The following is a 72,089-nucleotide window of genomic DNA, read 5'->3' as shown; positions in this document are numbered from 1 at the left end:
TTGAAGTCTATGGGAGCCTTTAACATTGAAGTCTATGGGAACCATCTTCTTTGGTTCTTTCGGTAAAGTCACGTAGAATGAGAATAAAATAATAAATAGAAAAAATAAAATAACACAATAATATTCTCACGACGTTTCGGCCACAACACAAGCGGCCTTCATCAGGTGAAGGGGACGAGACTGGAGGACAGCGCTGAAGTGACTTTACCGAAAGAACCAAAGAAGATGAATCCTTGCAGTCACGAAAGCTTTAAATCGAAATCTATGGGAGCCTTTAACATTGAAGTCTATGGGAGCCTTTAACATTGAAGTCTATGGGAGCCTTTAACATTGAAGTCTATGGGAGCCTTTGACATTGAAGTCTATGGGAGCCTGTAACATTTAAGTCTATGGGAGCCTGTAGCATTGAAGTCTATGGGAGCCTTTAACATTGAAGACTGGGAGCCTTTAACATTGAAGTCTATGGGAGCCTTTAACATTGAAGTCTATGGGAGCCTTTAACATTGAAGTCTGTGGGAGCCTTTAACATTGAAGTCTATGGGAGCCTTTAACATTGAAGCCTATGGGAGCCTTTAACATTGAAGTCTATGGCAGCCTTTAACATTGAAGTCTATGGGAGCCTTTAACATTGAAGTCTATGGGAGCCTTTAACATTAAAGTCTATGGGAGCCTTTAACATTGAAGTCTATGGGAGCCTTTAACATTGAAGTCTATGGGAGCCTTTAATATTGAAGTCTATGGGAGCCTTTAACATTGAAGTCTATGGGAGCCTTTAACATTGAAGTCTATGGGAGTGTTCTATGTTGAACTTCTTTCGCTCCGCACGTGACCAGCCATGCAAACCCGCTGGCGGCATTCACAAAACAGACTCAGCTCCCGTGCCTCTGATTAGCACGGTTGGCCACGTAGGGTGCGAAAGAAGTTAAGGGCACGTACACATACAGAGAGACCCACGGACACCCAGGTCCACGGAGGCACAGATTAGCACGGTTGGCCACGTAGGGTGCGAAAGAAGTTCAGGGCACGTACAGCCCTCACGACAGGGAGCGTCGAGGCGCGATGACGGCGTGCCGAACGAACGAGGAGCCTCTTCGTCGTCAGGGCCGTCGTTTGCGACATGGCCGGGTAGCTTCTGAAAAACAGCTGCATGGCTCGGTGGGCATCAGGCGGTGAAATAAACAAAAAGAGTCTCCAGCGAGCGGAGAGCGAGAGGAGAGGCGGAGAGGGACGGACGCTCTGGCGCGGCGTTCGGTCTCACCACAGGATGGTGGCGGGCGGCCACGCCAACACCGAGCACTCCATGTACACCGCCTCTCCCTCTCTCGCCCTGTATATCCTGTCTGGCTCCGACAGCATCTGTGGGGCGCTGGCTGTGTGAGGCGGTCGTCGGGGGGCTGCCGCGTCCCCCCCTACGAGTCGTGGAGGGGGGGGGTCGTAGAAGGCGATTCGCACAAAGTGGGTTTTTAAAAAATATAAAAAAAATCGATTTTCAGAACCCTCTCTCTCTCTCTCCCTCTCGCCTGCGAGGTTCTGCGGCTCGGAGTGGTTGTTTCTCGCGTTGGCCTCTCGTCACCGTGGCGGTCGCGTGGATTTCTCCCTCCGGGTCCTTCCTGGCGTCTCTCCCCCCGCGCCGCGCTCAGAATCGACTACTCACAGAGAGACCCACAGACTACTCACACAGAGACCCACACACTGCTCACAGAGAGACCTACACACTACTCACAGAGAGACCCATACACTACTAACAGAGAGACCCACACACTACTCACACAGAGACCCACAGACTACTCACAGAGAGACCCACACACTACTCACACAGAGACCCACAGACTACTCACAGAGAGACCCATACACTACTAACAGAGAGACCCACACACTACTCACACAGAGACCCACACACTACTCACACAGAGACCCACACACTACTCACACAGAGACCCACACACTACTCACACAGAGACCCATACACTACTCACACAGAGACCCACAGACTACTCACACAGAGAGACCCACACACTACTCACACAGAGACCCACACACTACTCACACAGAGACCCACACACTACTCACACAGATACCCACACACTACTCACACAGATACCCACAAGTGTTTCGAGTACTCGGCCCCGCTTGAACGTCGAAGCTCAGTGGGCATTGCCTAGTGAAGTCAAAAGAGTCGAGTTTAGTCGATGGCCTTTAGTGGGAGTAGCGTTGAGAGGGGGCATCGTCTCAAGTGGGGTAGCGGCGCTGTTTGCTACTCACGGTCAAGGGGCAGGGCGAAGGGGTTGTGACGGTCGCCCAGCACAACGACCAGCAAGGCCACTAAACGGGTGGTGGTGTGGAAAGTCTCCATTGGGGGGGGGGGGGGGTGGCAGATGGTCGGCCTGGCGGCTTCCTTCACTTGGCTAGGAGGGGTGAAGGGGAGGGAGTAGGAGGAGCAGTGGGAATGATATTTATTTAGACTGCAAGAGGAGGAATCCAAAGCGCTACGAAGCTCTTTTTTTCACAGATGTCCAGTTGTGGCGCTGAGTCAGAACATGACAACAAACACAAAACAAAAACACGGCGTGAGTGCAGAGTTACAGGAAGAGTAAAACAAATCACTTAAAAAATATATATACTAATAAAACTAACCAATGTTTAATCTTGCCACGCGAAGCACACCACCGTGCTACATAGCTCTTTTTAAGAAGAGACATTGGCCCATAAACGGTGGGCTGATATCAAGTGGACATTCAGGGCAAAATACTCTAAACGCGTGGCGTTTCTGAATGTGCAGGGGAAAAAACCGGAGGACTCTGGGAGAGAAATCCACGCGGCTGCGGGGCGCGAGAAACGTCAACTCCAAAGATAGAGCAGGGAGTGTCAGAGTCGGTATCAAACCCCACTACCTCCTGTACACCAGGTGACAACCATGCTGGGTTAAAGACCTCCTCCTTCACAACGGGACAATTGGATGCATGCCTAAGGCTCCCTCACTGATGGACACGTTCCTCCTGCGTTGAGCAAAATGTTTAGGTTCTCATCGTTTCGCAGAGGCTGCATTTTTTGCCACCGCAGAAAACGAACGTTGGGGGAAACGCCTCCTTGCATTGGACTCTTTGTTTTTTTTTGCTAAAGTCACGTAGGTAAAAAAATCTATAAAATAAATAAGTGGAAAAAAACTCAATTAAAATCACGACGTTTCGGAGGCAGCAGCACAAGCTTCCGTCTTGAGGTGGAAACCGTCACGGCAAAATTGCTGCATCAGGTGAAGAGAACTCTAAGACACCCGAGATTGTATACAGGTTAAGGGGGGGGGGGAGATAAGAAGGGCCGTGGGGGGGGGCTAAGTTAAGCCGCCTTCTGTTATGCTGCAGGGGGTTGGGGACGGAGAGATGGCCGTGTGCAGGTTGAAGAGCGTTACACACGTGAACCAGAGGCAGGAGGCAGTAGTTAAGCTGACAAATTGGTTGCCTTGCAGAGCATACTGCTGTAAACTATAAGGCTGCTAAAGTTTAACTTGGGTTTAACTTTATTTTTTTTTACCCCCGCGACTTTACCGAAAAAAATCCAAAGAGTATGAATCCATGCACATCGCGAAAGCTTCAAATCTAGCGCCTCACATCGTGTTAGTTTGGCACCGATGTTCGTGCTGATGTTTTAAATTAGATCAATAAAACAACATTGATTACAGCCCCAGCTCAGGTTTTTTTTCCCATCAATGAAACATCCCCTGAAGTGAGAGCACCTTCCAGGATATAAACCAACACTGCCGCACGTCTGTCCAAGAGCTGTGTAAAAAAACAATTGAGTTGAAAAAAATGTCAAGCCGACAGGGAAAGGGGCTCCTGGCAACTGTGACCGCCAGCCAGGTCGATGTATTGGTAATGAGAATGTGCAATTTTTTTGTCCTTGGAAACACAGACTATGAATAAAATGAGATATTCTTAGCTCTTTCGGTAAAGTCACGTGGAAGGTAAACAATAAAATAATACAATATATATAAAACAATAAAATTTCTCACAACGTTTCGACCATAACACAAACGGTCGTCATCAGGTCGAAACGTCGTGAGAATTTTTATTGTTTTATATATATTTTATTGCTTTATTGCAGGGGTCGGGAACCTATGGCTCGTGAGCCAGATGTGGCTCTTTTGATGATTGCATATGGCTCGCAGATAAAACAAAATATTCTCACTTTGTTTTAATCCATCCATCGATTTTTCACTGTGCATGTCCTGTTCAGGGCTGCAGGAGCAATTGTCCATTATTTTAATTGGATGATACTAGCCTACGTTTGCCGTTGCTGGGTAAAACAGGTAAACGCCCCCTTTTGAATCAGTCTGAGACTGCGTCTGCTCGGTCATTAGCTCAAAGCTAACCCTTCGACGAAGAAGATGGCGAAAAGAAAAAAAGACGACGAGTATCGTACATTTCAGGACGAATGGACCGAAGAATTCGCCTTTGTGGAGAGAGCGGGTTCTGCAGTGTGTCTAATTTGCAATGACAAAATTACATCGTTGAAACGGTCGAATGTAAAGCGGCACTTCGACACGCGCCACGCTACCTTTGCATCAACATACCCTGTGGGAGACAGCAGAAAGAAAGCGTGCCAAGAGCTTCTGAGCAGGGTGCAAGCTAGCCAGCAGCAACTCCGCGTATGGACCCGGCAAGGTGACTATAATTCGGCTAGCTTTGCTGGTTCTTTAGCAATAGTGAGGAACGGAAAACCATTCACAGATGGCGAGTATGCTAAAACGTTCATGCTGGATGTAGCCAATGAACTTTTTGATGATCTTCCGAACAAAGACAAGATAATCAAACGGATACAAGACATGCCTCTGTCGGCAAGAACTGTTCATGATCGTACCATCGTGATGGCAAACAAAGTGGAGGAAACGCAAGTGAAGGACATAAATGCAGCGCCGTTCTTTTCTCTGGCTTTGGATGAGTCAACAGACGTGAGCCATTTGTCGCAGTTCAGCGTGATTGCAAGATATGCTGTTGGTGACACACTGCGCGAAGAAAGTCTTGCTGTTCTGCCATTAAAAGGGTCACAAGAGGTGAGGATTTATTCAAGTCTTTCATGGAGTTTGCTCAAGAAAAAAGTCTACCTATGGATAAACTTCTCTCAGTGTGTACTGATGGTGCTCCGTGTATGGTGGGGAAAAACAAAGGATTTGTGGCGCTTCTCCGTGAACATGAAAATAGACCCATCCTAAGTTTCCATTGCATTATACACCAGGAGGCACTTTGTGCTCAGATGTGTGACAGGCAGTTTGGCGAAGTGATGTCGCTGGTCATTCGTGTGATCAACTTTATTGTTGCCCGAGCCTTAAATGATCGCCAGTTTAAAACACTGCTGGATGAAGTTGTAAATAACTATCCTGGTCTGCTTTTGCACAGCAATGTGCGTTGGTTGTCAAGAGGGAAGGTGCTTAGCCGTTTTGCGGCTTGCCTGAACGAAATCCGGACTTTCCTTGAAATGAAAGGCGTCGGGCATCCTGAGCTAGCCGACACCGAGTGGCTCCTCAAGTTTTACTATCTCGTAGATCTGACTGAACATCTGAACCAGCTCAACGTGAAAATGCAAGGCATTGGAAATACAGTGTTATCCCTTCAACAAGCTGTATTTGCTTTTGAAAACAAGCTGGAGCTTTTCATCACGGATCTTGAAACAGGTCGTTTACTACATTTTGAAAAACTGAGCCAATTTAAAGATGCATGCACAGCAAGTGAGCCCATTCAAAACCTTGATCTCCACCAGCTAGCTGGCTGCACATCCAGTCTCCTACAGTCCTTCAAAGCACGCTTTGGAGAATTTCGTGAGCACACTCGTCTTTTTAAGTTCATCACCCATCCAAACGAGTGTTCACTGAACACAGCCGACCTGAATTACATCCCTGGTGTCTCCGTCAGAGATTTTGAAGCAGAAGTGGCTGACCTGAAGGCCTCAGACATGTGGGTGAATAAGTTCAAGTCACTGAATGAAGATTTGGAAAGAATCACACGACAGAAAGCGGAGTTGGCGAGCAAGCACATGTGGACAGAAATGAAAAAACTCCAACCCGAAGACCAGCTGATTCTCAAAACTTGGAACGTGCTTCCTGTCACATACCACACACTGCAGCGTGTGAGTATTGCTGTATTGACCATGTTTGGATCTACGTATGCATGTGAGCAGTCATTCTCACATCTTAAAAACATCAAGTCCAACCTACGATCACGTTTAACGGATGAAAGCCTCAACGCTTGCATGAAGCTTAACCTCACCAAGTACCAACCCGACTACAAAGACATCAGCAAATCCATGCAGCACCAGAAGTCGCATTAATGGTGAGTGTTATAACAACATTATTTAAAAGAATAAATTCAGAGGCTTATTATACTGACATTTAGTTGAATTCACTTTTAAAATATATTATATGGCTCTTACTGAAATAAATTTCCAAATTTTTTGCTTTCATGGCTCTCTTAGTCAAAAAGGTTCCCGACCCCTGCTTTATTGTTTCCCTTCAACTCTGACTTTACCGAAAGAGCTAAGAATATGAATTACTGCAGTCACGAAAGCTTCACATCAAGATTCAAAACGAGATACTCGCAGAGTTTACGCTTCTGAATGTGCACTTGTTCAAGCGATTCACTCGGTCTAAGAGGCAGACGCACGGTAAATTATTGGGCGGCACTTTGTAAGCTCCTAAGGTAGACAAAGCGAGCTTGAACACGACACGCTCGAGTGAAGTCTTTGAGCGACGCATAGTTCATAGTTCATTTATTTGGTATAGCCCTGTGAGCCATTCGGCTCTTGAATCGGGTGCAACCGCAACAAACAAAAAACATGAACAAGAAAACATCTTAAAGTGATTATGTGACTGTGCAAACAGAAAATATAGGAAAAAAATATCAAAATATTCCTGAAATAGCACCGTACACCAATGCTGTGTGCAAAAATCCCAGTGGGATGCAAGTCAAATAACAACAACAACCACAAGACAACTAAGATTAAAGCCATCAGTCTAACTCCGTACTACAATAAACAAAAACATGGCCAAAACAAAAAAAAACTTTTCGAAATCACCAAAATAAAACCCATAAATTCAATGTAACAGTGATCATAGGGACTGTGACCGAATTTTAACAATAAACTACATAAATAAATTATAACACCAAAATCTAGAGCCATAATTTAGGCCACTGAATAGCAGTGGCAGCTAGGGTTGTACAACTCCTCTAGAGCACATTGACACGCGTGCATTGCAAATAATTCAAGTTTAAAACACGCAGCAAAGATTCGTTACAAAAGCCTAGCGGCAGCCTTCACGCATCCTTTGGAAGCTTGCCAACCCACAACATAACCTAGAGACCATCTTCCAGGTCTCTATGGAGACCATCGCATGACAGCGGCATCTGTAGCCGGCCAAAGTGCCGCCTCGGCCGGCTGGGCAATCTAGCCGAGACCGGTGACACTCCCGGAATAGGCCTCAACACGGCACTCACCAGCGCAACGCTGCGTAGGTGTCTGGGCGGGGGGGTCTTGAGCTATATCCTCCTTCGTGGTGAGGTTACAAACAAAACAATGTCCTCGTGTGGTCGTGGTGGAGGAGGAGATTCGACGTTCCGTGCCTCGAATCACGGGCAGGCGACTCGGCGGGGCTGTTATCACGTGAGGCCTTAGCAGGGCGCTTTTATAAACCGTAGTGCGGATAGGCGAACACGCAGTGCGAGCGAGGCTCAGATTCTGTAGAATTGATAAACACTGCCCATAGACTCAGCACTGCCCATAGACTCAACACTGCCCATAGACTCAGCACTGCCCATAGACTCAACACTGTCCATAGACTCAACACTGCCCATAGACTCAACACTGCACCATAGACTCAACACTGCACCATAATAGACTCAGCACTGCCCGTAGACTCAACACTGCCCGTAGACTCAACATTGCCCATATACTCAACACTGCACCATAGACTCACCACTGTGATCTCTACATTAGGTCAAACTTAACATCTCTTAATGTTCGACGGCTTGTGCACCAGATCTTATTTATTCATGATGTACTTACAAAAAATTCCGCAGACTACCTACTGGATCTCCTCTCTGTTTCAAAGAACAAATTTGACCTCAGGTCTTCGCTCATTTACCAGCTTCACATTCCCTATTGCCGTACAAAAACTGGAGGAAGGGCCTTTGCTATTCATGACCCCAGGGTCTGGAATGCTATTGCCAATAAACTGCAACTTGAATCACTACCTATGAGATCTTCACTCAAAACTGCTCTAGAGGAGTTGTACACCCCTAGCTGCCACTGCTATTTAGTGGCCTGAAATATGGCTCTAGATTTTGGTGTTATAATTTATTTATGTAGTTTATTGTAAAAAATTCGGTCACACTCCCTATGATCACTGTTATATTGCATTTATGGCTTTTATTTTGGTGATTTCGAAAAGTTTTTTTGGTTTAGGCCATGTTAATGTTTATTGTAGTACGGAGTTAGACTGATGGCCTTAATCTTAGTTATCTACATAATGACACCTTGCCGATATTAACTATGTTAACCTATTTGTATTTTTTTATTTTTAAATTATATCTTAAAGCTATTTTATATTCGATATTTATTCAATTTTATATACTTCAGCCCCTTGGTGTTAGACTTTTAACCCTTATTATTATAGTAAGACTTGTTTAAAACTTATTTAAGATTTTAGATTCCTATATGTTGAATGTATGCACCATCCTGCCAAAGTAAATTCCGTGTCGGTGTGAACTTTCATAGCGAATAAAACCCTTTCTGATTCTGATTCTATTGTGGTTGTTGTTGTTGTTATTTGACTTGCATCCCACTGGGATTTTTGCACACAGAGTTGGTGTACGGTGCTATTTCAGGAATATTTGGATATTTTTTTCCTGTATTTTCTGTTTGCACAGTTACATAATCATTTTAAGATGTTTCTTGTTCATGTTTTTTGTTTGTTGCGGTTGCACCCGATTCAAGAGCCGAATGGCTCACAGGGCTATACCAAATAAATGAACAAATGAACTAAAATGAACTAATATCGAAAGGCACATGAACATAATTTATTCATACTCTAATTTATTTATTTACGGAGAAGCTCATTGTGGGAGCGTGTCCCGTTCCCCGGAAGTGACGTCATGTCACCTGCTGCCGCTTGACGTCACGAGGTAACAGGAAGCTATTGCTTCCTGCACTGAAATCCGAGGTGAGAAATTCTCATTGTGGTTGTGGTTGTTGTGGTGGTGGTTGTGGTGGTTGTTGTTGTTTACCAAGGTAGAGCCTCGCTCTCTCTCGGAGAGATGTCAATTGAGTAGCAGCGAGCATGGGAATCGATGTCCAGGTTGGAACTTTACAACGCGGGGCCTAGCCACGCGGGACCTTGCCTCCTGCCCTCGCCTGATTGCATTCACTTTAATTATCTCGCTTAAGTTTAATTTGTCTTCACCCGGCTCGCCACTTTGTAACTTTGTTTTATTGTAAATATTCACGCATTTTTTATTTTTTTCACCAGGCCAAGCCCGCTTGAGCTGCTATACCGCTCTTGTTATCAGGAGCGACCTGCCCACAACAACACAAGGTGAGGCTTTGTCAACGTGTGTGAATGTTTTGACTTTAAACTTTGGTGACTGCAGGAATTAATATTCTTGGTTCTTTCGGTAAAGTCACGTAGATAGAAAATAATAAAAATAAATGAAAGAATTAATGCTGAGCAGATGAAGGTGGTCAGGCATGGTTCTGGACACACCACCACCTGTTTACTCATGGCAGTGTGTGACAGTGTCAAGTTTGTGTTTGAAGTAAAGTCTATTAACTCTGTTGAACACGGAGGTTATATCAAAAAATAGTTTATTTTGTTTTCCTCTGGAACTCTTTATAAGAATGCAAACAGGAGGTGAACACAGCACACACATTCAGCTGAAGTCGGAACTGTTCATCCCCAGCATTCAAGGACACCTGAGCCTGGATTCACACCTGAGTTGCGATTGAACATTAATGTATGCATTTCTGCATAACACAAATAGTATTGTTTTCAACACCCTTTGCTATGTCAGCCGAATTTAGCTTTCATAAATATTTCTTTTGTAGTCAGCCGAAATTGTGTGCTTAGAGTTTTGGGTTAACATTCATCTTGAAGATATGAAGGCTTCCAGGCATATTAATGACATTTTCCCTCTCATTGCGTGCCATAACAGCCCGTGGAGAGAAACCCTTCAGGTGCACTCTGTACGTGAAGGCGTTTGCACAGTCACCACATCTTAAAGTACACCAGAGAACACACACGGGAGATACACCCTTCAAGTTGCAGTGTGTGCGTGAAGGCATTTGCACGTTCATCAAATCTGATTAATTTGGGAAACTTTTTCACTACATCATGAATATATTAATAAGTATAGACGTGTAAGTCTCGTGTGCATTCCTCTGTGCCTGACGTGTAGATGGTGTGGATATTATTTTTTTCTGTCTGCAGCTGACGCTTCCTCTGCAGATTTGGTCTGATGGAGCAAAGGCAGTCAGCGCAGCTCGGTACGACAAGTCAACAATGCGACCAGCGTGCATACAGCACGGACCGGACTGGAAATTTGACACGGCACCAGAAAAGTCACACAGGAGAGAAACCCTTCAAATGTACTGTGTGTAACAAGGCATTTTCATGGTCATCAGTTCTTCAGAACCACCATAGAACACACACAGGAGAGAAACCCTTCAGGTGCAGTGTTTGTGGGAAGGCATTTTTATGGCCATCTGCTCTTAAAAAACACCAGAGAACACACACGGAAGAGAACCCCTTCAAGTGCAGTGTTTGTGGGAAGGCATTTTCAGATTCATTTGCTCTTAAAACACACCAGAGAACACACACGGGAGAGAAACCCTTCAGTTGCAGTGTTTATGGGAAGGCATTTTTATGGTCATCTGCTCTTAAAAAACACCAATAACACACACGGAAGAGAACCCCTTCAAGTGCAGTGTTTGTGGGAAGGCATTTTCAGATTCATTTGCTCTTAAAACACACCAGAGAACACACACGGGAGAGAAACCCTTCAGGTGCACGATGTGCGGGATGGCGTTTACACAGTCATGTAATCTTGTAAAACACCAGAGAACACACACGGGAGAGAAACCCTTCAAGTGTATTCTGTGCGGGATGGCGTTTGCACAGTCACCACATCTTATAGTACACCATAGAACACACACGGGAGAGAAACCCTTCAAGTGCAGTGTTTGTGGGAAGACATTTTCAGATTCATCTGCTCTTAAACAACACCAGAGAACACACACGGGAGAGAAACCCTTCAGGTGCACGATCTGCGGGATGGCGTTTACACAGTCATATCATCTCGTATTACACCAGAGAACACACACGGGAGAGAAACCCTTCCAGTGCAGTGTTTGTGGGAAGGCATTTTCACGGTCATCTCTTAAAAAACACCAGAGAACACACACGTGAGAGAAACCCTTCAAGTGCAGTGTGTGTGGGAAGACATTTTCAGATTCATGTAATCTTGTAATACACCAGAGAACACACACGGGAGAGAAACCCTTCAAGTGCAGTGTGTGCGTGAAGGCGTTTGCACAGTCATCTGATCTTGTAAAACACCAGAGAACACACACAGGAGAGAAACCCTTCAAGTGTACTCTGTGCGGGAAGCCGTTTGCAGATTCATCAACTCTTCGAAGACACCAGAGAACACAAAAGCATCGGAAGATCCACAAGGAGCGGAGTCGGAGTCTGAAATCAGCTTGTGAAAGTCAAAGTGCTGCAATGAACCCATCCCTCATGAAACAAGAACCGGACGAAAATCCCAGCTTGGACACTTTTAAAGGTATCAAGGTGAAATATGAAGAGGTGATGGTGAAATGTGAAGAAGTGATGAGCGAAGAAGTGAAGGTAAAATCTGAAGATGAAGATTCAACTCCAAAATGGGACCTTCACATCGTGAAGCAGGAGGAGAATTCTGACTGTGAGTCAGAGTGAGGCAACTCCCATCAGTTTGTGGAAGTGGAGGTGTCGGTGGACTTCCGAGACAATACAAAGTCAAGCGGAGACCCGGTAGATGTGTAAGCCAGAGACGATGTCGCTACAATAGATGCACCTTTGTCACAGGCCTTTAATGACAAGAACGTGAAGTTGAACACTTTGTGGGCCCGTGGGTTGGGTAGATCTCTAACTAGGAGCAAGAGCCAATAAGCTCCCAAGCATTCACTATGTTATAATAATTGCTTTTACATGGTGCTTGCTTAATCGCCTCAGCAACTCAGAGTTTTGTATCTCATCTCACCCTCGAAGAGCATCCCCAAGTAGCAGCTGCCCCTGTGTGGTACAAGGTGGCGTCCCTTGTACCACACAGGGGCAGCTGCTACTGCCCCTGTGTGGTAAGAGCCTGGACAAGAGCCTGTCATCTTCTTTGGTTCTTTCGGTAAAGTCACGTAGAATGAGAATAAAATAATAAAATAAAACAATAAAATTCTCACGACGTTTCGGCCACAACACAAGTGGCCTTCTTCAGGTGAAAGGAACAAACCTGTCGGGATGACAGAGCTACAATCAACGCTGCTAAGATTCTACGTGACTTTACCGAAAGAACCAAAGAAGATGAATCCTTGCAGTCACGAAAGCTTTAAATCGAAAAAAGAGCCTGTCAGTAGGGGGCGATGATTGATGTGTCATCTCAGTTGTGTAGTTTGTAGGTAATGTTTAGAATTTGCTACATTTTCACTCAGATGCCAGCATGCAATGGCCTACTCAATAGTATGTTTTACATACACTGTGAAGCAGACTGTGCCACTTTTTTTAAAAGCTTCTTGTTAATACGATGTAACGTGATGCAGGATATTTCACTGCAGTAATCCAATTTTGTTAATATGCCTGTCAATAATTGAGAATGTATACTTGTCTGGTTTTGTGCATACTTGTAACATTTGATCTATATGGGTCAAACATTGAATAAGTGATGTTAGGACAAAGTGTGTGTGTGTGTGTGTTTGAAAGTAACCTGTACAGAGAACTCAGGTGGGACCCGTTGTTCTTGTGATACAGGTCAAACGGTATTTTTGTGTTTCACGAAGCATCTGGAGCAACTCATTGTCTTTGAAATAGGGAACACGGTCGGATCATTCATCAGTTACAAGGCATACCACCTTGAAGTTACACGTAGAAGAGATACATTCTCTACAACACGACTTGTAGTTTTGTCTTACATGTTGACGTAGATTTTGTCTAACTGGGACTAGAAGTGCACCTTGCTGATTGACGTCTGGATGTTCGTAACCATCGGTTGAAGCAAACCCCGCTGCTGTTGTTGAGACGCTGTGCACCAATAATGGTCCAACACATTGACGGCCTTCAGGCCAGGAAAGTCACAACATTTGCACACGAAGGACGCATTCACACAAGTACCCCAAGCTCCCTTTTGAAGTTTTAAAATGAAACATCTTTGACTTGTGTTGTGTTTTGAATTAGATGATTTTATTTCTTCATTAAAAGCTTGTATCAATTTACATCTGGAAGACTTAATTGAAAAGGACATTTCGTGTGAATTTTCTCTCGTCATTAAGTAGATGGCCTTGCCGGGGGTTCGGTTCAATGCGGACACAAACAGTGTACACACACAGTGTACACACACACAGTGTACACACACACAGTGTACACACAGTGTGTACACACACACAGTGTACACACACACAGTGTACACGCAGTGTACACACACACAGTGTACACACACATAGTGTACACACACAGTTTATACACTGTACACACAATGTACACACACTGTACACACACAGTGTACACACAGTGTACACACACACTGTATACACAGTGTACATACACACTGTACATACACACAGTGTACACACACACAGTGTACACACACAGTGTACATATACACAGTGTACACACACACAGTGACAGTGACACACACAGTGACACAGTGACACACACAGTGACACACACAGCGACACACAGTGACACACACAGTGTACACACACAGTGTACACACAATGTACACACACAGTGTACACACACACAATGTACACAATGTACACACAGTGTACACACAGTGTACACACACACACAGTCTACACACAGTGTACACACACACAGGGTATACACAGTGTACACACACACAATGTACACACACAATGTACACACACAGTGTACACACAGTGTATACACATAGTGTACACACACAGTGTACACACACAGTGTACACACACACACAGGGTATACACTGTACACACACACAGTGTACACACGGTGTACATACAGTGTATACACCTAGTGTACACACACAGGGTACACACAGTGTATATATATACACACACAGTGTACACACACACAGTGACACACACAGTGTACACACACAATGTATACACATAGTGTACATACACACAGTGTACACACACAGTGACACACACACAGTGACACACAGTGACACACAGTGTATACACATAGTGTACACACACAGAGTGTACACACACACACAGTGCACACACAACAATGTCCACGTTGTTGCTGAGCTCACACACTCAAGGGAGGGAGCAATGGAAAATGAATCTAAATCAACTTAAACTCCAACTCTGTGACGTCACCACTCTGCATTACCTCATCGGCGTGAAACGTCAGGGGGAGGTGTACATCGCTAGTGACGTCATGTCACCAAGGTGTTCACCCCTCCCCCGTCCACCGCGCTCTTGAGCGTGACGACACCTCCGCTCGGGTCGCTGCCAATATGGTTCCAGTGGCAATCCTTATTTGGGCAAAGCTACGCCCAGTGACTGGCGGCTCATTAACATAATGTGTTCGTTAAAGCCGTCGCGAGTTTATTGCGATGGGTTCAGTGCCCACGCCCCCATCCCTCGAAATATGGGCAGGCCTCATTAACATAATTTATTCAGTTACAGAGCCGCTTGTGGGAGCGAAGTGACGTCATACTACTTCCTGCTGTCGCGAGGCAACAGGAAGCTGCCGTGTGCGCGCTTGCACTGAAATCCGAGGTGAGAAATTCTCATCGTTGTGGTGGTGGTGGTCGTTGTGGTGGTGGTTGTTGTTGTTGTTTACCAAGGTAGAGCCTCTCTCTCGTAGGGATGTCAGTTGAGTAGCAGCGAGCATGGGAATCGATGTCCAGGTTGGAACTTTACAACGCAGGGCCTAGCCACGCGGGGCCTTGCCTCCTGCCCTCGCCTGATTGCGTTTAATTATCTCGCTTAAGTTTAATTTGTCTTCACCCGGCTCGCCACTTTGTAACTTTGTTTTATTGTAAATATTCACGCAGTTTTCATTTTCATTTTTTTCACCAGGCCAAGCCCGCTTGAGCTGCTATACCGCTCTTGTTATCAGAAGCGACCTGCCCACAACAACACAAGGTGAGGCTTTGTCAACGTGTGTGAATGTTTTGACTTAAAACTTTGGTGACTGCAGGAATTAATATTCTTGGTTCTTTCGGTAAAGTCACGTAGATAGAAAATAAAATAAAAATAACAGATAATAATTTATCTTTTTTTTAAATGAAGCAAAACACCCCACAACGTTTCTATGGCAACATTAATGTTGAAGATGCGAGGGCTTACAGGAATATTTATGACATTTGCCCTCTCATTGCGTGCCATGACAGTGCTGTTTGCACAGTCACACATAGTCACTGTAAGATGTTTTTCTTGGTCGTGTTTTTGTTTTGTTGCTTGTTGTGGTTGCACCCGATTCAAGAGCCGAATGGCTCACGGGACTATAACCAAAATAAATCAAACTGAAAATCAAAAAAACTGAAACCGCGTGATGAATTTTGGGAAAGTTTTTCACTGCATCTCCAAATATATATAAAAGGCAAAGTTGTGATTGTGTGTGTCTGTTCAAAATGTTTAGCGTACTTCCCGACATGCAACAAACTGGAAATTTGCCATGTGGGTACTTTCCAGACTGTACACCGTGCAAACATACAAATACACTTTTGTGTTTTGTTAAGGGGGGGGGGAGGGGAGCTCAATAATGCATTTATTTTTTACACGGCAAGTGAGCTGTGACGTCAAATCTGTCACGTGACCCTCGCATGTGGAAGCGTCACTCATTGTAGTGTAGCGGTTAGCGTTGTCTGTGTGTGTGTGTGTGTCTGTGTGTGTGTGTCTGTGTGTGTGTTTCTGTGTGTGTCTGTGTTTGCGTCTGTGTGTCTGTGTGTGTATCTGTGTGTGTCTGTGTGTGTGTGGAAGCGTAACGCATTGTAGTGTAGTGGTTAGCGCTACGCCGCGCTACGAACCCGGCGACCCGAGTTGGATTCCCGCTCACGGCCACCACCGGTGACGATTATTTCAACCGCTTCTGGGCCTCCCCTGGTCGACTCAGCCTCAAACGAGTAACTGTTGTGGTGTGAACATCGCCACTGGGGAGACAAAGGCGGCCGAACGTGGTGAATCCAAGTCCCGGGCGAAGCCGGGTAGTACAGCTAGTCGTGAATATATGAATGAATATAGACCTGTAAGTCACGTGTGACTGTTTATATGCATTCCTCCATGGCTCGATACTGACGTGTAGATGGTGTGGATATTCTTATTTTCTGTCTGCAGCTGACGCTGGTCTGATGGAGCAACGGCCCTCAGCACACCAGCGCGGTACGACAATTCAACAATGCGACCAGCGTGCATACAGCACGGATCGGACTGGAAATTTGACACAGCACCAGAGAACTCGCACAGGAGAGAAACCCTTCAAGTGCACTGTGTGTGACAAGGCATTTGCATGGCCATCAGTTCTTGAGACCCACCAGATAACACACACAGGAGAGAAACCCTTCATGTGCAGTGTGTGTGGGAAGGCATTTCCAGATTCATCTAATATTAAAAAACACCAGAGAACACACACGGGAGAGAAACCCTTCATGTGCAGTGTGTGTGGGAAGGCATTTCCAGATTCATCTAATATTAAAACGCACCAGAGAACACACACGGGAGAGAAACCCTTCAAGTGCAGTGTGTGTGGGACGGCATTTTCATGGTCGTCTGCTCTTAAAACACACCAGAGAACACACACGGGAGAGAAACCCTTAAAGTGCAGTGTGTGCGGGAAGACATTTGCACATTCATAAAATCTTCAAGTACACCAGAGAACACAGAAGCATCAGAAGATCCTCAAGGAGTCGGAGTCTGAAATCAGCTTGTGAAAGTCAAAGTGCCACAATGAGCCCATCCCTCATGAAACACGAACCAGAAGAAATTCCCAGCTTTGACACTGTAAAGGAACCGAGGTGAAATATGAAGAGGTGATGGTGAAATGTGAAGAAGTGATGGTGAATAGCGAAGAAGTGAAGGTAAAATGTGAAAATGAAGATTCAACTCCAAAATGGGACCTTCATATCGATGGAGGCAACGTGAAGCAGAAGGTGAATTCTGACTGAGGCAGAGCGAGGCAACTCCCAGCAGTTTGTGGAAGTGGAGGTGTGGGTGGACTTGCTCCTAGATAATACAAAGTCAAGTGGAGACCCGGTAGATGTGTAAGCCAGAGATGATGTCGCTACACAGGCATTTAATGACAAGAACGTGAAGTTGGACACTCAGTTCCTTGGTTCAACCTGCAGGGTAAGAGCGGCCAGTCTTTGTGGACCTGTGGGTTGGGTAGAACTTTAACCAGGAGCGAGAGACAATAAGCCCCCAAGCATTCACTATGTTATAATAATTGCATTTACACGGTGCTTGCTTAACCGCCTCAGCAACTCGGAGTTTTGTGTCGTACCTCGTCTGAAACACTCGAAGAGCATCCCTAAGTAGCAGCTGCCCCTGTGTGGCACCAGGTGGTGGCCCTGCACCAGCTTGCATGTGGACAAGAGCCTGTCAGTAGGGGGCGATGATTGATGCGTCATCTCAGTTGTGTAGTTTGTAGGCAATCTTGATTCGAAGCTTTCGTGACTGCAGGAATCCACACTCTTGAGTTCTTTCGGTAAAGTCACCACGTGGGTAGAAACATAACAGATCACGGTGTTTAGATCACAGCAGGAACAATCGTCATCAGGTGGGACAACCACAGCAAGAGAAACTGCTGAAGTAGTAGGCGCCTACTCCAGTAGTTTCTTCTTCTAGCTGCTGTGCTTGTCCCACCTGATGACGATTGCTTGTGTTGCCATCGAAACGCCGTGATCTATTTGTAGCGTAATGTTTTAAATTTGCTACATTTTGACCCAGACGCCAGCATGCAACGGCCTACTCGTTTTGAATGACGCAACAATAGTACGTTGTACATACACTGTTAAGCAGACGGTGCGTGTTTGTTAAATAACTTCTTGTTAATACGATGTAACGTGATGCAGTCAATTTCGCTGCAGTAATTCAATGTTAATATGCCCGTCAATGATTTAGAATGAATACTTGTCTGATTGTGTGCGTACGTGTAACATTTTGTATGAGGAACAAACATTGAATAAGTGATGTTAGGACAAAGTGTGTGTGTGCGTTTGGAAGTAACCTGTACAGAGAACTCGGGTGAGACCCGTTATTCTTGTGATGCAGGTCAAAGGGTACTTTTGTGTTTCACGAAGCGTCTCCCTCTGGAGCAACTCATCATCTTTGAAATAGGGAGCACGCTCGGATCATTCATCAGTTACAAGGCGTACCACTTAAAAGTTACACGTATAGGAGGAGGTACATTCTCTACAACACGAATTGTAGTTTTGTCTTACGTTTAACACGTAGGCCTTCGCGACCAATATTATTCATAATAAAGGTTTTTGGGTTAGATCGCGTTTATTTATAAATGTGTCGTAACCCTCCACCACCCGACACGGCCAATCAGCCAAAAAAGTGTCACGTTGACAAAAGACAAATAATTCACTACTTTAGCCCACCGGTGTGTTGAAGAGTGAATTATTTGTCTTTTGTCAACGTGACACTTTTTTTGCTGATTGGCCGTGTCGGGTGGTGGAGGGTTACGACACATTTATAAATAAACGCGATCTAACCCAAAAACCTTTATTATGAATTTGCCTTACGTGTTGACGTAGATTTTGTCTAACTGGGACTAGAAATGCTCCTTGCTGATTCACGTCTGGATGTTCGTAACCATCGGTTGAAGCAAACCCCACTGCTGTTGTTGAGACACTGTGCACCATTTAATGGCCCAACACATTGACGGCCTTCAGGCCAGGAAAGTCACAACATTTGCACACGAAGGACGCATTCACGCAAGTACCCCATGCTCCGTTTTGAAGTTTTAAAATGAAACATCTTTGACTTGTGTTGTGTTTTGAATTAGATGATTTTATTTACTCATTAAAAGCTTGTATCAATTTACATCTGGAAGACTTCATTGAAAAGGAGATTTCGTGTGAATTTTCTCTCAACGTTAAGTAGATGGCCTTGCCGGGGGTTCGGTTCAATGCGGACGCAAACAGTGTACACACACACACAGTGTACACACACACAGTGTACACACACAGTGTACACACACACAGTGTATACACACATAGTGTACATACACTGTACATACACAGTGTACACACACACAGTATACACACACAGTGTACACACACAGTGTACACACACACAGTGTACACACAGTGTACACACACAGTATACACACACAGTGTACACACACACAGTGTACACACACACAGTGTACACACAGTGTACACACACAATGTACACCCACACAATGTACACACAGTGTATACACACATTTTATACAGTGTACACACAATGTACACACAGTGTACACAGTGTACACACACACAGTGTACACACACAGTGTACACACACACAGTGACACACACACAGTGACACACAGTGACACAGAGCGACACACAGTGACACAGTGACACACAGTGTATACACAGTGTACACACACACAGTATACACACAGTGTATACAGACATAGTGTACACACACACAGTGTATACACACAGTGTACACACAGTGTACACACACAGTGTACACGCACAGTGTACACGCACAGTGTATACACAATAATGTCCACGTTGTTGTAGCTGGGCTCACACACCCAAGGGAGGGAGCAATGGAAAATGAATCTAAATCAACTTAAACTCCAACTCTATGACGTCACCACTCTGCAATACCTCATCGGCGTGAAACGCCAGGGTGAGGTGTACCTCGCTAGTGACATCATGTCACCAAGGCATTCACCCCTCCCCCGTCCACAGCGCTCTTGAGCGTGACGTGACCTCCGCTTGTGTCACTGCCGATATCGGTCCAGTGGCAATCCTTATTTGGGCAAAGCTACGCCCAGTGACTGGTGGCTCATTAACATAATGTATCCGTTAAAGCCGTCGCGAGTTTATTGCGACGGGTTCAGCGCCCAGCCCCTACCCCTCGACATATGGGCCGGTCTCATTAACATAATTTATTCAGTTAGTGAGCCGCTGGTGGGAGGGAAGTGACGTCATACTACTTCCTGCTGTCGCGAGGCAACCGGAAGCTGTCGTGTGCGCGCTTGCACTGAAATCCGAGGTGAGAAATTCTCATCGTTGTGGTGGTGGTCGTTGTGGTGGTGGTTGTTGTTGTTGTTGTTTACCAAGGTAGAGCCTCTCTCTCGCAGGGATGTCAGTTGAGAAGCAGCGAGCATGGGAATCGATGTCCAGGTTGGAACTTTACAACGCGGGGCCTAGCCACGCGGGGCCTTGCCTCCTGCCCTCGCCTGATTGCGTTCACTTTAATTATCTCACTTAAGTTTAATTTGTCTTCACCCGGCTCGCCACTTTGTAACTTTGTTTTATTGTAAATATTCACACAGTTTTCATTTTCTTTTGTTAGCAGGCCAAGCCCGCTTGAGCTGCTATACCGCTCTTGTTATCAGAAGCGACCTGCCCACAACAACACAAGGTGAGGCTTTGTCAACGTGTGTGAATGTTTTGACTTAAAACTTTGGTGACTGCAGGAATTAATATTCTTGGTTCTTTCGGTAAAGTCACGTAGATAGAAAATAAAAATAACAGGTAATAATTTTTCTTTTTTACAATGAAGCAAAAAACCCCACGACGTTTCCATGGCAACATTAATGTTGAAGATGCGAGGGCTTACAGGAATATTTATGACATTTGCCCTCTCATTGTGTGCCATGACAGTGCTGTTTGCACAGTCACACATAGTCACTGTAAGATGATTTTCTTGGTCGTGTTTTTGTTTTGTTGCTTGTTGTGGTTGCACCCGGTTCAAGAGCCGAATGGCTCACGGGACTATAACCAAAATAAATAAAACTGAAAATAAAAAAACTGAAACCGCGTGATGAATTTGGGAAAGTTTTTCACTGCATCTCCAAATATATATAAAAGGCAAAGTTGTGATTGTGTGTGTTGTCTGTTCAAAATGTTTAGCGTACTTCCCGACATGCAACAAACTGGAAATTTTCCATGTGGGTACTTTCCAGACTGTACACCATGCAAACATTATACAAATACACTTTTGTGTTTTTGTTGGGGGGGGGGAGGGGAGCTCAATAATGTATAGATTTTTTGGACGACAAGTGAGCTGTGACGTCAAATCTGTCACGTGACCCTCGCATGTGGAAGAGTAACGCATTGTAGTGTAGCGGTTAGCGTTGTCTGTGTGTCTGTGTGTGTATCTGTGTGTGTGTCTGTGTGTGTCTGTGTGTGTGTCTGTGTGTGTGTGTCTGTGTGTGTGTGTGGAAGCGTAACGCATTGTAGTGTAGCGGTTAGCGCTACGCTACGCTACGAACCCGGCGACCCGAGTTCGATTCCCGCTCACGGCCACCACCGGTGATGATTATTTGAACCGCTTCTGGGCCTCCCCTAGGTCGACTCAGCCTCAAACGAGTAACTGTTGTGGTGGTGTGAACATCGCCACTGGGGAGACAAAGGCGGCCGGACGTGGTGGATCCAAGTCCCGGGCGAAGCCGGGTAGTACAGCTAGTCATGAATACATGAATGAATATAGACGTGTAAGTCACGTGTGACTGTATATATTAATTCTTCCATGGCTCGATACTGACGTGTCGATGGTGTGGATATTCTTATTTTCTGTCTGCAGCTGACGCTGGTCTGATGGAGCAAAGGCCCTCAGCACAGCAGCTCGGTACGACAAGTCAACAATGCGACCAGCGTGCATACGACACGGATCGGACTGGAAATTTGACACAGCACCAGAGAACTCGCACAGGAGAGAAACCCTTCAAGTGCACTGTGTGTGACAAGGCATTTTCAGATTCATCGACTCTTAAAAAACACCAGAGAACACACACGGGAGAGAAACCCTTCAAGTGCACTGTGTGTGGGAAGGCATTTTCAGATTCATCGACTCTTAAAAAACACCAGAGAACACACACGGGAGAGAAACCCTTCAAGTGCAGTGTGTGTGGGAAGGCATTTCCATTTTCATCTAATCCTCAAAGACACCAGAGAACACACAAGGGAGAGAAACCCTTCAAGTGCAGTGTGTGTGGGGAGGCATTTTCACAATCATATAATCTTAAAAAACACCAGAGAACACACACAGGAGAGAAACCCTTCAAGTGCAATTTGTGCGGGATGGCGTTTGCACAGTCCCCACATCTTCAAGTACACCAGAGAACACACACGGGAGAGAAACCCTTCGAGTGCACTGTGTGTGGGAAGGCATTTTCATGGTCATCTGCTCTTAAAATACACCAGAGAACACACACTGGAGAGAAACCCTTCAAGTGCATTGTGTGTGGGAAGGCGTTTGCACGTTCATCAGTTGTTCAGACCCACCAGAGAACACACACGGGAGTGAAACCCTTCAGGTGCACCTTGTGCGGGAAGGCGTTTGCACGTTCATCAGTTGTTCAGACCCACCAGAGAACACACACAGGAGAGAAACCCTTCAAGTGCACTGTGTGTGGGAAGGCATTTTCACAGTCATCTGGTCTTAAAAAACACCAGAGAACACACACAGGAGAGAAACCCTTCAGGTGCACTGTGTGCGGGATGGCGTTTGCACAGTCACCACATCTTAAAGTACACCAGAGAACACACACAGGAGAGAAACCCTTCAGGTGCATTCTGTGCAGGATGGCGTTTGTACATGTGTCACATCTTAAAGTACACGAGAGAACACACACGGGAGAGAAACCCTTCAGGTGCACTCTGTGCGGGAAGGCGTTTGCAGATTCATCAAATCGTCAAAGACACCAGAGAACACACACGGGAGAGAAACCCTTCAAGTGCAGTGTGTGTGGAAAGGCATTTTCACTGTCATCTGTTCTTAAAGTACACCAGAGGACACACACAGGAGAGAAACCCTTCAGGTGCATTCTGTGCAGGATGGCGTTTGTACATGTGTCACATCTTAAAGTACACGAGAGAACACACACGGGAGAGAAACCCTTCAGGTGCAGTGTGTGTGGAAAGGCATTTTCACTGTCATCTGTTCTTAAAGTACACCAGAGGACACACACAGGAGAGACACCCTTCAGGTGCACTCTGCAGGAAGGCGTTTGCAGATTCATAAAATCTTCAAGTACACCAGAGAACACAGAAGCATCAGAAGATCCACAAGGAGTGGAGTCTGAAATCCGCTTGTGAAAGTCAAAGTGCCGCAATGAGCCCATCCCTCATGAAACACGAACCGGAGGAAAATCCCAGCTTTGACACTTAAAGGTATCGAGGTGAAATCTGAAGAGGTGATGGTGAAGAGCGAAGAAGTGAAGGTAAAATGTGAAGATGATTCAACTCCAAAATGGGACCTTCACATCGATGGAGGCAACGTGAAGCAGGAGGAGAATTCTGAGTGAGGCAGAGCGAGGCAACTCCCAGCAGTTTGTGGAGGTGTGGGTGGACTTCCTAGACAATACAAAGTCAAGTGGAGACCCGGTAGATATGGGTCTCTATCAGTAGTCGATGGGTCTCTATCAGTAGTCTATGGGTCTCTATCAGTAGTCTATGGGTCTCTATGAGTAGTCTATGGGTCTCTATCAGTAGTCTATGGGTCTCTATGCAGTGATTCTATGGGTCTCTATCAGTAGTATATGGGTCTCTATCAGTAGTCTATGGGTCTCTGTGCAGTGACTCTATGGGTCTCTATGAGTAGTCTATGGGTCTCTATGAGTACTCTAAGGGTCTCTATGAGTAGTCTATGGGTCTCTATGAGCAGTCTATGGGTCTCTATGAGTAGTCTGTGGGTCTCTATCAATGTTCCGTTTGGAATTGATAAAAGCTACCATACTGCCTCTACTTGACTACTGTGACATCGTGTATAAATCAGCCCCAAGTACTGTACTGAAGAAGCTTGATTCCATCTATCACTCGGCCTTAAGATTTGCATTGAACTGCCCATATAGGACTCACCACTGTGATCTCTACATTGGGTCAAACTTAACATCTCTTAATGTTCGACGGCTTGTGCACCAGATCTTATTTATTCACGATGTACTTACAAAAAATTCCGCAAACTACCTACTGGATCTCCTCTGTTTCAAAGAACAAATTTGACCTCAGGTCTTCGCTCATTTACCAGCTTCACATTCCCTATTGCCGTACAAAAACTGGAGGAAGAGCTTTTGCTATTGATGCCCCCAGGGTCTGGAATGCTATTGCCAATAAACTGCAACTTAAATCACTACCTATGAGATCTTCACTCAAAACTGCTCTAGAGGAGTTGTACAACCCTAGCTGCCACTGCTATTCAGTGGCCTAAATTATGGCCCTAGATTTTGGTGTTATAATTTATTTACGTAGTTTATTGTTAAAAATTCGGTCACAGTCCCTATGATCACTGTTACATTGCATTTATGGCTTTTATTTTGGTGATTTCGAAAAGTTTTTTTTGTTTTGGCCATGTTTTTGTTTATTGTAGTACGGAGTTAGACTGATGGCCTTAATCTTAGTTGTCTTGTGGTTGTTGTTGTTTGACTTGCATCCCACTGGGATTTTTGCACACAGCGTTGGTGTACGGTGCTATTGCTGCTTGAATATTTTGATATTTTTTTCCTGTATTTTCTGTTTGCACAGTCACAAAATCACTTTAAGATGTTTTCTTGTTCATGTTTTTTGTTTGTTGCGGTTGCACCCGATTCAAGAGCCGAATGGCTCACAGGGCTATACCAAATAAATGAACTATGAACTCTTGTCTCAGAACTGATTTTGCACTGTACGTCCACCCACGTGGCCCCGCCTCCTCGCGTGCGGATCGTGAATCGAGGTCAAAATCGACCGACGACTTGCAATCGAAGTCGATTTGAACGTGGAGGAATCGATTTCCCTCGATACCGAATAGATCCACGGATCGATCCTACGCCATCACCGAGAACCAAATCTGAATCGAGGGAGAAGCCAAACAGCTCCCAGCGAGGCGCGAAGTCGCCACCTCCTCTGCCTCCTCTACCTCCTCTACCTCCACCTCGTCCCCCTCCTCCACCTCCTCAGTTGCCTCGCGACATCAACGACCCCGCAGCAGCGGAATCAGCAACAACGGCGTCAACGCCCGCCACTGAGGCCTACACCGCCATGCAGCCTGCGGCCTCTGCCCATGCCGCGTCGCATTCTGCGGGTGGGATTCAGGCGAGGGTCGGCTGCTGCGGCGGCGAGGAGGAGGAGGAGGATGAAGCGATGCAGCTGCTGATCATCGTAACCTCCGATCTAATCTCCGGCTACGTGGCTCACCTGACAGAACAGGCGGAGCAGCGGCGGCAGCTCCACAAGCAGCAGCACCAGCAGCCCGTGCAGCAGGGACAGCAGCAGCACCAGCAGCAGGGACTGCAGCACCAGCAGCCTGTGCAGCAGGGACTGCAGCAGCAGCACCAGCAGCCTGTGCAGCAGGGACTGCAGCAGCACCACCAGCAGCAGCTTCAGCAGTTGCAGGAGCAGCTCCCGAAGGTGCAGCGACAACTCCAGCTGGCGCAGCAGCAACAGCAGCAGCGGGCGGAGAATCTTCGGCAGCAGCAGCTCCAGGATGTGCAGGAGGTGCAGGAGCAGCTTGAGCAGGTGCAGCAGCAACAGCAGCTCGTGCGGCGGCTCCAGCAGGAGCGGCAGCAGCTCCAGGGGGTGCAGGAGCAGCAGCTCCAGGAGGTGCAGGAGCAGTATCGGCTCCAGGACTTACAGCTAATGCATCGGTTCAAGCAGCTGCAGCTGACGCAGCACGAGCAGTTTGAGCAGCTGCGGCAGTTCAAGAACTGGCAGGAACTGTGGCGGCAGGTGCAGCAACTGCGGCGGCAGGCGCAGGAGGTGCAGTCGGAGCTCCAGGCTTCCCAGCGGCTCGTCCGGCAGCGTGTGGAGCAGCTGCAGGAGGTGCTCGACACCCAAGGGGACATCTTGCTCGCTCAGCTTGAAGCCTCCATCCCGGACTTGGCGAGCCGCACGGAGGAGCTGGCGAGGGAGGCGGAGCCGCTCCGGCTGGTCGTGACCATGGCCTGGAAGGTTCTCGCCGGCGGGCCCATGAACTGGGAAGGCGTCCTGTCCATGGTGGTGTTTTGCGCGCTGCTCGTGAAGAGCTTGAGGGCCTCCGGTCGTCTGGGCGACTTGGAGAAGTCGTGGCCCTTGACGGACGCGGTGGCCGCTGTGCTGTTGATCACACGCAAGCCGTGGCTCATGGAGCAGGGAGGCTGGGTGAGGGGTTACACACCGCCAACACCAACACCACTACCGTCGCCACCACTAACACCGCCAACACCACTACCGTCGCCAACACCAATACCACTACCGTTGCCACCACTAACACCGCCAACACCACTACCGTCGCCACCGCCACCACCAACACCACTACCGTCGCCACCAATAACACCACTACCGTCACCACCGCAAACACCACTACCGTCGCCACCACTAACACCACCAACACCACTACCGTCGCCACCACCAACACCACTACCGTCGCCACCACTAACACCACTTCCGTCGCCAACACCAACACCACTACCGTCGCCACCACCAACACCACTAACACCACTACCGTCACCACCGCCACCACCAACACCACTACCGTCGCCACCACTAACACCACTACCGTCGCCACCACCAACACCACTAACACCACTACCGTCACCACCGCCACCACCAACACCACTACCGTCGCCACCACTAACACCACTACCGTCACCACCGCCAACACCACTACCGTCGCCATTGCCACCACCAACACCACTACCGTCGCCACCACTAACACCACCAACACCACTACCGTCACCACCGCCACCACCAACACCACTACCGTCGCCACCACTAACACCACCAACACCACCACCGCCAACACCCCCACCGCCAACACCACCACCAATAACATGTTTGAGAAATAGGGAGCCATCCCTTGAATGCACCCGGGCATCAATCAGCCTCCCATTGTATCTGTACCAGATGAAAAGGCTTCACAAACTACGTGGTCAAAATAGATGTTAAATAATGTGGGAGCCAGTGGACATTCCTGTCGCACCCCAAGGTGTACAGGGAATGGCTGCGACTCCCGGCCACGTAGTTTTACCCAGGCCTGCTCACCATCATGACGGTCCTTCATGATCGTGAGCAGCAGGTCAGGGACTCCGAAAGCACGTAGAACAACCCTGAGCCCAGGCCTACTGATGGTATCATAGGCCTTGACCAGGTAAATAAAGCAGAGATGTGTAGGTCTTGTTGGAATTCCCTACACCTCTGCTGTAGCAGACGGACAGATCACATGGCATCTGTGCAGGACCGCTCTTTCCTGAAACCGCATTGGGGCTCCGCAAGCCTCTCCTCAGCATGCCTGGCAAGGCGATGTTAAATAATCCTAGCCAGGACCTTTACCAGCACACTAAGGAGTGAGATGCCCCTGTAGTTGTTACAGTCTGTGCGGTCCCCCTTTTTAAAGAGGGAGACCACCAGGGCATCCTTCCAATCCTGCGGAACCCGTCCAGTGGTCCAGACTTGTTATGATGTCATGTAGGGCAGTTTCAAGTTTTCAAGTTTCATTCATTAGGTGTAGCCCTGTGAGCCATGCGGCTCTTGAGTCGGGTGCAACCGCAACAAAGTATGAACAGAGAAACATCTTAAAGCGACGACGACGCGCAACAGAAACATCCTGGATAAACCAGCAAATCTTACAGAAAAAAACACCGTATTACAACGCTGTGTGCAAAAATCCCAGTGTGATGCAAGACAAACAATAACAACCAGAAGACAAGTTAGATTCAAGTTATCAGGCCAACTCCGCACTTCCGCAAGAAACATGGCTTAACCATCTGTTTTAGAAATCACCAAAATAAAGCTATAAAATACATAGTGGTCCGCACACCATACGATTGAACCCGAGTTCAACTCCCAGCCACGGCTAACATCACAGTGAGGAGCTATATCTGAACTAGTCCCTGGCTTCCACCATATAAACTAAATTAAAAATATATATTTCACCAGGTAAGGCCCAGAGCTATATAGCTCTTTTTTATAAACGATCTGGCTATCACAAATGATAGCTTAACGAAGTGGCTCATCATGGGGAAATTTATAGCAGCCAAATACTCTATAAACGCACGTTGATTCTAAATGTGGAGAGGGAAAAACCGGAGGCCCCGGAGAAAAATCCATGCGACCACGATGAGAGAGAAATTAAAACTCCAAATATACACGTGTAAGGGTCGGGATCTAACCCACGACCTCCTATATACCAAGCGAGGTAGTTAACATCTCGCCACCTCGAAGTATGGTCATACAACCATCGTGACCAACATGGCAGACGCATCCATCTGTCTAGCAGTGGATTGACAAATGTCCACGATTTAATTATTTGAAAACTGCTGAACTGTACTGTCTGCTACAGATCACACAGCATTCAGTTGCCTTGGAGGTGGGTGGGCGGCTGCACAGCATGGCATCTCAATGCCTGTGTTATCCACCAACTCTGCTTGCTTGTTAATGGATTATACATGCATCGGCGCCATTAAACGTCGTCAACAAAGGACAGCTGGGCAAAAAATTAAGTTAAAGATTTTTTTTTTAATCAAGGTGTTTCTTTCTTCATATGCACTGCTTATCACGGTTGCTGATGCAGCACGCCAGTAAAGATTTATGCGGCACTTTGTCAATCCGCCGCTGGATGAAGGATTCCCCAACAGTATTGGTCATGGGAATTGTTGGACCATGCTTTCCCACCAGCCCTTTCGTGAAAATACTGCTGAATAATGGTCTGATTACACCATGTTGGGTCATTTAGGTTGTTTGACCATACTTCACCATGCTGATCAGTGTGGGTTGTGAAGTAGTGTGGACCTAGGACCGGTTCAGATATTATTCGCCGCTGAGAGTCATCCAAATTGCGTGTAATTCCAGGTGTTCGCTTGTTTATCAAGGACAACCTCAATGAGTATCATGACTCTTTCAGGAGGCCCCTGCCATACTTCAGCCATAGGGGTCTTCTACGAGTGCTGTCTATTACAATCTGCGGGTCATTTTTTTTTATTTGGCAAATCGGGACCGTGACAGCAGCACACAATGGCGTGATCTTGCGACAGACGTTGTGAGGTCTTTAACATCCGACTGTCAAGTGGAAGGCGCGTATGTTTACGGTTAATGCAACGGCAGCCGTGAGCAGGGTGAGTGCCGGATTTGAACGGTGAATTTCTGCAACAAGCGGCGAACGTGGTAAAGCTGGCGTGCGCCACCAAAATGATTCAGCCGCGGGGATAAATGGCCACTGCTTTTGTTGATGGTTTGGGGGGGGGGGGGTAGCTATCCCCGTTGAGAAACTGAATGAGTAAATAATTGTCCTCTGTCATTTGAGCTACCTCCGTCGTCTACTCCGTGTCCAATGCTAATAGGCGTCTCTCTTACTCCGGATCATCAAAGCAATGCTGCAGTTGCCACCTAGCGGTTGAATCCCCGTACTGCCATTTCTAATAACATGACGTAAACCAACTACGTAGATGCATAAATAAATAAATAAAGGATCACCGTTCTAATTTATAAAAGACAATAACCTATCACAGCAGCAACATGAGCGCGGGACGGGCAACGAACGGTTTCAGCAACGCCAAAAGACGTGTACTGTGTGGACAAAACTTTTCAACAAACGCCACCCTCGCTCAGCATTTCGCTTGGGAGATCATCTCTGCCCGCTGCCTTTCCTGGTCTTAGGTTCTGGATCGCCTTAAGTACTTCCTCAACAGATGGTACCTCAGCCAGCCACTCACAGGGGGTGACTTCTTCGACACCTTTGAGGCACCGCAGCCTCAGCAGGGTCATCCCCACTTTGTGCCACGATGTTTTCCAGGCTGAGGGATTTCCCCTCCTCCAGGACCTCACAGAAATGCTCAGCAAATCTGCAAACCCGTTCCTGGGGGTCGGAGATTGGATCACCGTTCTTTCCCCTAATTGTAGTAATAAGTGTGGTGCTGCAGGTTACTTTATGGAATTAAAGAGCGATTTGTGATCATGGGCCATTGAGGCAGACTCCATCTCCTTAGCAACCCGCGACAACCGACCGTCCTTACAGCGCCTCACGGCTCTCCGAACCTCCGAGCGAAGGCTGCGGTAAGCCTCATTCTCTGACGTGGGATGCTGCAGACGATGAGAGTCAGCCTGTCGCTTTTTTCTCAGCCAGCCTGAACACCTACTTTGTGAGCCAGGGTCTATGGGGATAGGTCTGGACCGCGTACCCAAAGCAGCCAATTGCAGCTGCATGAGCCACAGTCCTCGCCCATTTCCCCTCGACATCAGGAGGAGCGGGGGATGAACCAGCCCGAAGGTTCTGGAAAGGGGCGTGGCCAGAGGTGGAGCTTGGAAAGGGGCGTGGCCAGAGGTGGAGCTTGGCCACGCCCGGCATATATAAGGGAGACCGAAACCAGAGGTTCGGGGCTGTTAGCAGGTCTTGGGTCCTGGCTGCGTCTCTGCTCGTCGTGATCCCTTCGTCTCCGACCACGTGGCTGTTCTGCAACACCCTCTCCGTTGCCGCCGCCGCTACGCTAGTCGGACAGCTGGCGCAGCGTATGCCGGAGATGGGCTGTGTGTTAGGATCGTCTATGTGCAGCTGTGTTACGAAGTGTGTCGCCCCGTGTGCTCTTAATAAATAAGAAGCCTTCTACTCGACGTGTCTCGGAAGTCGCTCAGTGCACACGCTTTGTCTTTGAGAACTGGTCGGCCTACACCAGATACAGCAGTAGAAGCAGTCTTCTCTATGGCCTGGACTCCTACCCAGTGTCTCACTCCCCAGTGTCTCACTACCCAGTGTCTCACTACCCAGTGTCTCACCACCCAGTGCCTCACTACCCAGTGTCTCACTACCCAGTGTCTCACTCCCCAGTGTCTCACCACCCAGTGTCTCACTAGCAGTGTCTCACTACCCAGTGTCTCACCACCCAGTGTCTCACTAGCAGTGTCTCACTCCCCAGTGTCTTACTACCCAGTGTCTCACTACCCAGTGTCTCACTACCCAGTGTCTCACTAGCAGTGTCTCACTACCCAGTGTCTCACTACCCAGTGTCTCACTAGCAGTGTCTCACTACCCAGTGTCTCACTACCCAGTACCTCACTAGCCAGTGTCTCACTTCCCAGTGTCTCACTACCCAGTGTCTCACTACCCAGTGTCTCACTACCCAGTGTCTCACTGCCCAGTGTCTAATTAGCAGTGTCTCACTACCCAGTGTCTCACTACCCAGTGTCTCACTACCCAGTGTCTAATTAGCAGTGTCTCACTACCCAGTGTCTCACTATCAGCGTCTCACTACCCAGTGTCTCACTACCCAGTGTCTCACTAGCAGCGTCTCACTACCCAGTGTCTCACTAGCAGTGTCTCACTACCCAGTGTCTCACTACCCAGTGTCTCACTAGCAGTGTCTCACTACCCAGTGTCTCACTACCCAGTGTCTCACTAGCAGTGTCTCACTACCCAGTGTCTCACTGCCCAGTGTCTAATTAGCAGTGTCTCACTACCCAGTGTCTCACTACCCAGTGTCTCACTACCCAGTGTCTAATTAGCAGTGTCTCACTACCCAGTGTCTCACTATCAGCGTCTCACTACCCAGTGTCTCACTAGCAGCGTCTCACTACCCAGTGTTTCACTACCCAGTGTCTCACTACCCAGTGTCTCTGTACCAGTGACTCACTACCCAGTGTCTCACTAGCAGTGTCTCACTACCCAGTGTTTCACTACCCAGTGTCTCACTAACCAGTGTCTCTGTATCAGTGTCTCACTACCCAATGTTTCACTACCCAGTGTCTCACTACCCAGTGTCTCACTACGCAGTGTCTCACTACCCAGTGTCTCACTACCCAGTGTCTCTGTATCAGTGTTTCACTACCCATTGTCTCACTACCCAGTGTCTCACTACCCAGTGTCTCACTAACCAGTGTCTCACTACCCAGTGTCTCACTACGCAGTGTCTCACTACCCAGTGTCTCACTACCCAGTGTCTCTCTACCAGTGACTCACCACCAAGTACCAGATCAGAGAACAATGCCAAAAGGCGACCAGCACAAGGACAATGCCATGCGTATCAGCAGAGCATTTACAGCTCGGGGCTGAGTAGCAGCAGCAGCAGCTGTGTGATGACGATGATGATGGGGCTCTCTTTTCGTTCTGTTTCTCTGCTGCCACACAGGAGGGCTTCCTGGGAGCGTTCGGGCCGGGGACGCCCACCTATGAGAGGAGCCGCAGACGCCGAGCTCCGACGGGCAGCGACAGTGGAGACGAGAAGAGAGAGACAGAGAGAGAGACAGAGGCTTTTGACTTTTAAACAACTTTCATTGCCGCGTTAAAAACGTGCCAACTACAAACTTAAATGTTCATGTTTTAAAAAAGAAATTCCACAAAAACAATTGTCGTGGGATGCATTTTATTGAGTGCGTATACACAATTTGACTTTAAGTCTTGCCGCAGAAAACTGGTTACACACAAACAGAACGTACAGCCAAGAAATTGTGATGACGTGTTGTTTTAAATTGCCTAAATTTCTGTTAAAACACTTTTTTAAGTCACAACGTCAGACAGTTGTCTTTGATCGTTCACAATGAACGTTTGTGTGTTTAGCGTTACCGACGTAAAGTGCGTGCAAGTAAGTCGTGACTTTTAACCGTAATCTTAACTTCTAATGGAACATACATCTGAGTAGTAGTATCATGGCACTGAGCTATGTGAAAATATAGCTGGGTACGCTCAGTCACATAAAAAAAGTCATTTTCATGTTCCGTTGAAATACGTTCACTCAGTGTACTAAGCAACCAAAAACGACATCATAATGAACAGGATTAACCTTTAGTTATGGAATGCACCGTCGGATCCTAAAGATTGTTGAACTATGAGACCACAACGACGCCTATCTTATAATCCTGTGGGGAGTATACAACATGCACACACACCAAAGTGGTCTGAGCATTCGTGGAAAATGTGCGGTACAACACATCGTTCAATTCCTGTCAAGCCTAACGCATTGCTTACGAGTATCCTATTAGAAGTGTAACAGTCGGCATTGGTCACAGGTTCATAACGTATATATGTATCGTGTACAAAATCCTCTTCGAAGACGTCTGGCCAACGTGAAAGAGTCAAAATTACCCCCCCCCCCCCCACCCGCCTCAAAGGGGCTCTCCAGAGCCCCCTCTCGTGGAGCCCCATCTGTCAGCAGTGGCACGGGTAAGAATTGCAGGGCTACGCCTCTTACCTGTTACACAATGTCTGGCATTAGTGGCGGTGAGCGTAGACCGAGATTGAGTGATTGATGTGAAACTATCTGCAGTAAATGATATGTTGCGTCTCTTAAAACGTTTGTGCTTTTTTTTTCTAGCTGCGCTCCGAGAACAATTTTCCCGGATGATTGTTGCGTTTGTTCAAATGCATGTTTTTTATCTTCATTAGACCTCCTTTGCCAGTACCAAAATGTAATAATAATAGTAGGGGTTTTTCCCCTTTTTTTGGCAACAAAACTGAAACCTTTTTACAAGGATTCATGTTACTGCATTAACCACAATACCTGCAGTCAAAATGCAAACAAAACACATACTATGATAATATATGATGCATTGTCCCTTAGAAAGAAAGCCGTCCCTTGGTGTGGACCAATCAGTTTCAAGGACAATGCCACATAAATATTATCATAGTGTGTTTTTTGTTTGCAATTTGACTGCAGGTATTGTGGTTAATGCAGTAGCATGAATCCTTGTAAAAAGGTTTCAGTTTTGTTCCCCAAAAAAAGGGTAAAAGCCCTACTATTATTACATGTTTTATATACACATATGTAGCGACTCCAACTGAGTCGCAGACGTTGTCTCGGGAGCAACACCACTTCACCGACTCAACATAACACAAGCCACGCTTGGGTGTTGAACGCCCATCTAGCTACGCTACGGCAGCACCGGACACGGCTCGTTATCCCGGCCCGGACCCTGAGCTGGGTCCCAGACCGCGTGGCTAGAGGCTTCTCCTCCCCCCGACGTGGATCTTCATCGCCGGCAACACGAAGAACCCCGGGGCCCTCGCGGGGCCCCCGTCACATCGGCCCGGGCCGGGGCTGGCTCCGCCCCTCGCCCCGCCCACCTTCCGGATCTCTCCGCCTCTTTCCCGAAAGCTCCCCGAGAGCTCCTCTACGCCACGTGACCGCCCGGCAGCCCCCCTCCAACGTCGTCCGGCCGCGTGCCGGCGGGTCAACCGGCGTGTCGTGCCCCAACGCGACCCCGGCTGGCCCGCGCCGCACGCCGCTCGCGGTGCCTCCGCGCCGACCGGCGCTCAGCCAGGCCCCCCGCTAGGACCGGCGGCGCCACGCCCGGTGAGCGGGCCGCACGTGATGCCAACGCATCGTCCGCCGTGGCTTCGTAAGCCCGGCACCACGCGGTGACAGTCGCAGTCACTACACACGCGTTTTCATCTTTGGTTCTTTCGGTAAAGTCACCACGTAGAATGAGAATAAAGTAATACATTAATAAAATAAAATAACACGATAAAATTCTCACGACGTTTCGGCCACAACACAAGTGGCCTGTCCTCGAGACAGTCTCGTCCCTTCACCTGATGAACACACACTACACCGATAACTCTTTAGAATTGCCGCTTGTTGTTGTTGTCTTTCAGCACGGTTGGGCAACGTGCGGTGGTGGTGTGACAGAAAGAGTTCAACGTACACACATACACACACATACACACACATACACACACACATACACACACACACATACACACACATATACATACATACACAACAACCGCCATTCGCCACTAAGTGGCGGTGACGTCACCACGATGCTTGTGCCAGGCTATGTGCACCGTGAGGCCACGTGAAGTGTCGAACGCCCGCTGGCAGGTCACTGGGCAGACCCAGGTGCCACGGGTCGACTGACTGAGATGACTGGCTGATGCACCACCTGTGCCCCCTACTGTGCCAACCTGCTGTGCTTTAGCCACCCGGCGCTCCGCTCGTTGTTCTGAGCGTCGCTCCTCCGCCCTCCGTTGTTGTTGGAGGGCGACTGCCTCCAACTGCCCAGTAGCATCCTTCACGAGCCTCCTCCACAGAGGCTGATCTTGACACCGCTGGTACCAGTCATCGGCAAGTCCACTCAGCTCCACGTCCTCCTGTACCACATCACTCCAACTCTTCTCTAGCCCGTGCCGCGCCCGCTTAGCCCCCTCAATCCGGCCAAACAAAAGCTGTTTCGGCATGCGGTGGCTGGGCATGCGGGCTACATGACCCAGCCATCGCAGCCTTGCCTGCCGGAGGAGCTCACCGATGGGACCCTGCCCAGATCTTTCAAGGATTTGTGAGCTCACACAATCCAGTCTGGTTAAACCCAGGATGGATCGTAGGCAGGCCAGCCTAAATGTTTCTAACCGGCGAAGATGTTCCATTAGGGGGGTCCACGTTTCGCAAGCGTAGAGAAGGGAGGGAATGACCGTGGCCGAGAAGACCTGAAGCTTAGTGCGGAGCGACAGACCAGGTAGCTTCCACACAGCGTTACGCAACCGATGAAAAGATATTGCCGCTCGACTGATTCGGAGTGAGACCTCTGCTGTTAAACTGGAGCCAGTCATAAGCACACTGCCCAGGTATGGGAAACTCTCCACTCTCTCCACAACTGCCCGATCACCGATTGGGAGTTGTGGGGGTGGAGTGTCCGATGGTACAAAATACCCAGGCAGGTGCTTAGATTTGGTGGGGCTGATGGTAAGGCCCCACCTCTTAGTGGCACGCTCCAGTCTCAGCAGCAGCGTCTCCAACTCCTCCTCTGACTGAGCAGCTATTACCAAATCATCAGCATACATAACGTGGTTGAGCAATAGGGAGCCATCCCGTGACCGCACCCGGGCATCGATTAGCCTCCCATTATATCTGTACCATATGGAGATTCCACCGGTACAGCTATTGAAGGCTTCACGAACTACGTGGTCAAAATAGATGTTAAATAATGTGGGTGCCAGAGGACATCCCTGTCGCACCCCAAGGTGTACAGGGAATGGCTCTGACTCCCGGCCACGTAGTTTTACCCGGGCCCGCTCACCATCATGAAGGTCCTTAATGATCGTGAGCAGAGGGTCAGGTACTCCAAAAGCACGAAGAACGACCCAGAGCCCAGGCCTACTGATGGTATCATAGGCCTTGACCAGGTCAATAAAGCAGAGATGTAGGTCTTGTTGGAATTCCCTACACCTCTGCTGTAGCAGACGGACAGAAAATATGGCATCTGTGCAGGACCGCCCTTTCCTGAAACCGCATTGGGGCTCCGCAAGCCTCTCCTCAGCGTGCCTGGCAAGGCGATGCTGAATAATCCTCGCCAGGACCTTTCCCGGCACACTGAGGAGTGAGATGCCCCTGTAGTTGTTACAGTCTGCGCGGTCCCCCTTCTTAAAGAGCGGGACCACCAGGGCATCCTTCCAATCCTGCGGAACCCGTCCAGTGGTCCAGACTGTTGTTATGATGTCATATAGGGCAGTCTGTGCACAAACGCCACCCTCCCTCAGCATTTCGCTTGGGAGATCATCTCTGCCCGCTGCCTTTCCTGGTCTCAGATTCCGGATCGCCTTCAATACTTCATCAGCAGATGGCACCTCAGCCAGCCACTCACAGGGGGTGACTTCTTCCAATATTTGAGGCACCGCAGCCTCAGCAGGGTCATCCTCACTTTGTGCCACGATGTTTTCCTGGCTGAGGGATTTTCCCTCCCCCAGGACCTCACAGAAATGCTCAGCAAATCTGCGAACCTGTTCCTGGGGGTCGGAGATTGGATCACCGTTTTTTCCCCTAATGATGGTAATAGGTGTGGCGCTGCAGGTTACTTTTTTGATGGAGTTAAATAGAGATTTGTGATCACGGGCCACTGAGGCAGACTCCATCTCCTCAGCAACCCGCGACCACCACCCATCCTTGCAGCGCCTCACGGCTCTCCGAACCTCCGAGCGAAGGCTGCGGTAAGCCTCCTCATTCTCTGACGTGGGATTCTGTAACCGATGACAGTGGGCCTGTCGCTTTTTCTCAACCATCCTGAACACCTCCTCTGTCAGCCAGGGTCTCTGGGGAGGTCTGGACCGCGTACCCAAAGCAGCCATTGCAGCTGCATGAGTCACAGTCCTAAACCTCGCCCATTTACCCTCGACATCAGGAGGAGTCGGGGACGATGCCAATCCCAGCCGCAAGCGATGATGAAATTCTCGCTTGCAACTTTCATCAGATAACTGAGACCAGGCCACTTTATGTTGGAATGGGGTCCTGGGTGTACACCCACCACCGGAGTGGAAGAATGGCAGGCGCATCTTACAGATGACTAGTCGATGGTCAGAGGGCAGATCAGCTCCACGGTAGGTCCTGGTGTCAAGGACATAGGCTCGCATCCGCTGGTCCGTCACTATGTAGTCCAGCAGATGTTCTTGCTTGGACCCGGCATGCATCCATGATGTTGTGTGGATGCGCCGATGCCGGAACAGCGTGTTGGTAATTACAAGCCCATGGGCTGCACAAAAATCTAGCAGCCTCCTACCGTTGTTATTGAGCTGATCTGGCCCATGCCCTCCAATCACTCCAGACCAGGTGCCAGTATCATGACCAACTCGGGCATTAAAGTCACCCAACATGATGACTCTATCCAGAGGGGCCACTTTAGCCAGCACCTGTGACAGGAGGTCATAGAAGGCATCTGACTCATCGGCTTTGCCTGCATCCCTCCACGGATGTTCATCTTCGGTTGGGGCAAAAGTAACCACGACCACCATTCCTCGCCTCCGGTTGATGGGAAGGCGAGCCCAAAGTAGCCTGGGGCTTACAGCTTCCCACACCTCACCACCATGCTCCCACGCCCCCTTCATTCTTTTGTTCAAAAGAAGAGCCACACCCTGTTGTTTGGCAGTCTGCTGCCCCGAGTAGAGGACTGTCCACCCCTCATGGTGGCAGGAGCCAGAGCCGGTCCACCGGACCTCCTGAATGCCACATAGATCCAGGCGGTACCGGTCCAGCTCCCGACCGAGGAGTGGCAGCCTCTCCTCCGCAGTGAGCGTTCGAACATTCCACGTGGCCACCCGTAGTGGCTTTTCGTTGTTTCTGGAGGAGCCCCGAGTGTTGATATTCAATCTCCTGGCTCCGCCAATTGGGGTTTGGCCAGGAGACGTCATAGACGCCTGGCCCCCCGGGGCCTCCGGCACAAGCTTATTAGTTACATATTTCAGTTTAACTCGTAGTTTCGTGGTAATTAATTGAAGGTGGAGGGGTTACCAGCCCCTCGCACCCGTCCAGAGCCCCCGTTTAGCCCCTGTGGTGGACACATATGCCATGAGGGGAGGAGCCAATCAAAATTGGATCTCCCCCCACAGCACTGTCCACGACAGAGTTGCCCGTCCGGCACCGCGAGGAGGTAGGGGGTTGTTTTGCCGGACACATACACACACACACATACACACATACACACACATACACACATACACACACACATACCAACATACACACACATACACACACACATACATACACACATACACACACACATACAACAACAACAACAACAACCGCCATTCGCCACTAAGTGGCGGTGACGTCACCACGACGCTTGTGCCAGGCTATGTGCACCCTGAGGCCACGTGAAGTGTCGAACGCCCGCTGGCAGGAGGTCACGGGGCAGACCCAGGTGCCACGGGTCGACTGACTGAGATGACTGGCTGATGCACCACCTGTGCCCCCTACTGTGCCAACCTGCTGTGCTTTAGCCACCCGGCGCTCCGCTCGCTGTTGTGAGCGTCGCTCCTCCGCCCTCCGTTGTTGTTGGAGGGCGACTGCCTCCAACTGCCCAGTAGCATCCTTCACGAGCCTCCTCCACAGAGGCCGATCTTGACACCGCTGGTACCAGTCATCGGCAAGTCCACTCAGCTCCGCGTCCTCCTGTACCACATCACTCCATCTCTTCTCTAGCCCGTGCCGCGCCCGCTTAGCCCCCTCAATCCGGCCAAACAAAAGCTGTTTCGGCATGCGGTGGCTGGGCATGCGGGCTACATGACCCAGCCATCGCAGCCTTGCCTGCCGGAGGAGCTCACCGATGGGACCCTGCCCAGATCTTTCAAGGATTTGTGAGCTCCTCACACAATCCAGTCTGGTTAAACCCAGGATGGATCGTAGGCAGGTCAGCCTAAATGTTTCTAACCGGCGAAGATGTTCCATTAGGGGGGTCCACGTTTCGCAAGCGTAGAGAAGGGAGGGAATGACCGTGGCCGAGAAGACCTGAAGCTTAGTGCGGAGCGACAGACCAGGTAGCTTCCACACAGCGTTACGCAACCGATGAAAAGATATTGCCGCTCGACTGATTCGGAGTGAGACCTCTGCTGTTAAACTGGAGCCAGTCATAAGCACACTGCCCAGGTATGGGAAACTCTCCACTCTCTCCACAACTGCCCCATCACCGATTGGGAGTTGTGGGGGTGGAGTGTCCGATGGTACAAAATACCCAGGCAGGTGCTTAGTTTTGGTGGGGCTGATGGTAAGGCCCCACCTCTTAGTGGCACGCTCCAGTCTCAGCAGCAGCGTCTCCAACTCCTCCTCTGACTGAGCAGCTATTACCAAGTCATCAGCATACATAACGTGGTTGAGCAATAGGGAGCCATCCCTTGACCGCACCCGGGCATCGATTAGCCTCCCATTATATCTGTACCATATGGAGATTCCCCCGGTACAGCTATTGAAGGCTTCACGAACTACGTGGTCAAAATAGATGTTAAATAATGTGGGAGCCAGAGGACATCCCTGTCGCACCCCAAGGTGTACAGGGAATGGCTCTGACTCCCGGCCACGTAGTTTTACCCGGGCCCGCTCACCATCATGAAGGTCCTTAATGATCGTGAGCAGAGGGTCAGGTACTCCAAAAGCACGAAGAACGACCCAGAGCCCAGGCCTACTGATGGTATCATAGGCCTTGACCAGGTCAATAAAGCAGAGATGTAGGTCTTGTTGGAATTCCCTACACCTCTGCTGTAGCAGACGGACAGAAAATATGGCATCTGTGCAGGACCGCCCTTTCCTGAAACCGCATTGGGGCTCCGCAAGCCTCTCCTCAGCGTGCCTGGCAAGGCGATGCTGAATAATCCTTGCCAGGACCTTTCCCGGCACACTGAGGAGTGAGATGCCCCTGTAGTTGTTACAGTCTGTGCGGTCCCCCTTCTTAAAAAGGGGGACCACCAGGGCATCCTTCCAATCCTGCGGAACCCGTCCAGTGGTCCAGACTGTTGTTATGATGTCATATAGGGCAGTCTGTGCACAAACGCCACCCTCCCTCAGCATTTCGCTTGGGAGATCATCTCTGCCCGCTGCCTTTCCTGGTCTCAGACTCCGGATCGCCTTCAATACTTCCTCAGCAGATGGCACCTCAGCCAGCCACTCACAGGGGGTGACTTCATCCAATATTTGAGGCACCGCAGCCTCAGCAGGGTCATCCTCACTTTGTGCCACGATGTTTTCCTGGCTGTGGGATTTTCCCTCCCCCAGGACCTCACAGAAATGCTCAGCAAATCTGCGAACCTGTTCCTGGGGGTCGGAAATTGGATCACCGTTTTTTCCCCTAATGATGGTAATAGGTGTGGCGCTGCAGGTTACTTTTTTGATGGAGTTAAATAGCGATTTGTGATCACGGGCCACTGAGGCAGACTCCATCTCCTCAGCAACCCGCGACCACCACCCATCCTTGCAGCGCCTCACGGCTCTCCGAACCTCCGAGCGAAGGCTGCGGTAAGCCTCCTCATTCTCTGACGTGGGATTCTGTAGCCGATGACAGTGGGCCTGTCGCTTTTTCTCAACCATCCTGAACAACTCCTCTGTCATCCAGGGTGTCTGGGGAGGTCTGGACCGCGTACCCAAAGCAGCCATTGCAGCTGCATGAGTCACAGTCCTAAACCTCGCCCATTTACCCTCGACATCAGGAGGAGTCGGGGACGATGCCAATCCCAGCCGCAAGCGATGATGAAATTCTCGCTTGCAACTTTCATCAGATAACTGAGACCAGGCCACTTTAGGTTGGAATGGGGTCCTGGGTGTACACCCACCACCGGAGTGGAAGAATGGCAGGCGCATCTTACAGATGACTAGTCGATGGTCAGAGGGCAGATCAGCTCCACGGTAGGTCCTGGTGTCAAGGACATGGGCTCGCATTCGCTGGTCCGTCACTATGTAGTCCAGCAGATGTTCTTGCTTGGACCCGGCATGCATCCATGATGTTGTGTGGATGCGCCGATGCCGGAACAGCGTGTTGGTAATTACAAGCCCATGGGCTGCACAAAAATCTAGCAGCCTCCTACCGTTGTTATTGAGCTGATCTGGCCCATGCCCTCCAATCACTCCAGACCAGGTGCCAGTATCATGACCAACTCGGGCATTGAAGTCACCCAACATGATGACTCTATCCCGAGGGGCCACTTTAGCCAGCACCTGTGACAGGAGGTCATAGAAGGCATCTGACTCATCGGCTTTGCCTGCATCCCTCCACGGATGTTCATCTTCGGTGGGGGCATAAGTAACCACGACCACCATTCCTCGCCTCCGGTTGATGGGAAGGCGAGCCCAAAGTAGCCTGGGGCTTACAGCTTCCCACACCTCACCGCCACGCTCCCACGCCCCCTTCATTCTTTTATTCAAAAGAAGACCCACACCCTGTTGTTTGGCAGTCTGCTGCCCCGAGTAGAGGACTGTCCACCCCTCATGGTGGCAGGAGCCAGAGCCGGTCCACCGGACCTCCTGAATGCCGCATAGATCCAGGCGGTACCGGTCCAGCTCCCGACAGAGGAGTGGCAGCCTCTCCTCTGCAGTGAGCGTTCGAACATTCCACGTGGCCACCCGTAGTGGCTTTTCGTTGTTTCTGGAGTAGCCCCGAGGGTAGGTATTCAATCTCCTGGCTCCGCCAATTGGGGTTTGGCCAGGAGACGTCATAGACGCCTGGCCCCCCGGGGCCTCCGGCACAAGCTTAGTTGTTACATATTTCACTTTAATTCGTGGTTTTGTGGTAATTAATTGAAGGTGGAGGGGTTACCAGCCCCTCGCACCCGTCCAGAGCCCCCGTTTAGCCCCTGTGGTGGACACATATGCCATGAGGGGAGGAGCCAATCAAAATTGGAACTCCCCCCACAGCACTGTCCACGACAGAGTTGCCCGTCCGGCACCGCGAGGAGGTAGGGGGTTGTTTTGCCGGACCACACACATACACACACACATACACACACATACACACAGACACACATACAACAACAACAACCGCCATTCGCCACTAAGTGGCGGTGACGTCACCACGACGCTTGTGCCAGGCTATGTGCACCCTGAGGCCACGTGAAGTGTCGAACGCCCGCTGGCAGGAGGTCACGGGGCAGACCCAGGTGCCACGGGTCGACTGACTGAGATGACTGAGATGGCTGGCTGATGAGCGTGAAGTCGCGATTGAGTAATGGGGGCTAACGAATGAGTAATTAGTAATACACGTTGCTTTAAGAGATGGTTGAAGTTACAATGTTCTAATACGTGTTTAATGTAAATTACTTTTTGAATGTCATTAATTTTGTTGTATTATTTAATGACTAATTAAAATAGCTCAGAGGTTACTTCATTTCCACTCGTCCTATCAATTCCCCCAGACCCGCTGCCCTTCTAAGGGCCGGGACCGAGCGGGCCAGTGGTGAGACCCTGGGAGCCCCCGGGTCCCGACGTCCTTGTAAGGGCCGGGACCAAGCGAGACAGTGGTCGAGACCCGTACCTTGGCTGGGTCGGGTTAGTGTAGCCTCCCCTAGGTCACGGTTAGCCGGAGGCGAGAGAGCCCGTGGTCCCAGTGATAGGCCACGCTTGTCCGGGGGCCGTACCACCCCCAGGTAGCGGGTTAAGGGGCCGTTACCCCTTTGTGTTAGGGACCGTTACTATTGCTGTTAACGTTGTCGTTAAATAGACGTGTTGCCTCTACACGCCGTCTCCAATCTCCTTGCACCCACTACACACGCAGCGTTTGTTTCACGTCTCGTGCGGTCACTGTGGTAAGAAAGTTGCTTGGTTTTGATTCCCAGACAATTCGTAATGGTAAAGAAATTTAATAATAATAGAATACGACGTTTCGATTGCAACACAAACGACCATCATCAGGTACAAATGAATGAGAACAAACATAGTAAACTTGGAAATATAATGCAATATAACACAGAGTCGGCCAACAAAACAATCAACGCCCCACCTGGTTGATTACGTTCTTCCAAAGATTGATAAATTTGAGAGAGACAAAACATAGACACGGGGACACACAAGCAGAGAGAGACAACACAGAAACACACAGAGAGAGACACACAACATAGACACACAGACAGACACACAAGCAGAGAGAGACAACACAGAAACACACAACATAGACACACAGACAGACACACAAGCAGAGAGACTCACATAGACACACAGAGAGAGACACACAACATAGACACACAGACAGACACACAAGCAGAGAGAGAGACTCACACAGAGACAAACAGAGAGAGACACACACAACATAGACACACAGACAGACACACAAGCAGAGAGAGACTCACAAAGAGACACACAGGGAGTGACACAACATAGACAGACAGACACACAGAGAGAGACTCACACAGAGACAAACAGAGAGAGACACACAACATAGACACAGAGACAGACACACAAGCAGAGAGAGACTCACACAGAGACACACAACATATACACACAGACAGACACACAGGCAGAGAGAGACAACACAGAGACAAACAGAGAGAGACACACAGAAACACACAGAGAGACACACACAACATAGACACACAGACAGACACACAAGCAGAGAGAGACTCACACAGAGACACAGAGAGTGACACACAACATAGACACAGAGACAGACACACAAGCAGAGAGAGAGACTCACACAGAGACAAACAGAGAGTGGCACACAACATAGACAGACAGACACACACAGAGAGAGAGACTCACACAGAGACAGAGAGAGACAATTTAATAGCTCTTAAAACCCCTCCCACCGCTCCTGCAGTCTAAACACAACAAGACTCCCAAGTCCTCTGGTGACATCAAAAATGATTTAATAACGAGACGATCAAACGAGCCATAGAGCGAAGCCTCGGCCCTACGCATTGGGCCTTGCGTGGCCCATTAATGGGCACTTGACTCGAATGTGCGGACGTTTCACTGACTGAACGCAACATTGAAAGCAGCCTTGAGAATCTTCACTTGAAGCTTTCGTGGCAACTGCAGGGATCCACGCTCTCAAAGTCATCACGTGGTAGGTGTATAAAATACATCACCACGTTTCCATCGCGACACAAGCGACCGTCATCAGGCGGAACAAGTACAGTTCAACTGATGGGGGGGTCGCTTGTGTTGCGACAGAAACGTCGTGATTTATTTTATTTTGTCCCCACGTCGCTCGACCGAAAGAACCTTGAAGAATGTTCTTGGTTCTTTCGGTAAAGTCACCACGTAGAAGGGAAACAATAAAATAATAAAAATATAAAACAATAAAAATTCTCACGACGTTTCGACTGCGACACAAGAAGCAATCATCATCGGGTGTGAAAACCACAGCAAGAAAATTTGAAAAAAGGGGCGTTTTTTTAACGTTAGCACCACGGAAAGATTACAGAACAGTCTTAAAACTTAACTTCCTTCACTTTCCAAGTCTGACATCGTACGCCTTCAAAACCACCACACTGATAATTATTAATGAACCCTTTCACATTCCGGAAACCCCCCAAAAAAAAGGCTGCTCTATGGGTGGAGGCCGGTGACCAAGTGAAATTGCCCTCGCCGTGCCTCCCTGCGCGAAAAAACGAACGCCGAACGCTCGCCAGCGACCGGCTTATGCCTCGGCACGGGAGAGGGGAGGGGTTAATCAACGAACTCGCCCCACCGGTCGAAGCCACGGGCGGTCGGGATCCCCGGCGGTCGTTTCTCTCTCCTCCTCCTTCGCCCGGCCGTACGCCTAAACCACGAAGGCCCGGAGCGACGTCTTCACGGCGACGCGGCACACGGGACACTGGATCAGGGAGAGGGCGCAGTGGCCGCACGTCGCCACGTGTCCGCACGGCACGAACATTGTGGACACCTCGCGCTCCATGCACACCTTGCAGGACAGCCGCTCTTCCAGCTTGTCCAGAAGCTCCTCAGTCGATGGCACCGCTGTGGACAAAAGCGCGCGCAGACGCACGCGGAGACGCACGCGGAGACACACGCGGAGACACACAGAGACACACAGACACACGTGCAGACACACAGAGACACACAGACACACAGAGACACACAGAGACGCACGCGGAGACACACAGACATACAGACACACGTGCAGACACACAGAGACACACAGAGACACACAGAGACGCACGAAGACACACGCGCGCACGCACAGACGCAAGCGCACACACAGATGCACACACAGGCACACCTGCACACACTTTCAGCGGTTTCAAATAGTGATGGTCGATCATCACCAGACTGCTTACATATGGGGCGCAAAGTTGGCGAGATGTTGACCACCTCGTCTGGTATACATGAGGTCGTGACTCTCACCTGTATCAGACTCTCACCTGGCTCAGACTCTCACCTGTATCAGTCTCTCACCTGTATCAGTCTCTCACCTGTATCAGACCCTCACCTGTATCAGACCCTCACCTGTATCAGACTCTCACCTGTATCAGACCCTCACCTGTATCAGACTCTCACCTGTATCAGACCCTCACCTGTATCAGACCCTCACCTGTATCAGTCTCTCACCTGTATCAGACTCTCACCTGTATCAGACCCTCACCTGTATCAGTCTCTCACCTGTATCAGTCTCTCACCTGTATCAGACCCTCACCTGTATCAGTCTCTCACCTGTATCAGACCCTCACCTGTATCAGACCCTCACCTGTATCACCCTCACCTGTATCAGACCCTCACCTGTATCAGACCCTCACCTGTATCAGACTCTCACCTGTATCAGACCCTCACCTATATCAGACCCTCACCTCTATCAGACCCTCACCTGTATCAGGTGAGGGTCTGATACAGTGCGCAGGGATCCGTCGTCTTACCGTGCTCAATCTCCGCGGTTGTACTCTGCGGCGTCTGTCCCGGTAGCGGAGCCTTTGAACCGACAAATAAAGATGAACATCGTCGCGTGTAAGAATCATCGCCGGTGTCACGCAGAAGAACCGACAAAAATGGATAAGTTACGCAAGCGACGACCGCTCGCGTTGAAAACGATCGCGACTTTTTGCACCGTTACTCTGCGCTCGATTTGCAATCGGCGTGTCGGCAAACCAAACGGAACGACAAGAGCCGGCTCTCGATTGTCGCCGCTAACGACAGGGGGCAGGGCAGCTGCAGACGGCTCAAAATCGCGCAGTATCCAAAAAGATAAAATAAAAAAAATTGCCGTGGATCTCTACGCCAAAAACACCGATTATCCCCATAGTTATGTATATATAGTTATAGAGTACATTTAATCTGGCCGTCGCCTGATGAAGCTCGTTGTTGTAATTACTGGTGAAACGTCGTACTCAGATTCTAAATGTTGTGGCTTGGCTCTCCAACACACCGGTGTGAGCTGTACTAGTATTATACACTATACACTACTATACACTATTATACACTATACACTACTATACTACTACACTACTATACACTATTATACACTACTATACACTATTATACACTACTATACACTACTATACTATACACTACTATACACTACTACACTACTATACACTACTACACTATACACTACTATACACTATACACTACTATACTATACACTACTATACACTACTACACTACTATACACTATACACTACTATACAATACTATACTATACACTACTATACTATACACTACACTACTATACACTACTACACTATTATACACTATACACTACTATACACTACTATACATACACTACTATACACTACACTACTATACACTACACTATACACTACTATACTATACACTACTACACTATATACTACTATACTATACACTACACTACTATACACTACTATATTATACACTATACTATACACTACTATACTATACACTACACTACTATACACTACTACACTATACACTACTACACTATACACTACTACACTATACACTACTATACTATACACTACTATACTATACACTACTATACACTACACTACTATACACTACTACACTATACACTACTACACTATACATTACTATACTATACACTACACTATACACTACACTACTATACACTACACTATACACTACACTATACACTACTATACACTACACTATACACTACACTATACACTACACTATACACTACACTACTATACACTACACTATACACTACACTACACTATACACTACACTATACACTACTATACTATACACACTACTATATTTACAATAAGCATATTGGTAATAAAACCACATTATTTTTGTATTTTTACCCCTGAATGATGAACATTTCAAGCTGCCTGCGAAGTTTAAGTTTGAGTCTATTTGTGTTCAAGACCGCAGATAAACTCCATCAAGAGACGAGGCTGGTCTCGTCTGTTCAACGACCGGAGTTGACTAAGGTCAATGTTAAAAAACTAAACAAAAAATCGTACGTGCGGCGTGTTCACACGCCGGCGTTAAACTCGATTTTCCTGCGAAACCAAAAGTTGGCGAGAAAATGTTTTGTTACCGGCGGCCGCATCGACCCGCGGACGAAAGCTTCCCCCTTCTGTCGTCCAACAAACGCGCAGCTGTTCAAACGACGCGGGAAGAGAGGGGGGGGGGGGGGTCATTACGTTATGCCGGCTGGGTACAATGTGGTGGATGTATTGGGGAGCACGTCACCATTATTATTATTTATATTATGATCTTATAGTGAGATGGTTGTATTGGGGAACACATTATATTTATTATTTTATCGCGTTTATTATGATTTTGTTATTATCTTATAATGCGTTGGATGTATCGGGGAACACATCATTATTATATAATGCGATGGATGTGTTGGGGAACACATAATTATTTAATATTTACAGTGAGGGAAAAAAGTATTTGATCCCCTGCTGATTTTGTACGTTTACCCACTGACAAAGAAATGATCAGTCTATAATTTTAATGGTAGGTTTATTTGAACAGTGAGAGACAGAATAACAACAAAAAATCCAGAAAAACGCATGTCAAAAATGTTATGAATTGATTTGCATTTTAATGAGGGAAATAAGTATTTGACCCCTCTGCAAAACATGACTTAGTACTTGGTGGCAAAACCCTTGTTGGCAATCACAGAGGTCAGACGTTTCTTGTAGTTGGCCACCAGGTTTGCACACATCTCAGGAGGGATTTTGTCCCACTCCTCTTTGCAGATCTTCTCCAAGTCATTAAGGTTTCGAGGATGACGTTTGGCAACTCGAACCTTCAGCTCCCTCCACAGATTTTCCATGGGATTAAGGTCTGGAGACTGGCTAGGCCGCTCCAGGTCCTTAATGTGCTTCTTCTTGAGCCACTCCTTTGTTGCCTTGACCGTGTGTTTTGGGTCATTGTCATGCTGGAATACCCATCCACGACCCATTTTCAATGCCCTGGCTGAGGGAAGGAGGTTCTCACCCAAGATTTGACGGTACATGGTCCCGTCCATCGTCCCTTTAATGCGGTGAAGTTGTCCTGTCCCCTTAGCAGAAAAACACCCACAAAGCATGTTTCCACCTCCATGTTTGACGGTCGGGATGGTGTTCTTGGGGTCATAGGCAGCATTCCTCCTCCTCCAAACACGGCGAGTTGAGTTGATGCCAAAGAGCTCCATTTTGGTCTCATCTGACCACAACACTTTCACCCAGTTGTCCTCTGAATCATTCAGATGTTCATTGGCAAACTTCAGACGGGCATGTATATGTGCTTTCTTGAGCAGGGGGACCTTGTGGGCACTGCAGGATTTCAGTCCTTCACGAGGTAGTGTGTTACCAATTGTTTTCTTGGTGACTATGGTCCCAGCTGCCTTGAGATCATTGACAAGATCCTCCCGTGTAGTTCTGGGCTGATTCCTCACCGTTCTCATGATCATTGCAACTCCACGAGGTGAGATCTTGCATGGAGCCCCATGCCGAGGGAGATTGACAGTTTTTTTGTGTTTCTTCCATTTGCGAATAATCGCACCAACTGTTGTCACCTTCTGACCAAGCTGCTTGGCAATGGTCTTGTAGCCATTACAGCCTTGTGTAGGTCTACAATCTTGTCCCTGACATCCTTGGAGAGCTCTTTGGTCTTGGCCATGGTGGAGAGTTTGGAATTTGATTGATTGCTTCTGTGCACAGGTGTCTTTTATAGGTAACAAGCTGAGATTAGGAGCACACTCTTAAAGAGTGTGCTCCTAATCTCAGCTCCTAATCTCAGCTTGTTACCTGTATAAAAGACACCTGGGAGCCAAAAATCTTTCTGATTGAGAGGGAGTCAAATACTTTTTTTCCCTCATTAAAATGCAAATCAATTTATAACATTTTTTACATGCATTTTTCTGGATTTTGTTGTTGTTATTCTGTCTCTCGCTGTTCCAATAAACCTACCATTAAAATTATAGACTGATCATTTCTTTGTCAGTGGGCAAACGTACAAAATCAGCAGGGGATCAAATACTTTTTTCCCTTACTGTATATATATAAATTTCACGGGCGCAGCAGGTGCCAAACGCCTCACCTGGGAAACCACTTTGCGTGCTCATGCCAAGCGCTGTCTCCCAGCGCCCACTCTTGTAGATGACCGTCGCAGCTGAAGCACTTCACAAGATCTCCGTGACCTACTCAAAATAGAAAACACGTTACAGGGACCTCTCCCCTACTTATCGACACTGTCGACTTTTCAGAGATAAACAAACCCATCCAGTTGCCCGTTCGGACCGAGAGTCCTAAGTTCAACCGCCTCACAATAGTTGGAGGTGGTGGCATCAACATCTGCAGAACGTGAAAAACCAGTGGCATTTACATCTACAGAACGTGAAGAACCAGTGGCATTTACAGCTACAGAACGTGAAGAACCCAGTGGCATCAACATCTGCAGAACGTGAAGAACCAGCGTCATCTACATCTACAGAACGTGAAGAACCAGTTGCATCTACACCTACAGAATACGAAAAACCAGTGGCATCTACATCTACAGAACGTGAAGAACCAGCGTCATCTACATCTACAGAACGTGACGAACCAGTGGCATCTAAATCTGCAGAACATGACGAACCAGTGGCATCTACATCTACAAAACATGACGAACCAGTGGCATCTACAGAACGTGAAGAACCAGTGGCATCTACATCTACAGAACGTGAAGAACCAGTGACATCTACATCTACAGAACGTGAAGAACCAGTGGCATCTACATCTACAGAACGTGAAGAACCAGTGGCATCTACATCTACAGAACGTGACGAACCAGTGGCATCTAAATCTGCAGGAGATTATACAACTTGTAAAGGCATTCCCCGTGTTTCGTGTACACACTCTACAACATGTTTGGAACCGACAGGACTTCGCACTCCTATCGTGTTTTTGTAAACCGTTCGTTGCCGTGACGTTCTTACCCCCCGTGCCCCGACTGGACATCATGCGAAAAAGAGCTTCACAGCTCAATGGATTCCTCCAGTATAGCTAAATATTCTGATTCTGACCTCCCTCAGGTGTTTGACCAAAACTATTAACCAACATTGATACTATTTTATGATACCAGGTGTTAGGACCATTGAGTTGCTATTTAGCTCTTTTTCAGAGGTGACCACCTGGCTATCACAAACGATAGCTCAACGAAGTGGCTTATCGCGTGAGAATTTAAATGCAGCCAAATACTCTAAATGCGTGTTGCTAAATGTGCGAGGAAAAAACCGGAGGACCGGCAGAAAAAATCCACGCGACCACGGCGAGGGAGGCACGAAAATTCCAAATACACATCAGGCGTCAGGATGGAACCCACCACCTCCTGCCTTCCGGGCGAGGTAGTCAACATCTCCGAGCCACCGTGGCGCTTGCCCCCAAAGAGCCGCCCCTCCCCCCACAAAACGGGGACAACTACAGCGCCGGGGAAGGCCTCCACCCACTTCTACGCAGCAGCAGCAGCAGCAGCAGCACAAACCGTACCGGAATAGTAGAAGCCTGCGTAGGCCAGTTCAGGCGGGGACACATTGGCGGTGTACGGCCAGCTCGCGAAAGATCTGAGTCGCGCCCCGAACGAACGCATCTCTGGACTCAGTCCGGAGTCGGCGCCATCCTGAGTGGCCGGCGGCAACGGGGCCTGCGGGGAAAAGGCGCCACCCAGGGACAAACGCAACGACGACAACGGTGACGACGATGACGACTGCGACGGCAGCGTCGACGGCGACGACGGTGACGCAGTGAGCTCATCGAATTGTCCCCGCCCTTTGGAAAGGCTCCCCAGGAAGCCGTGAGGGCATTGGAATCGTTTTTTTTTAAACGACATCTTCGAAACAAAACCTTTTTAGACTGGCCTAAAAAGGTTAAGTCATTTACATGACTTAATACGATTACATCTCCATAACTAGCATAACTTGTGCGCGTAATTACATCAATTAACATTATTTCGGATAATTACGCATTTTTCCAAATTTCATTTCATTTTTATAATTTTTATTAAAATTTTCAAGACCCGGCATATACAACAGGTGGGGGAATTTATAGAGAAGATAACATTACAGTAGAATCTTGATTTGAATTACAGTACACTCTGGATGATCCGCGCGCGGTTTGTTCGATTTGCAGATGAACCGCACACCTGAGATTTTGATGGAGATTAAGAACTCGTGGATATTCCCCTGAAGTCCAAATAATCTAAAAACAGTTTATACAACAATGGTTAATTCTTGGACATTTTTATTACAAGTCACGCGGCGCTTTAACCGAACAAATACGTTGCCCCGGTTAATCCGAAATCCACGTGACCGCCTCTACGGCACGGCAGCTGCAACGTCTTTACAACGGTGGGCAGAGTTTAATTGATTTTGTTGCCGTGGCTCTGCTGTCAAATCAGCGAGCCGACTCTTCAGCGCGGGGAGCGGGAAAGTCTCATCATTGAAAATGGTTATAGGCACAAAGCATTGAAGAATTGAGACTCATCTACAAGGGCGCAGCGGTAGCCAGGAGATGTGAACGACCTCGCCTGGTATGCAGGAGGTCATGGGCTCGAAACCCGACCCTGACACCTGCTTCTGCCTATGTGGAGTTTCCGTGTCTCTCTCTCTCTCTCTCTGTTCCCCCCGTGGTCACCACGTGCGAGGGTATTCGGCAAATATAAATGTCCACGCGACGATGCTGAGCCCGCTTCGCTGAGCAACGTCGCTGCTTTGCGTGACGGAGAGGGTCGGCATCTGAAACAAATAGCTACGTCATCGCAGCGCTGAGTAGGGCCCTCGCCAGGTCAAGAATAACTGTGTTAGCACAGGGTGCATACAAAGAAATGTTCACACTTATTTTTGGACTATCGTTTTTTAATATAACACGAATCTGACCGCGAATGCGCGTCAATGGATTCAACGAGCCAAAGGGTCTCCGCTCGTTCGCCATCGTCGTCTAAACACGCCTAGAATTATCTCCAATCGGTACCCAGAGCCCCGAGGCACATCTCTTCGTGCCAATCGTTGCAAATTCTCAGCGGCACCCCGCACTAGTTTTAGGAAAGACCCGGCCTCGCCCCCCCAAAACAAGCGTCAGGACGTCACCGGCGCCGTCGCTGGCGTCACCCACCGCGCGAGCGCAGGCGGGGAAGTGCCTGGCGTGCTCCCGAGCGGGGTCGTCCCCCTCCTCCCAGCGATGCATCGTCCCGCCGCAGCGGAAGCAGGCCACCAGGTCGCTGAAGCCCATGTGGTAGAGTCCGGCCCGCGCCAAGTCCGCGGGCCGCACGGGGGACGACCGGGGCCACCCCTTGGAGAACGACAGCAGCCTGGCCGATTCGCTCTGCATCTTCGAGGCCGACAGTCGCGGGATCCGGTCGAAGCGGGGCATCGGGGGGGCGGAGTGTCTCGCCGCCGACGACGCCCTGCGGGAGGCCCGAAAGTCTACGACGTTCGGCATCGACCCGGCGGAAAAATACGGGGCGATTTGGGGTGAAAAGAATGCTTTTGCGAGGGACGAGTCCGCCCGGGGGTCTCTTGTTAAAGATCGCTCGAGAAACGTCGAGGCCTTCTCCTCCTTTCAAGGCGTCGAAGAGATCCCGGGGCTCGTAGCTCGTAGCTCGACGGGTAGTTTAAAAACCGGCGATGGGAAATGGCACGACCCCTGTTGTCACCCTCGACGGCTCCTGAATGCGGGAGCAAAAATGTTGGGGCGGCAAGCGTCATTAAAAACGGACATCTTTTAGTGATATTCTTAGCTCTTTCGGTAAAGTCACGTTGAAGGCAAACAATAAAATAATAAAATACATATAAAACAATAAAAATTCTCACGACGTTTCGACCATAACACAAACGGTCGTTATGTTATGGTCGAAACGTCGTGATAATTTTTATTGTTTTGTATATATTTTATTATTTTATTGTTTCCCTTCAACGTGACTTTGCCGAAAGAGCTAAGAATATGAATTACTGCAGTCACGAAAGCTTTAAATCAAAATAAAATATTTAAGTGACTTGAAATGTTTGGTTTAAACAATTCATCCATACACAAAGGCTTTTTGTGGGTTAGATCGCGTAAATATATTAATGTTAAACCCGCCACCACCCGAAACGGCCAACTGGTAAGGGTTGTCACGTAAACAGAACAATCTCTATTATGGATGATATTGGTCGCCAAAGCCTACGTGTTAAGAATTAAACAGTTCAGTCTGTCACTTCTGACAAACTCATGCACAGCAATAAAAGGGGGCACACACAGTCTGGATGGTCCTGTACCAAACGGAGTTTCGAGAGTTATCTGGTGTGAGAAAAACCAACACTACCCATAGACTCAGCACTGCACCATAGACTCAACACTACCCAAAGACTCAACACTAACCATAGACTCAACACTGCCCATAGACTCAATACTACCCATTGACTCAACACTACACCATAGACTCAGCACTGCACCATAGACTCAACACTGCACTATAGACTCAACACTGCACCATAGACTCAACACTACCCAAAGACTCAACACTACACCATAGACTCAACACTACCCATAGACTCAACATTGTACCATGGACTCAGCACTGCACCATAGACTCAACACTGCCCGATAGACTCAACACTACCCAAAGACTCAACACTGCCCATAGACTCAACACTGCCCATAGACTCAACACTGCACCATAGACTCAACACTGCCCATAGACTCAGCACTGCACCATAGATTCAACACTGCATCATAGACTCAGCACTGTACCATAGACTCAACACTGCACCATAGACTCAACACTGCCCATAGACTCAACACTGCACCATAGACTCAACACTGCACCATAGACTCAACACTGCACCATAGACTCAACACTGCCCAGAAACTCAACACTACACCATAGACTTAACACTGCACCATAGACTCAACACTACACCATAGACTCAACACTACACGATAGATTTCGATTTAAAGCTGTCGTGACTGCAGGGATTAATCTTCTTGGTTCTTTCGGTAAAGTCATGTCGGTTCTTAACTAATTGTATTTTTACGGTGACCTCAGACCGCAGCTCTTTCGCTGGCACTGCCTCTTAACACCTCTCACAGCACGGTTAACGTTGTGGTTTGTAACGTGGAGTATAACAGCGCCTCGTGGCTGTTTCTCTCCCCCCCCTCCTCCGTGCCGAGGAGCGTGGATGGACTCGTCCGTGTGAACGGGGCCCGTCGCTGTCCGTGGTGCTGGAGGTGAGGGGAAGGATCCCACACACTCTGTGGTTCTATTCGGTAAAGTCACCACGTAGGTTAATTAAAATATAAAATAACAAAAAATCACGACGTTTCGGCCACAGCACAAGCGGCCTTCATCAGGTGAAGGGACCGTGCCGTCATGATGAAGGCCGCTTGCGTTGTGGCCGAAACGTTGTGAGATTTTTGTTATTTTATTTTTGTTACCTACGTGACTTTACCGAATAGAACCAAAGAGCATGGATCCTTGCAGTCATGAAAGATTCAAATCTAGTATAAGAATCCACCCATTGTTTCGCCATATGGCATTGTGATATATAACGACTTATTGTTGGTGGCTCAGCTGGTTGGAGAGTATATAGAGTTTATTGATAACATTGAGGTATAGTAATAGGTTTTACCCTTTTAACTGGCACAAAAACTGACACCTTTATTCAAGGCATCATATTCTTAGTTTTTTCGGCAATACCGAAAAAACTAAGAATATGAATTACTGCAGTCACGAAAGCTTTAAATCAAAATTCAAGGCATCATGTTTGTAATAACCACAACACATGATGCCTTGAATAAAGGTGTCAGTTTTTGTGCCAGTTAAAAGAGTACAACCTATTACTATATCTTGTTACTGGTAAAGGAGGTCTCATAAAACATTGAGGTAGTTTATATTTTAGTTTTTTATTGGTTTACTATATGGCATTCATTATATAGCGTAGTGTATACCCAGTTGCTCTGTGTTAATAGCTCAGCTTAAAGAAGAATATACTGAGTACATTTATTATATTGATGTAATTTATACTTTGTTTTTTTTTCACATCGATTTACTGCACGATAGATGGGTTAGTTGCAGCCCCCTTTAGCGTCCACAGACTCAACAACAGCTGCACCTGCAAATCGTCTGCAAATCACGGAGTGGACGGTAGAGGGCATTCTTTACCTCAGGCTTTCTCTCAAAAGTCGCGACCTCACACTCCTAGCGGGTCCTCGTCGTCGTCCTCCTCGTCCTCGTCGTTAATTGAGCAACAAAAATAAATTTGCAGGCGTCTGCACCCCCCTCACGGATTAAAAAAAATGGCGGTGGGTGACGGGGAGGAGCCAAAACAAATTGGCGGGAAAACAAAAAAACTTCGCGTCACGTGGGAAGGGAGACGCCAAATCCGATTGGCTCCGAGGCGGAAGCGACTTTGAGGCAAAAAAATTTTACATTACGAAATTACAAAACTCAACATCGACAATAAAACTCACGTTGGCATTCGCGCCGGTGTAAATAAATGTAAAAAATAAAAGTTGCATTGTTGACGTACCATATTCAAATGAAATGTTTTTGACTCGAACGCGATTCCGTTGTTTCGATTCATCCTCGTCCTGAATCGTGTCGAGCTATGATGACTAAACGCGATTCGTGGTCCGCGTTTGCTGAGCCAATAGGAGCGCAACGCTGCTGAAGGCAGCGTCCAATAGGAGAAGGCGATGGTGGGAGGTGGCCGGGTGCCGCTGGGACCAATCAGTGAGCAGGACGTTCAATGTTTCCCGCTTTTTCCGGGTTTTTTTAAATCACAAAACAATATTTATACCCCGGGGTAAAAGTTATCGAGAGCATTGTTTTAATAAGTGTGTAGTCGGAAAAGTTTGCACGTAAATTATATTTAAACAGAGGAGCAGTAACAATAATATAACTACACCAATATTATCCCAATGGTAATCGATTCCATCAGCTATAATTACTACCACCATCTCGATTCCCGCTTTATCCCCCACTCCATTGAAAATCGATTCCACGAGCTCCATTCACCAACGATCGATTCCCATGTTACTAACAACGGGAATGGACTCCATCTAAAACGTCGGAAGCCGCAACGGGAATCGACTCCATCTGAACGTCGGAAGCCGCAACGGGAATCGACTCCATGTTATTTTTTAACAATGTCTAAGAGTATTCTTAGTTTTTTCGGTAAAGTCACGTTGAAGAGAAACAACAAAATAATAAAATATATATAAAACAATAAAAAATTCTCACGACGTTTCGACCATAACTCAAACGGTCATCTTCAGGTGTGTTGGTTCGCATACATTTATTTTTAAACGGCGCATTTATTTATTTATAAAAACGTTAGCGTCACGCGCAGCGATTTGGCAGTTTACCCAGGACTAGTCCATCTATATTCTGAAAAGAGGAGGGGGGAGACGAAATTTTTTATAATGTATGCTGTCTAAAAGCCACTGTAAGCGTGAACAATCAATTAAGAACTGAAATGGTTTATCAAATCTTTCCAATGATTGCTAAGATAGAATCCATCTTCTCGGTTGAAATTGTCTCTGTGCTTGTATATGTGGATAGCCTCATGAACGAATCTCTCATGGAAGCCAGATGGCTTACAAAGAACCTCTGTCTTGCAAAAGTCAATGGCATGTGAGCCTACTGAATTAGAACAATGATCTGCTACGGCCGAGGTGTTAGTCCTACCGTGTTTAAGGTCTGCTTTGTGTTCACGAATGCGGTCCGAGACATGGCGTTTGGTTTCTCCAATGTAACTACTACCACAGAGGCAACTTAGTTTGTAGACACCAGGGTATTGTATGTCCGGAATCACATCTTTTACAGACGGAACCAGATCACGGATTTTATGTAATGTGTTGAAACGGACCTGGATCTTGTGTTTATTCAAGATTTTGGAGATTTTTTTTGTGATCCCAGCAATGTAGGGTAAAGTGATGGTTTTGAAAGGCTTCTCAAGAGGGTTCTTCTTCATGGTTTGAGTGATAGCTTTGCAGATTGTATAGTCGGAGTAACCATTAGCCCTAAGAGCTTGGTGTACGTGCTTGAGTTCACTACTTATGTGTTCCTGGTCGGATATGCATTGGGCTCTATGATACAGAGTCTTGATGAGAGAATTCTTCTGTGATGGATGGTGGTGGGAATCCGGTTTCAGATAAGCATCTGTATGGGTAGCTTTCCTGTAGACAGAGTGGCTCATTGAACCATCAGGTCTCTTTTTAATTAGGACATCCAAAAAAGGTATCTTGCCATCTATTTCGACTTCCATGGTAAATCTGATGGCCGGGTGTATGGAATTGATGTGGTCGAAGAATTCGTCTAGAGCAGGCCGGCCATGTGGCCAGATGACAAAAGTGTCATCCACGTTCCTCTTCCATAAGTTTGGGCGCAGAGTGGCAGTCTGGATGGCGTCAGTCTCAAATTTCTCCATGAAAATGTTAGCTATAACTGGAGAAAGGGGGGAGCCCATTGGGGTGCCCTCAGTTTGTTTGTAGAAAGTTCCATTCCAAGTGAAGTATGTATTGGTTAAACAGTGTCTCACCAGGGGGGGTACCTCAGTGTTTAGTCCTTGATGAACCAAGTCTTCAATGATTGCAATGGTGTCAGGTACAGGAACCTTGGTGAATAAGGAAACTACATCAAAACTGACAAGCAGGTCGTCTGGGGACAGGGAAATACCCTTGATTGTCGATACCAGGTGAGTAGAATTTTGTACCGCAGAGGTGGTCTTTCCAGTGAAAGGACGCAGGATTTCAGACAAAAAACGAGCTAGTTTGTAGGTGGGGGAGCTGATAGTAGAGACTATGGGACGAAGAGGTGTATCTACTTTATGTATTTTTGGTAAGCCGTATAATCTTGGTGGCCTGGCAGCAGAAGGTTTCAACGAAAACTTATAATTTCTGATTCAACCACATTAATTGATCAATCTAAACAGTTTTCGTTGAAACCTTCTGCTGCCAGGCCACAAAGATTATACGGCTTACCAAAAATACATAAAGTAGATACACCTCTTCGTCCCATAGTCTCTACTATCAGCTCCCCCACCTACAAACTAGCTCGTTTTTTGTCTGAAATCCTGCGTCCTTTCACTGGAAAGACCACCTCTGCGGTACAAAATTCTACTCACCTGGTATCGACAATCAACGGTATTTCCCTGTCCCCAGACGACCTTCTTGTCAGTTTTGATGTAGTTTCCTTATTCACCAAGGTTCCTGTACCTGACACCATTGCAATCATTGAAGACTTGGTTCATCAAGGACTAAACACTGAGGTACCCCCCCTGGTGAGACACTGTTTAACCAATACATACTTCACTTGGAATGGAACTTTCTACAAACAAACTGAGGGCACCCCAATGGGCTCCCCCCTTTCTCCAGTTATAGCTAACATTTTCATGGAGAAATTTGAGACTGACGCCATCCAGACTGCCACTCTGCGCCCAACCTTATGGAAGAGGTACGTGGATGACACTTTTGTCATCTGGCCACATGGCCGGCCTGCTCTAGACGAATTCTTCGACCACATCAATTCCATACACCCAGCCATCAGATTTACCATGGAAGTTGAAATAGATGGCAAGATACCTTTTTTGGATGTCCTAATTAAAAAGAGACCTGATGGTTCAATGAGCCACTCTGTCTACAGGAAAGCTACCCATACGGATGCTTATCTGAAACCGGATTCCCACCACCATCCATCACAGAAGAATTCTCTCATCAAGACTCTGTATCATAGAGCCCAATGCATATCCGACCAGGAACACATAAGCAGTGAACTCAAGCACGTACACCAAGCTCTTAGGGCTAATGGTTACTCCGACTATACAATCCGCAAAGCTATCACTCAAACCATGAAGAAGAACCCTCTTGAGGAGCCTTTCAAAACCATCACTTTACCCTACATTGCTGGGATCACAAAAAAGATCTCCAAAATCTTGAATAAACACAAGATCCAGGTCCGTTTCAACACATTACATAAAATCCGTGATCTGGTTCTGTCTGTAAAAGATGTGATTCCGGACATACAATACCCTGGTGTCTACAAACTAAGTTGCCTCTGTGGTAGTAGTTACATTGGAGAAACCAAACGCCATGTCTCGGACCGCATTCGTGAACACAAAGCAGACCTTAAACACGGTAGGACCAACACCTCGGCCGTAGCAGATCATTGTTCTAATTCAGTAGGCTCACATGCCATTGACTTTTGCAAGACAGAGGTTCTTTGTAAGCCATCTGGCTTCCATGAGAGATTCGTTCATGAGGCTATCCACATATACAAGCACAGAGACAATTTCAACCGAGAAGATGGATTCTATCTTAGCAATCATTGGAAAGATTTGATAAACCATTTCAGTTCTTAATTGATTGTTCACGCTTACAGTGGCTTTCAGACAGCATACATTATAAAAAAATTCGTCTCCCCCCTCCTCTTTTCAGAATATAGATGGACTAGTCCTGGGTAAACTGCCAAATCGCTGCGCGTGGCGCTAACGTTTTTTTATAAATAAATAAATGCGCCGTTTAAAAATAAATGTATGCGAACCAACACACCTGAAGACGACCGTTTGAGTTATGGTCGAAACGTCGTGAGAATTTTTATTGTTTTATATATATTTTATTATTTTGTTGTTTCTCTTCAACGTGACTTTACCGAAAAAACTAAGAATATGAAATGTCTAAGAGTGTTATTCTATTACAACATTGCTGTTTTTTTCTTCATAACCACAATCATATAAACAGAAATCTATGCATTGTTGCATGAAGACAAGTCCACATATTGTGGCCAAGGTTTAGAAAATTGTTATTTTTATTTACATAGCACAGCAATTATTATTTTTGTTTAAATATTTTTAATGGCAATATATTGGAGGGGCATTTTGAGCAATATTTTTTTGGGGGAAATCTTTTTTTATTCTTCTACAAGCCGCCACAACATGTACACTTAGCCAGCTCTTACAATGAACAATACTTCAATGGTACGCGTTGAAACTTAAGCCTAATGTGATTCTCCCCTCTGAGAAACACTTTCAAGGTCCCTCTTGTCATTTCAATATATCGTTGATACAGAATAAACTCCGCCCATCTCATTCCACCAATGGATGAAGGCTTCCCCAACTCCATGGCGGTAATGGGGAGGAGGGGGAGGTTGTTTGACCATACTTCACCACTGCGGGTCATGTACAAAGCTTCATTTCAGCCAGATCTGTCCCCAAGTCGGCTGGGCACGCCGCATCCGCCACTCTTGTCACCCACAGCTGTGACCACGAGCCACGAGCCTACTCCAGTCCACCAGAGACATGGAGAATATTCTTCAGCGTGATGCTCTTTGGTCCTTTCAGGTTAAAGTCATCACGTGGTAGGTACAAAATAAAATAAATCACGACGTTTCGGGCGCAACACAAGCTAAATTTTGATTTAAAGCTTTCGTGACTGCAGTAATTTATATTCAATATATAAAAAGATATAAAACGTGAGAATTGGTATTGTTTTATATATATTTTATTATTTTATTGTTTCCCTTCAACGTGACTTTACCGAAAGAGCTAAGAATATAAGGGACAAGTCCTTAGTAACAACTCCTTACGAACAACTCCCTACTTACTAACAACTCCCTACTAACAACTCCTTACGTACTAACAACTCCCTACTAACAACTCCCTACTAACAACTCCTTACTAACTCTTATCATTTTTCATTGCTGAAGGGGTTGCCCCTCCTACCTGAAAATCCTGGCTCCACCTCTGAGTGTGTGACAGGGTCAAGTTTGTATTTGCAGTAAAGTCTAACTCTATTGAGCACGGAGGTTATATAAAAACAGTAGTTTATTTTTGTTTTCCTCTGCTACTCTTTCTAAGAATGTAGTCGGGAAGTTATCACAGCACACGTGCAGCTGAAGTCGGAACTGTTCATCCCAGCATTCAAGGACATCTGTGCCTGGCTTCACACCTCTAAGTTGCGACTGAACATTAATTTATGCATTTCTGCATAACACAAATAGTATTATTTTCAACACCCTTTGCTATGTCACCTGAATTTAGCTTTCATAAATATTCATTTTGAAGCCAGACAGCCGAAATTGTGTGCTCGGAGTTTTGGGTTAACGTTCATTTTGAAGATACGAGCACTTCCAGGCACGTTTATGACATTTGCCCTCATTGTGTGCCATAACAGCTCGTGTGATGAATTTGGGACACTTTTTCACTATAACATGAATATATGAATAAGTATAGACGTGTTAGTCACGTGTGACTGTATATATGCATTCCTCTGTGCATCGATACTGACGTGTAGATGGTGTGGATATTCTTTTTTTCTCTCTGCAGCTGTCGCTTCCTCTGCAGAATTTGTCTGATGGAGCAAAGGCACTTGGTGCAGCTCGGTGCAAAAAGGCATCAATGCGACCGGTGTCCATACAGCACGGATCGTACTGAACATTTGACATTGCACCAGAAAACTCACACAGGGGAGAAACTGTTGTATATATAGGTGTTATGAAAATTGATGAAAATAATAAAAAATTAATGAAATTTGAAATTTGCATAATTTATCCGAAATTATGTTCATCAGTGTAATTATGTGCATAAATTATGCTGATTCGAGATATAATCGTATTAATTTATGCGAGTGGGCGTGGTCATGATAATGCAGGTCGTTATGGATTATAAGGTCGAGCCTCGGTGACGAGGATTGTGTTATGAATTGGAATAACGCAATTAATCGTATGCAGTGATGCAGGCGTTGTGAGCGTGAATGAGAGAGAGTCGATTCGACTCTGCTCTTTAATTCCGTATTATCGATAAGGATACGATTACTCTCGATTGAACATTATGAATTATGTGTGTTATGGATTATGTGTGGTGATAGTGTGCTTATGATAGGTCCCCAGGATTCAGATCTCATACGCAGAACAATATTATGCAGAATTTCAGGAAGAATCACACACAAACCTTCTGCTTTGATCAATTTTATTTTCTAGCTAACTTAAATTTTTGGATAATATGAAAACTCAATCTCTAGATGTTGGAATTTCAACACAGCGTTAACATGATACCATCACGATTGCGTTGTTTCACTTCGATAGCGGCACCTGTGGTTAATTCCCGATGCGTAACGCAATCGATCGGTTGTTGAGAGAGAGATTAAAAACAAGCGAACTATTCTATCAAAACCTTAACCTTATAATATGCAAACTCGTATTCTTGAATGATTACACAACACGGCACTCGGTCTTTGATTCGTATCCAATCCTTAACACATTCTGATATGCGAAATTATTATGCTTGAAATCGTCAGCACAGTACCACGGCGATGTTCGTTCATTGATTCATCAACGATTATGCAATTAAAGCGTTCGACTGAAATAATTCTGATTGCCTTATCAACACCACTTGATGGCCGCAATGCTTCGTTACTTGAATTGTCACACAACACAGCATTCGGTCATTGATCATGCGCGGCCCTTAATGCAATTATTGTCACGTTAACAATAGGATGACTGATTATTATGCAACGCTACTCGTTGAAAGGGTACTCCAACCAGTATTATTCTTGGAGGCACAAATATGCGTTTGAATTCGTTATTTCATTCGTGGATACCAGCAAGATTATGTAGAAAGAAAAATATTAACGAACGACTCAAGTATTTCTAATAGACTTTTCAACGCGACTCAATGGGTGGCGATGTTTCCTTTTGAGATCCTTATCTCGGGCCAATCTTTTAATTAATTGTGGCCAGACCCTTGACAGGGAACCGGTTGAACACGCTCTTCACCCCCGCGAGCGGCGCTCCGTGGTGAGGTGCCAATAATGAATCCTTGTTAATGGGTCAGTTGGTAATTTATGCGGTTAGAAGTACAGCCCCGGCACAATATTACAGAGGAAAATTATGAACACTCTTAAAAACGATGGATTATTCACTCGGTCGTTGCGATGTTTCCACAATCACGGATGGTTCAATGGCTTGAGGTTTTAGGCTTTGTTAATGACCCGTGTGTGTGTTGAATGGTATGAGTGGTGAAAGAGTAGGCCAATGTTCGGAATCGATTCTTTGCGTCAAGCAGACGTCTGTTTTGTCGTGTAGTGGGGGGCAGTGTATCATACGTATCAGTTGATTCTTCTTTCAGTAGTTGGTTCGGACTCGACGGACGTTGGTGAACGAGTAGATACGTTGTTGTAGCTGCGATGACCGTCTGGTAGATGGCGTTAGAAGCACGCCCGCAGCGGCGCGGTTGTACGCGGACGGTATGTAATGCGCGCAGGGCGTCTGCGAGCAGCTGGCACGCTGGTGCTCCGTCGTTGGTGGTTGTAGATTGCAGGCTCACGATTCGCTCGTGGTGGCGCTGGCCGCTAACAGCGGCAGCGGGTCGCCAATCGGCGACACTCGCCAATTCGGCGAGTTGTAGAGGCGTCTCTGGCGTCGGTGATGGCTGGTCTTCTGCTGAGATGAGTTGAGCGGGTCTTCTGCTGAGATGAGTTGAGATGAGTCTTCTTCTGTTGAGCTGAGTTGAGATGAGTCTTCTTCTGTTGAGCTGGCCTCGAGGGCTGATGAGCTGATTTCAATGCTGAAACGGCTCCTTTTTATGCCAAAAATCTCTCTCCTTCTCGGCTCCTCCTCACGAGGCGGAGCTATCTCTGATCTGATCGTATGTCGGTGGGGGGGGGTTCGTGTGTCGGTGGTGGGGGGGGGGTTCGTATGTCATTGTGTATGTTTGTGTGTGTGTCATTTATGACACGGTTCTGTTGGGGTCTTTCCTGAAGCCAACAGACACCTCGATTCATCTTGGAGGCGTCTGGTTGTCTACTCCATCCATCCAAAGAGAGGGGCGGGTTCCCCCCCCTTTTTCGTACACGTTTTCGACGCACAAAGAAATGGTTAAGATTTTTTTATGTTTAACATTTCACATCACAGTTGGTATCTTATCATACACAGTTATGATCCTGCTTGTGATTCATAGTATTTGATTTATTTCCAAGTGAAGATGCTCTTCCGAGGCTATGCATTTTATCACGTGCTGCAGAGAAAGACAAAGGTGGCCGGGATCTTCCCATCTCTCTATACTTTGCAAATATCATTTCGACTCCACATTCTACCAGCCTAATCCACCCCGTTACCTTGGCTCTTACTTAGTTTATTAATTTTCGTCACTTTGTGTGTTTATAAATGTGTGAGTTTATTTAACTTAAAGCTCGCTCGCTCTTTTGCTGCCCGTGTGCAGGGTGGGGTGGGGCCACTACTAAGTCCCGTTTGTGGCAGATGGTTCCTGCGATAACGATCTGTTTGCCCTGGCGTGAAATTCCTCTCTCGCGCTCTTCGGGAGAGACAAAGGTGGTCGGGAGCACCTATCTCTTTATACTTTCGACTTAGATTTCTCAAATACCATTTGGTCCCATGTTCGCCACGACTCGTGTTTGTAACTACGTCCTCCCGACACCTCTCGGTTTTACCAAGGTTCGAATTATTATGATGGAATTATTAAAAAGAAAAATAATTATCATCCTGAGTTTAAGAGGTCCGTTTCTTGATTGTTGGAATCCATGTCTCTTGGTTCTGTAAGGTTCTATAATGGAATGTCGTGTAAGGTGAACACGTTATTATTAATGTTATATTGCAATTTCTTTAAAACTTTGTTTGCCTGGTTGCCGTGTGTGTGGGTGGGGTGTGTCTCCTCATCAAACCCGGCTGGCTTTTCCAGATGGCATCTTGTGATAAGGTGTGATTCCTGCTTCTCCGCGTTGCGAGAGACAGAGGTGGTCGGGGTTGCTTGGGATATTGTTTAAACTCTTTTGTAAGTTTGCCCGTTCGCCTCATTCCTTCTCGATAACCTTTGATGTGACTCGGTATTCCTGCTCCAAGCTTTGGTTTAACAGTAAAGGTATTAAAGGTGAAAATCATTTGATAGCGAATTAATCATTGGATAATAATTCACTGATGTGTCTGGTGGCCTGTTCTTAATTGGAGTGAGCGTTAGGACTGCTAATTTTATCTTATTCTTGTTGTTGCCTTTTAATTTTTTTGTTGTTTTACTGGCAAATAAGGATAAAAAATGTATACGATTTACCCTGTTGGCGTCTCCGTGTCTAGTCTCTTGGTGTTCTGACCTCGGAGGGACCTTTCCTAAGGGGCCCATCAAACTCTTGAGAGTTTTATTATTTCTTTATATATATGGCCTGTTTATGACCGACATCTGGTTTTTCGTGTTTCTGGCTTACGGTTTTATTCATTATAAAAAAATATTGTTTGTCACGAAAGAAAGGAAAAATAAATCTATGTGTATGCATCCGTAAATATTCTTATGGATATTGTGGAAAAAGGGGCCGTATACAACAGTGTACACACACACAGTACACACATTGTACACACACAGTGTACATACACAGTGTATACACAGTGTACACAAACAGTACACACACAGTGTACACACAGTGTACATACAGTATATACACACAGTGTACACACAGAGTACACACACAGTGTATATATACACACACACAGTGTACACACACACAGTGACACAGCGACACACAGTGACACACAGTGTATACACAGTGTACACACACACTGTACACACACAGTGTACACACACACAGTGTACACGCACACAGTGTATACACAGTGTATGTCCACACAGTGTATATACGTACACACAGTGTACACACAGAGTGTACACACAATAATGTCCACGTTGTTGTTGCTGAGCTCACACACCCAAGGGAGAGAGCAATGGAAAATGAATCTAAATCAACTTAAACTCCAACTCTGTGAGGTCACCACTCTGCATTACCTCATCGGCGTGAAACGCCATGGTGAGGTGTACCTCGCTAGTGACGTCATGTCACCAAGGTATTCAGCCCTCCCCCGTCCACCGCGCTCTTGAGCGTGACGTCACCTCCGCTTGGGTCACTGCCGATATCGTTCCAGTGGCAATCCTTATTTGGGCACAGCTACGCCCAGTGACTGGTGGCTCATTAACATAATGTATCCTTAAGCCGTCGCGAGTTTGTTGCGACGGGTCAGCGCCCACGCCCCCATCCCTCGACATATGGTCTGGCTTCATTAGCATAATTTATTCATATTCTTAGCTCTTTCGGTAAAGTCACGTTGAAGGGAAACAATAAAATAATAATATATATAAAACAATAAAAATTTGCACGACGTTTCGACCATAACACAAACGGTCGTCATCAGGTGTGTCGGTTTGCAATAATTTATTTATTTTTAAACGATGTATTTATTTTTAAACAGTGTAAAAAAAGTCAGCACACGCGCAGCGATTTGGCAGTTTATTTAGAAGGACAAGTCCATCTCTGTTCTGAAAAGAAGAGGGGGGAGACGAAAAATTAATGTATGCTGTCTGAAAGCCACTGTAAGCATGAACAATCAATTAAGACCTGAAATGGTTAATCAAATCTTTCCAATGATTGCTAAGCTGGAATCCATCTTCTCGGTTGAAATTGTCTCTATGCTTGTATATGTGGATAGCCTCATGAACGAATCTCTCATGGTAGCCAGATGGCTTACAAAGAACCTCTGTCTTGGAAAAGTCAATGTCATGTGAGCCTACTGAATTATAACAGTGATCTGCTGTTCACGAATGCGGTCCGAGACATGGCGTTTGGTTTCTCCAATGTAACTACTACCACAGAGGCAACTTAGTTTGTAGACACCAGGGTACTGTATGTCCGGAATCACATCTTTTACAGACGGAACCAGATCACGGATTTTATGTAATGTGTTGAAACGGACCTGGATCTTGTGTTTATTCAAGATTTTGGAGATCTTTTTTGTGATCCCCGCAATGTAGGGTAAAGTGATGGTTTTGAACGGCTCCTCAAGAGGGTCCTTCTTCATTGTTTGAGTGATAGCTTTGCGGATTGTATAGTCGGAGTAACCATTAGCCCTAAGAGCTTGGTGTACGTGCTTGAGTTCACTGCCTATGTGTTCCTGGTCGGATATGCATTGGGCTCTATGATACAGAGTCTTGATGAGAGAATTCTTCTGTGATGGATGGTGGTGGGAATCCGGTTTCAGATAAGCATCCGTATGGGTAGCTTTCCTGTAGACAGAGTGGCTCATTGAACCATCAGGTCTCTTTTTAATTAGGACATCCAAAAAAGGTAGCTTGCCATCTTTTTCGACTTCCATGGTAAATCTGATGGCTGGGTGTATGGAATTGATGTGGTCGAAGAATTGGTCTAGAGCAGGCCGGCCATGTGGCCAGATGACAAAAGTGTCATCCACGTACCTCTTCCAAAGACGCTATACGGAGAGACGCGCAAACTCCAAATATACAGCAGGCGACAGTGTCGGGATCGAACCCACTACTTCCTGTATACCAGGTGAGGTAGTTAACATCTCACCACGGAGAGAGACACGCAAACTCCAGTTAGCCTCGGCTATGTTCGTTGATCCTCAATTAATTACTTGGTGGAGTGAGGAAGCATTCATGCCAAGCAGATGAAGGTGGCCGGGCGTGATTCTAGACACGCCACCGCCTGTTTACCCAGTGACAGTGTACAGTTTGTGTTTGCAGCAACGTCTATTAACTCTGTTGAATACGGAGGTTATAGCGTAACAATAGTTTACTTTTGTTTTCCTCTGGTACTCTTTATAAGAATGGAAACAGGAAGTTAACACAGCACACACATGCAGCTGAAGTCGGAACTGCTCACTCCAGCATTTAAGGACATCTGAGCCTGGATTCACACCTCTAAGTTGCGATTGAACATTCATTTATGAATTTCTGCCTAACACAAATAGTATTGTTTTCAACACCCTTTGCTATGTCAGCTGAATTTAGCTCTCATAAATATTCCTTTTGTAGCCAGACAGCCGATATTGTGTGCTCAGAGTTTTGGGTGAACATTCATTTTGAAGATACGAGGGCTTCCAGGCATGTTTATAACCATTTTCTCTCTCATTGTGTGCCATAACAGCCCTGTGATGAATTTTGGAAACTTTTTACTACATCATGAATATATGAATATAGACGTGTAAGTCACATGTGACTATATATGCATTCCTCTGTGCCTCGATACTGTCGTGTAGATGGTGTGGATATTTTTTTCTGTCTGCAGCTGACGCTTCCTCTGACGCTTCCTCCGCAGAATTGTTCTGATGGAGCAAATGCAGTCAGCGCAGCTCGGTAGGACAAGGCTCCAATGCGACCGGTGTGCATACAGCACGGATCGTACTGGAGATTTGACACGGCACCAGAGGACTCACACAGGAGAGAAACCCTTCAAGTGCAGTGTGTGTGGGAAGGCGTTTTCACGGTCATCTGTTCTTAAAGAACACCAGATAACACACATGGGAGAGAAACCCTTCAAGTGCACTGTGTGTGGGAAGGCATTTTCACTGTCATCTGTTCTTAAAAAAACACCAGAGAATACACAGGAGAGAAACCCTTCAGGTGCATTTTGTGCGGGATGATGTTTTCACAGTCACCACATCTTAAAGTACACCAGAGAACACACACAGGAGAGAAACCCTTCAAGTGCAGTGTGTGTGGGAAGGCGTTTGCACATTCATCTCCTCTTGTAACACACCAGAGAACACACACAGGAGAGAAATCCTTGAGGTACACTCTGTGTGGGATGATGTTTGCACAGTCATCACATCTTAAAGTACACCAGAGAACACACACGGGAGAGAAACCCTTCAGTTGCACTCTGCAGGAAGGCGTTTGCACATTCATAAAATCTTCAAGTACACCAGAGAACACGGAAGCATCAGAAGATCTGCAAGGAGTGGAGTCTGAAATCAGCTTGTGAAAGTCAAAGTGCCACTATAAGCCCATCCCTCATGAAACACGAACCGGAAGAAAATCCCAGCTTGGATACTTTTCAAGATATCAAGGTGAAATATGAAGAGGTGATGGTGAAGAGGGAAGAAGTGATGGTGAAGAAGAAAGAAGTGATGGTGAATAGCGAAGAAGTGTAGGTGAAATGTGAAGATGAAGATTCAACTCCAAAATCGGACCTTCATATTGATGGAGGCAACGTCAAGCAGGGGGTGAATTCTGACTGAGGCAGAGCGAGGCAACTCCCAGCAGTTTGTGGAAGTGTGGGTGGAGTTACTCCTAGACAATACAACGTCAAGTGGAGACCCGGTAGATGTGTAAGCCAGAGACGATGTCGCTACAATAGATGCACCTTTGTCACAGGCCTTTAATGACAAGAATTTGAAGTTGAACACTCAATTCCTACCATCAACCTGCAGAGTAAGAGTGGCCAGTCTTTGTGGACCTGTGGGTTGGGTCAATCTCTCACCAGGAGCGAGAGCCAATAAGCTCCCAATCATTCACGATGTTCTCATGATAATTGCTTTTACGCTTTGCTCGCTTAATCGCCTCGGCAACTCGGAGTTTTGTATCTCGTCTGAGATGCTCGAAGAGCATCCCCAAGTAGCAGCTGCCCCTGTGTGGCACAAGGTGGTGGCCCTGCACCGGCCTGCATGTGGGCAAGAGCCTGTCAGTAGGGGGCGATGATTGATGCGTCATCTCGGTTGTGTAGTTTGTCGGCAATCTTGATTCGAAGCTTTTGTGACTGGAGGAATCCACACTCTAGTTATTTCGGTAAAGTCATCACGTGGGTAGAAACATAACAGACCACGGCGTTTAGATCACAACACAAGCAGTCGTCATCAGGTGGGACAACCACAGCAAGAAGAAGACGCTGAAGTAGGCGCCTACTTCAGCAGTTTTGTCTTCTTGCTGCTGTGGTTGTCCCACCTGATGACGATTGCTTGTGTTGCGATCTAAACTCCGTGATCTATTATTTGTAGCTAATGTTTAGAATTTGCTACATTTTGACCCAGACGCCAGCATGCAATGGCCTACTCGTTTTGAATGACACTGCAATAGTACGGTGTACATACACTGTTAAGCAGGCGGTGCGTATTTTTAAAATAACTTCTTGTTAATACGATGTAACCTGATGCAGTCAATTTTGCTGCAGTAATTCAATGTTAATATGCCCGTCAATGATTTAGAATGAATACTTGTCTGACTGCGCGTACATGTAACATTTTGTCTGAGGGTCACATTGAATAAGTGATATTAGGACAAAGTGTGTGTGTGTGTTTGGAAGTAACCTGTACAGAGAACTCAGGTGAGACCCGTTGTTCTTGTGATACAGGTCAAAGGGTACTTTTGTGTTTCACGAAGCGTCTGCCTCTGGAGCAACTCATTGTCTTTGAAATAGGGAGCACGCTCGGATCATTCAGCAGTTACAAGGCATACCACTTGAAAGTTACACGTATAGGAGCAGGTACATTCTCTACAACACGAACTGTAGTTTTGTCTTACGTGTTGACGTAGATTTTGTCTAAATGGGACTAGAAATGGTCCTTGCTGATTGACGTCTGGATGTTCGTACCTATCGGTTGAAGCAAACCCCACTGCTGTTGTTGAGACACTGTGCACCAATAAGGGTCCAACACATTGACGGCCTTCAGGCCAGGAAAGTCACAACATTTGCACACGAAGGACGCATTCACGCAAGTACCCCATGCTCCGTTTTGAAGTTTTAAAATTAAACATCTTTGAATTGTGTTGTGTTTTGAATTAGATGATTGTATTTCTTCATTAAAAGCTTGTATCAATTTACATCTGGAAGACTTCATTGAAAAGGACATTTCATGTGAATTTTCTCTCGTCATTAAGTAGATGGCCTTGCCGGGGGTTTGGTTCAATGCGGACACAAACAGTGTACACACACAGAGTATACACACACAGTGTACACACACACAGTATACACAGTGTGTACACACACACAGTGTACACACAGTATACACAGTGTACACACACAGTGTACGCAGTGTACACACAGTGTACACACACAGTGTACACACACACTGTACACACAGTGTACATACAGTATATACACAGTGTACACACAGGGTACACTGTATATACACAAAGCGTACACAGGGTACACACACAGTGTATATATACACACAGTGTACACACACACAGTTACACACACAGTGACACAGCGACACACAGCGACACACAGTGTATACACAGTGTACACGCACAGTGTATACACACAGTGTACACACACACAGTGTACACACACAGTGTACACACACACACAGTGTATACACAATAATGTCCACGTTGTTGCTGAGCTCACACACCCAAGGGAGGGAGCAATGAAAAATGAATCTAAATCAACTCCAACTCTGTGAC

The 72,089-nt window shown here is 47.1% G+C and overlaps 3 protein-coding genes and 1 long non-coding RNA gene across 5 annotated transcripts in view; 2 read left to right on the top strand and 2 right to left on the bottom strand.

Moving 5' to 3' along the window:
* LOC142908605 (uncharacterized) overlaps positions 1-7,679 on the bottom strand; it is a 10,289-nt gene extending 2,610 nt beyond the window's left edge. Inside the window, exons 1-3 of one of the 2 annotated variants that reach the window (XR_012931881.1) lie at positions 7,482-7,679; positions 2,263-2,525; positions 1,030-1,409 (exon numbers count right to left, since the gene is read on the bottom strand). This is a non-coding gene — a long non-coding RNA (uncharacterized LOC142908605). The remainder of the gene's footprint in view (positions 1-1,029; positions 1,410-2,262; positions 2,526-7,481) is intronic. The other variant, XR_012931880.1, reaches the window with a different exon arrangement.
* Positions 7,680-21,989: 14,310 nt separating this feature from the next.
* On the top strand, positions 21,990-25,031 carry LOC142908630 (uncharacterized). The gene has a single exon (XM_076059397.1). It carries the CDS (start codon positions 21,990-21,992, stop codon positions 23,487-23,489), a length of 1,500 nt encoding a protein of 499 aa, XP_075915512.1. The 3' UTR covers positions 23,490-25,031.
* Positions 25,032-25,211: 180 nt separating this feature from the next.
* LOC142908604 (uncharacterized) lies at positions 25,212-32,678 on the top strand. The gene is made up of 2 exons (XM_076059373.1): positions 25,212-26,507; positions 32,462-32,678. Exons 1-2 carry the CDS (start codon positions 25,410-25,412, stop codon positions 32,594-32,596), a joined length of 1,233 nt encoding a protein of 410 aa, XP_075915488.1. The 5' UTR covers positions 25,212-25,409; the 3' UTR covers positions 32,597-32,678.
* A 10,677-nt stretch (positions 32,679-43,355) lies between these two features.
* LOC142908603 (baculoviral IAP repeat-containing protein 7-B-like) lies at positions 43,356-56,223 on the bottom strand. The gene is made up of 7 exons (XM_076059372.1): positions 56,063-56,223; positions 53,035-53,587; positions 51,415-51,568; positions 49,988-50,087; positions 47,991-48,051; positions 46,363-46,414; positions 43,356-45,469 (listed from the first exon to the last, which is right to left on the bottom strand). Exons 2-7 carry the CDS (start codon positions 53,359-53,361, stop codon positions 45,273-45,275), a joined length of 891 nt encoding a protein of 296 aa, XP_075915487.1. The 5' UTR covers positions 53,362-53,587; positions 56,063-56,223; the 3' UTR covers positions 43,356-45,272.
* Between the last annotated feature and the right edge of the window lie 15,866 nt (positions 56,224-72,089).

The sequence above is a fragment of the Petromyzon marinus genome, unplaced genomic scaffold (genome assembly GCF_048934315.1).
Source record: "Petromyzon marinus isolate PM22_M1 ecotype Great Lakes invasive population unplaced genomic scaffold, UKy_Petmar_22M1.pri1.0 PM_G_Scaffold_10, whole genome shotgun sequence".
NCBI lineage: Eukaryota > Metazoa > Chordata > Hyperoartia > Petromyzontiformes > Petromyzontidae > Petromyzon > Petromyzon marinus.
Note: the sequence above shows the minus strand (reverse complement) of the source record. Positions and strands in the feature narration are given on the sequence as shown.

Bases quoted from the DNA above. Each gene is read 5' to 3' on its own strand.
- LOC142908630 (XM_076059397.1), top strand. From the start codon at position 21,990: ATGGAGCAAAGGCCCTCAGCACAGCAGCTCGGTACGACAAGTCAACAA.
- LOC142908604 (XM_076059373.1), top strand. From the start codon at position 25,410: ATGCAGCCTGCGGCCTCTGCCCATGCCGCGTCGCATTCTGCGGGTGGG. The intron at 26,508-32,461 runs GTGAGGGGTTAC...GCTGCCACACAG, and splicing joins TCATGGAGCAGGGAGGCTGG to GAGGGCTTCCTGGGAGCGTT.
- LOC142908603 (XM_076059372.1), bottom strand. From the start codon at position 53,361: ATGCCGAACGTCGTAGACTTTCGGGCCTCCCGCAGGGCGTCGTCGGCG. The intron at 51,569-53,034 runs GTGGGTGACGCC...TTTTCCCCGCAG, and splicing joins TCCCCGCCTGCGCTCGCGCG to GCCCCGTTGCCGCCGGCCAC. The intron at 45,470-46,362 runs GTAAGACGACGG...TTTTGTCCACAG, and splicing joins AACCGCGGAGATTGAGCACG to CGGTGCCATCGACTGAGGAG.